The sequence below is a fragment of the Eupeodes corollae genome, chromosome 3, assembly GCF_945859685.1.
Source record: "Eupeodes corollae chromosome 3, idEupCoro1.1, whole genome shotgun sequence".
In the NCBI taxonomy this organism is placed as follows: Eukaryota; Metazoa; Arthropoda; class Insecta; order Diptera; family Syrphidae; genus Eupeodes; species Eupeodes corollae.
The window spans coordinates 31,834,830-31,906,918 of NC_079149.1; the positions used below are offsets into that span (position 1 = coordinate 31,834,830).

The 72,089-nt window shown below is 31.6% G+C and overlaps 1 protein-coding gene across 1 annotated transcript; it reads right to left on the minus strand.

Moving 5' to 3' along the window:
• Positions 1-918: 918 nt before the first annotated feature.
• LOC129950981 (protein scabrous) lies at positions 919-55,140 on the minus strand. Its single transcript, XM_056062962.1, has 4 exons — positions 53,973-55,140; positions 33,703-34,039; positions 4,610-5,179; positions 919-2,294 (listed from the first exon to the last, which is right to left on the minus strand). Exons 1-4 carry the CDS (start codon positions 54,635-54,637, stop codon positions 1,116-1,118), a joined length of 2,751 nt encoding a protein of 916 aa, XP_055918937.1. The 5' UTR covers positions 54,638-55,140; the 3' UTR covers positions 919-1,115.
• Between the last annotated feature and the right edge of the window lie 16,949 nt (positions 55,141-72,089).

Here is a 72,089-nt window from a genome sequence, read left to right on the forward strand (position 1 = left end):
AAAGGCTTAGATCAAGCAATAAATTTGTACTTTTCTGAATTACGTTTTAAACTTTTTGTCGAAAATCTATATGCACGAGTAAATTACCCTCTTTTAGTGTTAAAAGATGTTTCTCAGTTGAACGGATGATTAAACCCAAATGTCTGCAGTTAAAAAATAGAATTTTTTGATTTATTAATTTAACTGGCGCCCAACATGGAACTTTCAACAAATGATGTGACAATTTGAGTATTTCTGATCAGGTTTGAAAGCGAGTTACGATTTGAAAGTGATATAATGAAAGACAAATTTCATCATTTTATATCAGAACTTCCTTTACTCAAAAAGACATCATTTGAAAATGGCGCCCAACGTCAGCCTCTCATATGTATGAGTAACATTAAGATGAAACAACAAAATTATTTGATTTTCTCATTCATTAAATAATGTTAACTAAAGTCCATATTTTTTTGTTTTAATTATTTTTGGAAATTGGAAAAAAAAAATTAGATGGCGCCCAACAGAAAATTTCCAAAAATATGTTTATTGTATATTTCATTTTCTTTTAACAGTTTTGCATAATAAACTTTGAAATATTTAATATTTGCTTATTAAATAAGCATTGAAAATTCCAAAAATAATGAATTTTATTAAAATATTATCTGCTTCAACAAAAATAATAATAATAAAAGTCATTCAAAAAACATACTCTCACTGACTGAACACATTCATTCGATTCATTTACTCAATTAAAAATATCGTTATACGTTTTGTGTACAAGTTATACATTAATTTATATTAAATCATAAATAATACACTTTTTTAATTAAAACAAAAAATAATTTACTATACCAATCCCCTTCTCATTACCAATTTTTTAATTCGCATATTCTCACTATATAGGAAATTAATTATCATCATTTTCTATTTACAATCTGATTTGTTTTGTGAATTATTTTCATTTTGTGCAAACTTTTATGAAATGATATGAGAAATTTTTGTTTCGACTGAAATATGTGCGTATTTTTGTTGTTAATGAAATATAAAATTAAATTAAAATAAATAATGGATATAATAAAATAAAAAAAAAACACTGCGCTTCAAACTACAGATGCGATGGTTGTGGTGGTTCTTACTTAAGTAAGTTCGGCATTAGTGATTACTGCTGTTTGTGGTGATTTCAACCCAACAGCCCGCCTACCACTAACTATTGTCAACGTATTTTGGTCATTACTGTTACTCGTCGATACCGCCGCAGCAGCTTCTGTGAGTGGTGTCGCTGACGATGATGACGACGACGACGACAACGACGTCACAGATGACCCTTGTTCTGCCGTCGCATCGGCACTTGTATGACGACTTTGATTTGATAACGACGACGATGACGACGGCCGGACGGTATCGACGTTGCAGCTCGGACGCTTTGTAATTAACATTTGACTTGATTTCACAGCAATCCACTCATTGCGGGAAGCGTCAAACCATGTCAAACCCAAATTATATCTACCATTTAGATTCGCATGCTGACAATGGGAGAACCACCACCCACCCTCATAGTTAGCAGCACAGTGTGTATTCGAGATGTCCCTATCGACGTCTATCGCCGAAAATTGCATCTCATTTTGGTAATCGAGCGCATCCGAGGCGTTTCCACTGTAACCCTTGATGTGCAACCGATAGCCGTCCTCGCGTGATGATATATAGAAGTTCTTGTATTGAGCGTACCACGTATTGTCATAGATGTCCTGCATCACAATTTTCAGTTCCGTGCAATTGTCGGCGGTCAGATGATGAAGCATCTCATTTCCAATCCAGTATTCACCAGATGGTGACCCAAAACCACTAGCGTACGCCTCCCAGGAGCGATTGAAGTCAACGCTGCCATCGAAGCGGCGTTGAATTGTCGTCCAGCCATCACCGCTGCAGTGAGCCATAACCGGCTTATTTTGACCTGCGGGTGCAATCAAATACAACCCAGACGACACAGTAGAGCCTGATATAGGTGTACCTGGTCCCGAGCCAACAGAGCCCGCCAAGCCTGATCCTTTTTCAACTTGGCTGCAGTCGTTGGGCAATTTGTTGATTATCGACTCGTATTGCAATTCGACGGATTCCAATTTCTCAACTAAGTTCTGTGCGGCCATTTCAATATTCTCCGAAGCTGGCTGACGGTTGTTGTTGTTGTTATTTCTACTGCTGATGCTGCTGCTTTTGTTGACATTGTAGTCGTCGGCCATCACAATATTGGCATCAGCCTTGTTCACTCTCTGCAGATCCAAAGCAAGCATTGCTTTCCGTTTTGCCTCCATTTCCATCTGCAATGACACAAACAAAACAAAAAACCGATTTGTTCATTAAAATTCAATTCAGTCGATTTGTTCACAAAAATAAATATAAAACGAAAGGAAAGGAAACCAAAGAAGAAAAAGAAAGTGCCTGAAATGTTCATTTCAGGAAAGGTTGTGAAGCCTGCTTCGTTATTTGATTTCGCCTAGAGACTGCGTAGCTAGGTCCCCGGAGGGGCATTTCAATAATTTATTATATTTTTTCTGTCCGGAACGCGGAACGGGTATGTATGTCGATGAGTCGACAAAATAAAAATCCAAATGGGAAGGTAAACAGAGCTTTTATTCAGAATTTTACTTATTTATCCTCGTCCGATACATTTTTGATATGTCCATGGAAGTACGCTTCGATCGTTCGATACATTCTCGAACCGTATAAAGATACACTACTCACATCAGATGGGTACTACCTTTTCACCCCATTTGTATTTATAAACGAAGAGCATCCAGCATTAGGTGATTTTTAGGGGAGGTGAAAAGTCGATTGGGAAATGGCAACGTGTCCGTCCAGAGAGAGATTTCGGTCATTTGGCACGTTTTTGCCTTAAATTTGCTTGATTCTTTTATGTTTGCTTCGTTTTTTTTTTAATGATTTTGATGTATGAAAAACATGTGCCTCTTGTTATCATTTAAAATGAATCTGGATCTAAAAGCAATCTGAACAAGGTTTATTTTTTTTTGATAAAAAATAAGACAATTTTTAGAAAATTGAAGGTACAAAAAATTCTACATTATAAATGTACAAACGCGTACAAAAAATTTGCATTAGTTAGATTGATTTTTTGTTGGCATATATCTTTGCACAATATTATGTTTACGAAAAAAACTTAGATACTTATTTTTTGTTGCTATTTCAACATTGGTTCATTATTTTTATTTGTTTTTTTGGTGCTAGGTATCTCAAAAAATCATCAATTTCCGATTTTTAATTTGAAGCTTTGAAAAAACTAAAACCAACATTGCTTTTTCTATTCAGAGTAAAAATTCAATTCAAACGTTGGGCGCCACTTTTTTCGTATAATGTTTGTGAATAATTTCCTGAATGCAAAAATCTAGTGAAAATCACAGTTGTATTGAATATCCAAACAAATAAATGGTAAATTGTGACCAAATATAAGTATATTAAGTGAATTTAGGATCCACGTTGGGCGCCATTTTTACTAAATCACTATTAGACAAATTAAATGTATGGTATTTGTAGAGCGCAATGTTTGTTCAAAAACTTAAATTACTTTTGAAAACTACACTTATTTTCTTGATACCTTTTATCTTTCTCTAAAGATGATGACAAATAAGGATCCAAGGATCTTTCCTATCAACGTTCAACAATCAAAAAGTGAACATATATTCTGGAACCCAATCTTCGGATTAAGAAAATACACAATTTTCCAGAGTAAATACTCCATGGTGACACAAAAAAAAGGAGAAATGTCATCACATATGAATGTATGTATGTATATACCCATATAAATGTGTTTCCAGGATTGAAGACTTAAAAATAAAAAGAACCAAAAACTGATTCGAAGATAATCTTTTATATTTCTTTAAAAAGTTCATCTCTTGAAAATGCACACAGTTTCTTGCTCGTTTTTTGATTTGTTTCCTAATCCTTCCTAAGAATCTCTGCGAGGGAATGTGCAAGCACTCAACTCAACATCAACACACACTCATCATAGGAAACCTTCTACAAGAACTAACTTAAAGATACTTTTTTGGTTGCTAACGCGCCTTCACAAAGGATGATTTCAGGATATCTATACTAAAATCCAAAACAATTGTCTGTCAAACAAAATTCCTCTTTCTCTCTCGCTTTATCATCGTGGTGCAAACGAAAAAGCAGACAGAGAAAAGAAAAAAACGATGTCAACTACACTGTCAAATTGCACTTAGCATTCTCCGGATATGTGTGGGAAGGACACACACATAAAAATGGCAGGACATGTCCAAATGCTTGTTTCCTCTCGACATTTCAAAACGTCAACCACAATCATGCAGTCATGCTTAAAGATTTTCTTTTATAAAAATCCCTTTGCCCTTCTTGGTTTCAAGTTTTTGTATTTTTCTAAATGCTGGTGGTTCGTTGTACCAACATCATTTCGAATTCATGAAGGACCCAGCTACTGACCAAAGCTTTCCACGTTTTTTACATATAAACAATGGCGGACAACACCAGAACGTTGCCGGAGGAACGAACATTGGTATGTTCATTATTTGAATACAATTCGAATTGAAATAGAAAATGCATACAAGCTATACAAATTTTGGTATTAAATCATGTCTCTTACCTTTTCGATTCTTCGATGAACAATTGACTTTTGAAGTTCGGTTATGCTTTGCAGACGTTCAACATCTTTCCGCAAGGTGTCAACATTGGTTTGCATATCCTTGAATGAATCACGTTCCTCTTGCAATGCACTCACACTCACTGATATCGCTTGAACGCTGCGTGCCACATTTTGACCCTCCTCACGAATTAAACTCTGTTCGGAGCTTAATTGTGCTGTGGTGAATTCCAATTTGGAAATCTCTCGCCGCACATCCGGTAATGTTTTGTCCATTTTGTTGTGTACGCCTTCGACATCTTCCAATAGTTCCAACATGGAGGTGTGCAATTTATCTAGACTGGCGATTTGTCGACTAAGATTGAAATTGGCGCCAGCAATGCGGTGCTGTTCGATTTCTAAATTACGTACACGTTCGCCGATGCGATGGTATTGCAGTTCGTTTAGTTGGCGTTTTACATCTCGTTGTGCTAGTTCGAGTTCGTGCAATTGCTGACGTTGGAAGCGATGATGGCGACGTTTGTGATCTGCTTCGGAATCGGTATTCAATTGAATGACACTATTGGTGTTTGTCTGGAATTGCAATGAAAAACGAGAACAAAATAAATCACGAATCAATATAAATGAAATGAGAAAAACAATTAGTTCAATTATTTTGGCAATTATACGAGTCTACGGAACTACCCTTTTTCTTTCTCTCTCTCTCTCTCTATCTGTACTTTTCGCATGTTTCCTACTATTAAGGCCATCGCTGGCATTATAGGTTAGGGTACACAGAAGTGTGTAAATTGGAGTGATTACAAATGGATGAGATGGGCTAAAATTTAGCACACGCTATAAATTGTTACAGGAAATCATTAATGATTTCTGGAATTGACAGAGCTGATGATTCTCTTTTGCGTGGATGTTTTGGGGAATTTTCCGAAACAAAATTGCATTTTAAGTGGATTTGGCAATTTTGGTATGCCCCTTAAAACACTTTTATGAGTTGCCCATAACAGCGGAAGAACACAATTAAGAAATTTCCAGAAATTTTAATTTTAATTTTAAACTAATAAGAAGAATACTCAGACAATTATATTCACTAAACGGTTGTTGTATCATTTATTACGAGTTATTTCAAATAAGATCCAACGCTGCCTGGCCAAGAATAGAATAACAACCATTAAAGTTTAAAGTTTACTCTGGAAACTTTGTATTTAAAATGTTTTTCTCTTCTGAGTTTTAATTCTCTAAATTCAAACCATATAAAAGCATCTGTTAAAATTGTTTACTCTACCTTTAATGAGATGAAACTAAAGAACCTTGCAAAAACTTTTCGAAACAAATCCAAATTTTATGGAAGATGATTCAAACTTTATAATTCAAAGACCAAAAATAAAATCTTTTCGAAACTTAATATTTGTATTAAATTTGGTGATGAGACGTGAAAATCAACAAACTGTAATTTGAGGCTTTTAAGTATTCATTAAAAAATTAAAATTGTGTTTGTGGTTGTATTTGAAAAGATTAAGTGGGAAACAAAAAATTTTATTGGTTTATTGAAAATTGTTCATGTCTGTTGGGCGCCACTTTGTTATTTTATTTTAATAATTAAGGGATGATTAAAAGTAGACTGTTTAAAAATTTATAATTGCATTGATTTTGTATAAATTACGTTTGAAATAATAGAGGCCAACAAAATATTGATTATTTAGCAGTCTGCTGTTGGGCGCCACTTTAATAGATGTTTGACTAAGTAATCTCACAAATTAGATATTAAATTAACTCGGGGGAATGACAAAGAGTGATATTTTATCAATTATAAATATGATAGCATTCGTATAACTCTTCTCCACTAAAAGTTAGCCTGGCATTGGGCGCCACTTTTTCAGTTCGAAATCAATTTCTATGTTTTATTATTTTTGTAATTAATGTAACTGATTTATTTTTAATACATACATGAACAGTGATGAAATGGAAATACATTTGAATAATGAGTTAAACCTAATTAAAACCACAACAAACGGGACTGGTAAATATTTAAGTATATTGGTGTGGATAATATTAAATTAACGAAGCATAAATAAGTGTCATGGTAAAAGAAAAACACTCCCAAACCCCATTTGTAATACTTCACTTAATAGTGCGTTGATATTCGCATGAATTTTTTAACGATAAATGATGAAAAACTTTTTTATGGATACAGGTTACAGGTATGAATAATATTCATGGATGTTGATATGACACTGAACATGAGTGCACATTAAAAAGAAAAGGAGTAAATAAAAAACAGTTCTATACATAAAATATTCTTTCCTCAGATACTTTTTTACAAGATACATATGCACATCACATGCTCGTAATATAACTATCATACACAGGTTAAGCACCTACTATAAAAACACAAGCAGAACAGCAAAAGAGTATTTTGCTATGCGTTCTGTCTCATTAAGGATAGAATTCAAGTTGATCCTTCAGATGCCATTAGCAAAATAAATTAGAGAAAAAATAAAGAACACGCAAGTCGCATACATGTTATGGTACATGTACAAAATATATTAAATAAAAAACCGTAAAAGTAACGAATATAATTTCAATAAAAAGTCTGGATTCTAGAAAAATAAATCTTTTGATGCACTCACACTAATGAGACTTGTATTTTATGCGTTCCTGAATATTTGAGGGTATAAATTTCAATCATGTATTTCGATAAATGTAAGATTTATAGGTGTAACTTTATTTTTTTTCAAATTCTTCATTCCAACAAATAAAATTGGCATTTGATGAAGTTGCTCATTGCTCATTGTATATAAGAAAAAAAAAAACAATTTTGTATTCAATCTTTGCGTATGTAGTTGGTTAGCATTGGGCGCCACTTTATAGTTTTAAGTTGTCATTTTAGTATCGCGTATAAAAGTCAATTAAAAAGAACTGCCATTTAGGTGAGCGTTTTATTGGGCGTCACTTTTCTTCCAAAATATACAAAAAAAGAAAGATAAATTAGTTATTGGTTTTGCGTTGGGCGCCACTTTATTATTTTGAAAATTTGAAGAGGATCACGAAATGGTTTTATCTTATTTGAATTGGGAGGATAATTTAAAAAATATATAGGAATCTAGATGTCATCAAAAATAACATTACAAAATATAGATTAAAAAAGAACTCACATTGGGCGCCATTTAACTTTTGTTTTTACTTCAACTCTGTTCTTTTTACTATAACAGTTTTAAATGTTTCTGTAAGCTTATGTAATCAATGTACATCTTAAGTGTATTTTAAGATTACATAACATCTCCCCCCGTTTAATTTTACAGAACACAATATGAACAACTGTGTTTTGCTTTGAAATGTAATTTTTGTCTTCCACCAAAGGATGTTCCATGAAATATGATTTATTGTTATTATTCTAAGAACCAAGCTTACCATTTTGAAAATATTTAATCAACAAAATTAAAGAAATATTAGTTACAGTGAAATACACCCCCTGTGGCTTAAACTAATAAAACTTACACAGACACACATAAAAGAAAACAAACTGAAATTTCGAAGGGACTATTAATTCGCGAAAGAATCTTGGATTCTTTCTTTTTCTTTTTTTTCTTTTGCAAGGGAAAAACTATTCTTCAAAATAAAACCCCATGCAGAAACTTTTTCAATAACAAAAAATGACCTAGAGTTTCAGTTTTCTTTCTTTTCATTCTGTGATAGTGAAAATTTTCAAGATAATAGAATCCTCTTTGTGGAAACTTAAACAGATGAGACAATATCATGGCAATTGCACCAACACACAATTCATGCAATTTCATCTCCTTCATCTTAGTCTGACCAAAAAGAACTAACAAGAAACAAACAGAAAGAAAAAATGTAAATCCAAAGTGCATAAAAAAAGAAAAGAAGATGAAATAAAAATTATACGCTTCTAAGAAGAAAAAAGCACCAAATTGTAATTTGATAAAGTCGCCTTAACCCCATGAAACTATAAAGGATGAACAACGCCAGGGCCAGTGCCAGTAGCAGCAGCGGCGGCGGCCAAATGTGATAAAGATATTTATTGCAATGTCAAAGTTGATGGTTAAACTAAAAAACAAACATCAAGAAAAAATATATATGTATATGTGTTATAAAATCACAAAAGGAGTATTATAAGTTTTCACAACAATGTACGCCTTAGGGATCAGTCTCTGCCCCCAGGCTTAGGGAAGCCTGTAAAAAGATACTGATATATGTACGAGTATAAATTTGTATGAAAAGAAAAAAACAAAACATTTCAAATAAGGATTCTCGATCCTTGAGAATTTAAAAGTTTCGAAATTTAATACCCTGAACAGTATTTTCCCATCAAGTAGTCGCATCAGTTCAGTATTAGTGATAGGATGGTGGTCCAGAAAGTTGCCTATTGAACTTACTTATTTTTTTTTTCTCTTTTTTTGCTTCTTTTTCTTCTACCTACTTAAGTTAACTTTTATTTTTTGTCTTGTTTGATACCAGGCCAATGATGGCTTTCTCCTTATTGGATCCCTACATCAATGTCGAGGGTTAAGATTTATTGGCAATTGATGTACATATTGAGAAGAATTTATATCTGAGGTCGGGTTGAGGCAAAGATTATGTAATTTTTATTTTTTGTTCTTAGCTTGACGCTTGACAATGATTTAATTAATTGCTCATTGAGCTGTGGAAAGAAATTGAAGTGACCTTAACCAGACCATATGATGATTAAGATGCATGTTGAATAATAGGGAGAGAGCGAAAGTATCTATTTCACTCATCTATCTAATATACAACCATGAAGCCAAAATAGTGCTTGTTAAACACAAAAAGGTAATATTTCTATCGAAGTTAACCTATTAACAAGCTGTCTTGCCTTTTATATTATAAAGGGTTTCAAAAAATCAAACAACACCACACCACAAAAGAAGACAAAACAACATACATTAATCAGTTGGGCGCCATTTAAAAAATTAACATGACTGTAGATTGTCATGGTATTTTAAAAATTGAATTGAAGACCTTAAATTTAATACAAATTACATTTAAATCCTGATCTAGTAAATTTTTTGGACTCAATATTCATGTTAAAACTATCTTTTGAGTTTCAGTTGGGCGCCATTTAAAAATTAAAAATTGAATTTTATTGATTTATTTGGAATTTATAGCATTCCAAGTTCCAAGAGAGAATTTTAGAGCAACTTTAGTAAAGTAGGAACAAGTGATACAAGTTTCATTCATGTCTTGATCTAGTAAATCGATTTGGACCCAATTTCAATTGGGCGCCATTTAAAAATTATTTCATTCAATGTATCAATTTTTCATGTACAGCATTCCAAGTTCCAAAACTGAATTTAAGAGAAACTTAAAATATAGTACGAACAAATAGCACAAATTTCATTAAAATCCTGATATAGTAAATTGATTTGGACTCAATATTCCTGTTTAAATATCTTTAGAGTTTCAATTGGGCGCCATTTAAAAATTACCCATTGATTTTATTGATATATTTTTTGTTTGCAGCATTCCAAGTTCCAAGACTGAATTTTAGAGCAATTGTAATATAGTAGAAAAAAATGATAAAAATTTTATTTAAATACTGATTTCGTAAATTGATTTGGACTCAATTTCAGTTGGGCGCCATTTAAAAATTAAATTTTTTTTACTGTTTATTAATTTTGCATTCACAGCATTTCAAGTTCTAAAACTGAATTTAAGAGAAAATTTAAATACAGAAGTATAGAAGGAACAAATAAAATTTCATGTGTTTATAATCGAATTAACAAATAATTGTAGAAGTTTAAAGATTTTATGTTGTTATTTTTAACAGATGCATTGTTGATTCAACAACACAATATAATACATTTGTCTTACATTGTTTATGTAGAATTGTTTAATCATCTTTGTTTCTATGATCCTCCTTCATAAATACACTATTTTAAATAATACATTTTATTTTAAAATATTCCAACAATTTTGAACTGGATTTTTGTTATATTAAAATATAAAATTAATGTTTTTTTTAAACTTTAAAGTGAAAAGTAATTGCAAACACAAATGAAATGCAGTTATGTCATTCACAACTCACAGCTTCATCACTTGTCAGCTTCAATTGTTTTAATACTTCAATTTTTTCAATTTAAAAACTGTGGCCATTAACGAATCCAATCAAAAAAAAAACCAGAAAGAATCCAACAAAAAGTTATCATTTTCATACAAAATTTCATATAACGAAGTCAGTTACCGAAAATAAAAAAAATGTCTGTACTTACATAATACGTTACGACTCGTGCCATAAATTGCTTCAAAAATGTTCATAAACATCTCTGCATATGCAATTAAAATCCAAAAAAAATAAGTATTATTTTTAACTCTTAACGATTCAACTTTCAAAAAAAAATGAAACGCCAAAACAAACAAAAATTTAAGGACTTACTTATGGGCTAAAGAAAAAAGAATTAACACAACATTGATTGAATACCCTGGCTCTTGTACTTATTTAAATGTAGGTACTATAGACCTCTTTTTATGCTGGTGCTCCTTCTCGGCCAGAAGTCGAGCATCCGAAGCTCAGAAGCAGAGTGGAGAGGATATAAGAGAAGGGGAGCTGATACGATGGCTTGACTTGCTTTTTTGTAGCCAAGAAGACCTACTTCAGTCCGACCACAATTTAACAATTTCACACATTCTGGCTTTCACTTGTGTGCCTTTATGTAGATACGCTTACGTATATTATATATATATTTTATTTTTAACAAAAATATATACATATGCATATAGGGGCCTTAAACCTACTTGTGAAGAAATGAAAGAAAAAAAAAACGATGTGCATTTTGCCAGCAAATTACATGCTCACATGCCCTGATGCTTCTATAAAAGTCCCCGTCAATATTAATTAAAAGCTCCGAAGCAGCAAGAGCTGCTGCTGGTAAAAATATACATAGTACCTATAGGACCTACCTATACGTATATTTGTATATCCTGTGATGCTATATCTATTATTATATAGGCATAGTATTTTTGTATAAAGAGCACATGAGCCAGGCCAGGCCATCAGCCACTCACTATATACAGCTATGTCCAAAATAATATGAACATTCTTTGGGTTCCTCATTTTTGTTGTTAAGATGGAATAATTTTTTTTTAAAAAAGTCGTTATCTATTCAAAGTGGGATAGAGTTTTCAAGAGGATTTAGGCACTAAAAATACTTAAATCTTAAGGAAGCTCTAATTTCAAATTAACAAAATTTCAGTTTTTGAGTTGTATTCTCTGAATCTGAAAGAGAAGTTTCAAAAATTATCACTAAAATGTGGTACCCAGTTAGTTCAAAACTTATCTAAGAAAAAACAGTGCACAAAGTGTTAAAATTGATGAAGTCAGCAGTCAAAATTAAATATATTAAGGTTGGAGTGCCTCAAAGTTCTGTATTGGGTCCAATTCTTTTTTTTAATCTAAATTAACTTTGCTATTCAGCTTTCGCTTATGATGTAGGGTGTTCCTATGGAGCGAGAAGTGCTATTACAACTTACTTCCTTAGGTCCTCAGACCTGTTAAGTCCTTTGGGAACCCTTTAAGGGGGGCATAGGGCCTCTACTTCGTCTACGCGCCATCATATACGGTTTCCGGAGATGTGTTTCAGCTCCCTCCAACTCTTGCCCAGTGACGCTAATTCCACCTTGACTGTCTTGCGACATGTGCTTCTGGGTCGTCCAGCTTTTCTTCCTTCTTGAGTGAGCGGATTCCACTGCATTGCTTGGCCTGCAATGCAGTCGTTACCTTTGCGGAGCGTATTTCAAATCCATTGACTCTCACTTCTTCGTATTATAGATTCTATAGGTTCCTGACCTGTCCTTCTATGAAGGACTTCATTTGATATGCGGTTTGGCCAGAAAAACCTTAGGATGTTACGAAGATATCTATTTACAATTGTTTACAGCTTTCGTGCTAAGGCTGAAGGAACCTTCCAAATGCTGCACCCATAAAGAAGCACAGATTCGATAGTAGCTTTGTTCTTAAGCTGATAGAATTGTTCCTCCAAATTTTGGACAGCATTCCGAACGGAAAGTGCTATGAGCCTATTAAATGATAATAATTGGGATCTTAAGCTATTGTGCAGGTGCTGATTGCAGTTCCAGAACAAAAGTTAACGTTTTAAACTTCAAAATTGTAATTGTACTGTAGGCTGCTTTATTAAAACTTTTTCTAGCAGTTCCAATTGCTGTGATAATTGTTTTTTGAGTTCAAATGTTAAGGGTTCTGGATAGATTCGAGAATGAGTTTTTATTTCCACACTGAAAGTTTTAATAAGTATTTCCAATGCGATTTGTTCTTCTATTCATCTGACAATATTTTACTACGGAATTTTTCATTCCAAGCTTCAATATGGGGTTGCTTGATGTCGGGTTGGTACCGGGTCAAAACAAAATTCATTCTCTTTTAATTTTACAACAATCTATTCAGTTTCATCTTGTCGTATTTTTAACAAACTTCCACAGCCAATAAGATCTTTATTAAATACTTGAATATTTAATAAAAACGTACAACTTTAGCTTTTTAACGGACTTTTAGCATATCATCAAATATAATTTTCAGCAATAAGTTCCAAATAAGTGTTCCTATTTTTTCCGGCCACAACTGTCACGTATTGCATGAAAACCTACATGAAATCTTTTACTGTGTAGTGATTACACAACCCCCAACATTTTCACTCGCTCATTGCACTTTTGTTCATCGTCTCGTGTGATGAATACATCATCCTACTGTATACGTACATATACATCCCTTACAGCTTACATAGTAGAGTCAGTGGATTAATTTATTTTATTTCATGTTTTTTTTTATATTTTTCATTTAGGTACATATTGTATTAAGTTCTTGTTTGTTTAAATTAAAAACAAAAATCTTTCAATTTAAAAAAGTTTGTGTTTCTGACTCTTTTATTCTTTTATTTTCTTGACTTTTTTGTAACTTCCTGTTGCGCAAATAGTTAAAAGAGTTAAAACGGTTTATTTTATATAATAACAATATTTATATCTCGTTAAATCAGTTTCTTTCAAAAATACAGAAAGAGGACATTTATGATAAAAAAAAAATGACTTAAATTTGATAAGTAAGAAGGGTGCCAAGTGAAAAGGGAACTTGAATGAATCTTCAACATGATTATAATTAATAGTGTTTTTGAAAGCTTAGAAACCCCTCTATTCGGTTTTATTTTATTTTATACAAAGTAAAATTTTAGCCCACATAGGACTCGAGTGCATTCAAAAAAATCATGAATGTGTGATGTCTTAAAATAGTTGGTAAAGAATTATTTGAAGTTTTTTTAAAGCTTTTTACTTTGATAACAATATAAAGACTGACTTTTGAATTGAAATTTCAAAAACAATAGTTGTAAAAAGATTCCGGATATACATACACACATAAATGAGACATTAACAATCCGAATAAGCCGGATAAAATCAAAATCCGTTTTATTCGAAATAATAGGCAAGTGAGTAAACATGAGTGTCTCCGTATAGTGTTGGATGTCCGGAAACCTAAAAGAGACAGGTGATGCAGCATGGTTACCTGCATGATATTGTATTTCTGAATTGTTCTATGAGGTATTCTTCCATTTTTTAGTCCTGCGTATATTAAGAAAATCCAATTAATGTCTGCGTCATATTTTAGACAAAAATTTAAATTGCAAACCAAATCTACCAGAAAGAGTTAAAAAAAGCTAATGTAGCTCTCTTTTCTTGCAAAACAGCTATTGGTAGTAAATGGGGCTTATAAACCCAAACTAAGCATTGCTTATACATATCGGTAATCAGACCGATTGTAATGTATGGTTTTTGCAGTTTTTTGGAACACAGAGCTGCAAGCCCTACTATTCGACTCAAAGCTCCGCCGCAGTGGATTAATAACTCCATCCAATCAAATCAAAGCAAACAGACTACATCATTCCTCAACTGCAATTCTTCAGAAACTTTCTGATTTCTATACCTTCCAGATCTTTCTGCAATTCGTCAGAAACTTTCTGATTTCTATACCTTCCAGATCTTTCTGGTAGGATAGGGCATTCTTGGAAGACGAGTCAGTACACTTTTATATTGATGGATCAAAAACAAAAGAAGAGGTTGATGCACTGAACCAAAAAGGTACTTGTTTTTGTATGTGCCTGTTTTTCATGTATAAATACATAAAAAACGAGCTAAACATCGGGTTCATGTAATTTAGTTATAATTGTATGAATTTATTCATACGAGTATGAACGATTCATGTGATTTATGATTCATTCATAAAATGCAAGTATTTAATATTCTTAAATCCAATGTTTGTATACTTAAGTAACAAAAATTAAGTTCATGTAAAATGATTTGTATGCAATTGCTATACATAGAACTTATGAATATGTCCCTAGATTTTATAATTGCATTCCTAAAAACTATCTACAGCATACCTGAAAATTATGAACCTATACGTAAAACCCAAAATTATGTCCCTAAATTATATGAATGCATTCCTGAGAACTATTTACAGCATTCATGAAAAATATTAGTGTTTTATTTTTCCATAAAATTTATGAAACCTTTACATAAAAGCCAAACTAATGTCCCTAGATTTTATGATTGCATTCCTTAAAACTATGTGCTGCACGCTACGCTGCTACGCGTATTCTCAAATGACTTTTGCAGAAGCTGTATAGATGAGCAAAAGGAGGAAACAATTCCTTATCTCCTCCGTACATGTCCAGCTCTAGCTCAAAAACTCAAGAATTACGATCTTAACAATCTTAATCATATTTTAATGTGTATAAACTGTTATGTGTATACATTATTTATCTCTTTTACTCTAATATCGTGTTATATAAGAATAAGTACGTTGCAACAGTTGTATTTATATAAGTAAACACTTGTTTAGGACTTTTAGAATAAGGGGCAACTTCTAGTGGTTAAGAAGAGAACTCGCTTCGTTAAGTATCGAAAACAGTTAGCGCCTACAAGAACCTAGTAGTTTCTCGAACCAATTTGAGGGATACAAATCGGCGCTCGGAAGCGAAGCGGTTCATAATTGATTGTGAACTGTGATAAAGTAAAGAACGTTATTGAAAGTAAAGACTGTGTTTGAAAAGTAAAAATTGAAAGTGTTGAATACATAAGTTTGGAGCGATTTTAATAAAGTAAATTTGTGTTTTATTTACAAAATGTGAATAAGTTTGAATTGTGGGACCAAACCGAATATTACAATATTAACATAATCGGTCTTTCACGTCTTGTAAGAGACTCAAACTGGTTTCATTAAACTTGGAAGAAAGCCTCAAGATTTATTTGGTATAACAATGGTCTATTGAACTGGCCTAAGTATGTACTACTCCATCATGGACAGCCACTTTAACCTAACCTAACTTGTAAGGCTGTTTTTATTCGCCAATTTGTCTAATATAATTATAGGCATATTTTCATTCGACTTTATGAATGAATGAACTAATTGGGCGGCGCAACAGTCCGTTGAGAACTGGGGCCTAGTGATTTACAACTCTCAACTATTCCTGTGTGCGAGTTCTGTTGTCAGGGAGGGAAGCTACAGTTTTAAGCCAAATCGGAACAGAAAATTTAAGAAAGCACTGTTTATAACAAGAATTACTCTTGGAGACTTTGTCAATTCCCTGCAAGAGGCAGTACCCGTGAAAAGACTTTAGATGGCATTGGCTGGGATTGAACACAAGACCGTTGGCATGACAGTCGATCGCACTAACCATCATTCCACGGATACTACCAAAATTCACGTTTATTAATAATTGTTCGGATTCAGCATATAAACTGTAGGTAGGTCCCCTCCATTCCTGACAACATTACTCGCACACAGGAATGGTTGAGAGTTGTAAGTCACTAGGACATAGTTCTCAAGGGACTGTTGCACCACCACTTGAAATATCAGGTTTATGCCAATTCAAATCTCTCTAACCGATTAAAAACCTTAAGGATGGAATTCGTAATGTTGTCATGGACTTGTTGCTGCAACCGTAGCCATTGAGCTTGGTGTCATCTTACATTGTTCATTAATAAAATACGACTCCATTGGTATCTTTAAAAAATATTCCTTTTCTTTATATGAAAATAAAACATCGTATTGAAAACCTTACCTAACTCTTCTGACATATTATTCGAACACGTATATGCTTTGTCTTAACGTCTAATCGAATCTTTTTCTCCTTCTATGTTTTATGCATAGATACAAGTTGTATATATCTTTACCTATCATTCTATGAACTTTCCCTAATCTCAACCTTTTCTTGTAAAAAAAAGGAAAGATTCGAAATTGTTATCATTGTTAAGAGAAACTTACACAATGATTTTCTATTTTAATTCAAATAATCACTATGTCAAACCCATTTCGAACCTTTACTTAACAATTACCGTGGCTACATTTTATTTACAAGTTACCCTAACATGGATTACAAATCACAATTACTTCTTATAATATTAAAACATTAGAAACAAAACAAATAATTAAATATAGTATGTATGCCTGTCTATATGTAGAAAAAGAATTAAAGTCCACAAATCCCTTCACTCACCCCCCTCCCCCTGCTTTCACATTCTTACTACAAAAAAAAAACGAGTAAAAACACAAACATTAAACGAACATACCTAAGCTTATCCCTAAACACACGTTACTTAAGCAATTATTGTAGGTAGATTGTTCTTGTTGTTGTTTTGGCAAAAAGAAAAAGGATATCTTTTTCCTACAAAATATATGTATAATGAAACTGTGATTTAACTTGGTGTTATGCCTTATACCTATACATATACATATGTACTTTACCATCTAACTTTTGTCTATTACGTTGTAAATGTTTGTGTTAACTATAAATATGTTTTTAGTATGTGGTAATGTTATGACCGACAACAAAAAAAGTTGAAGTACCTAAAAGGACATTTAATCAATTTCATTTGTCATTCCTGTCAACACACTATTGCCACAAAGGATTTAATTTTATTCCCGCATTGTATATACAAAATCTGATACACAGCAACAAAAATTATGTTTATAAACTTGTATATACATATGTTAAAATATTATATATACTTGTACTTCTATTTGAAGGACGAAGGACTAAAGGTGTGCGTGGTAGAGTGTTGGTTGTGAGAAAAGTAGCAATACAAAACAAAAAAAAATTAGAGGTAGGTTAGGTAGGTAGGTACCTTATATAGAAATAAAGGATAAAGGATCACAGACAAAGAAAAAAAAAAAAAGGAGGAAAAATTACGAAAAAGTCATTCAACCGGAAATGAGGAAAAGCTTGCTTTGCTTGGTTGGTTAGTCAGTGCGGGTTTATATGAATTGGGTCACAAAAGACTTCACAAAATATTCTGAACCTAAATATTTTCGTCTTTCTTTTCATTTTTTTTTTTGTACTTTTCTTTTGTAGACAGAAATAGCAAGGAATACGTTGGAACCTATGTTATGTGTATGTGTAGGTATACAAAAAAGAAACTAATGAATTAATTAGAGGTAATATTATTTTTAGGGGAAAGAGGGGGGGGGCTATGGGAAATTTATGACCTACCCAACCCACACGAACCTTTTTTTTGTGTCTTACATTCTTTTGCCAATTCAATTATGAAGTTAGAAAATATAATTCTTTGTCTGTTATTTGAATTTTTCACCTTTTGAAAAAAGGTATTGAGTATTTGAAGACTGTGTTAAAAAAAAGGTTAGGTTCATATTTAATTGCACTTGGTTGGGTTTTTGCTTTAAGCAATCAAACATCAGAAAATTTGTAGGAATTAAGGTGAATTTGAATTGTTTATTTTTTTAACACAAAAATTCTGAAATATCGAGGTCTTTCCAAAAAATTCATAAAAATCCCTAAAATCGTAAAAGATTCTCGAAATTGGTTTTTGTTCTTCCCAATAAAATCCACTAAAGAGCATTTTTATTTTGATTCAGTTTAGGCTAAAAGCACATTTTTGTTTATTAATTCCTGTTGTTAAATGAGTCTTAAGTGAGAACCATGTTCTGGTCAGGACTGTGATACGCATTTCAAAGTTTTTATTTAAACCCAACACAATTTGTATACACGAATAATGAAACTTTAACTTCCGTAGACTTTAATTAAATAGAAAGACTGGTCTGGTTTAGAATGTTTTCAAAACTTTTGAGAGCTTAAAACACAAAAACATATGACCAACTTCTGATTTACCTTTGGATGAATGTATGTTTATTTTTAAATTGGTGTTGTTTTTATTCTTTAGTCTTTTATAATTATTATAGCTTTTCCTTTTTATGTTTATTCCAAAATTCCAACCATTTCCACCTTGAAGGCAATTCTACTATATTTTGAATGCATCGATTTTTGGTTTCTTTTCAAATACACACTAATTTCAGAGTTTAATAATTTATTATCAAATATTGATTATACTTTAGTGCTAGGGTGCTTTATTTTGTCAATTAAATTGTACTTTGCTTTAACATGAAATAACTTAGCTATTAGTTAATGAAAATACATTCATATATTCATCAGACGGAGACAATTTGATTGCTGAAGTTTAATTTCTCTTATGGTAAATAAAACTTTTTGAAAGATAAACTAATTTCATGCTATTTTAGTATTTGATTTTGGTTCTCAAATTAAGTTGATTCAGAAAAAGAATTTTTGTCGTTTTTGTGATTCTATTGAAATTAACAAGATTTTTTTATGGGAAAAAGTTGTTTCCAATAAGAAGTTTCATTTTTGTTTGTATTAGAAGAAGGTTATTTTTAATGTTGAATCAATCGATGATTATTTCTTTATAAAGTTGAATGTATTTTATAAGAGATATTAGCAACAGCTATAGTACATCCTTTTTATACAACTCTATTTCCTCGACAACTTCACGTATTTGATCATTAACGGGTTGAATCGATTGTGAAGCATAGCCTTAGACATTAAAACATTAAAACGTGGCATAAAGGTAAGTGGGTTGGACTGTCATGCGAGAGGTCTTAGGTTCGATGCCACATAAATTTGTATTAACGGGTACTGCCTCTTGCGAGAAATTGACAAACTCTCCAAGAATAATTCTTGTCATGAAAAAGTGTTTTCTCAAACTAGAAGTTTGGATTCGGCATGTAAACTGTAGGTCCCCTCCATCCCTGAAATTACTCGCAAACAGAAATGGTTGAGAGTTGTAAGTCACCAGACCCTGGTTCTCTACTTACTGTTGCGCCACCTAATTATTATTTATATCTTTTTTGTGTTAAAATATCTCGATGGTAGACTGCAATCACCTGTTCAAGAAATAGCAACATTGTAATTCTTTACATTGTTGTGTGGCACATAGCAAATTTTAACTATTTTAATGAGTTTTTGCAGCACATGTTTTTAGCAATGGTCAATTTGTACTCGAACTCTGTAAAAGAAATGGCAGCGTCAAAAATGACAGCTCCAAGAAAGTTTGATTTTTAAAATGACATCTCACATTTTAAACTGCTTTTAAACTTTCAATGGGAAGTTATTTTGAAATTATTGACATTTTCTCGACATTTTCGCGTCTCTGTAATTCAAATCAAAGTTGCATCATCGTTTCGATTGTACCACTGAAAATATCGGAGCTGTAAGTTTTAAGTAAGTGTCTTTGGGCCGGAGCAGGGCCGTCGAGAGGAGTTCCGGGCCCAGGATGGACAAATCCCATTTTTTTTCAAAAGTTCATGCTTTCTAATATGCTTTGTTAATAGCTTGAAATTGGTTGGAATTAACGGAAATAATAATAATTTTTTTCCAAAGTGAACCGAAAGTGTTAATCAACAAATCAATCTCCGGGTATCGTCCAGTTTAGTTAAAATGGAGGATGGATAGAAAACAATTCTACATGCTAGTTGATCAGAATCATACATTTAATTCATAACTGATAATACGGTCAATTAACTATTAAAAAAATTTAGCATTAAGATCTATTACGTTCTATGAAAAGTATTTAAAATTTGTCTTTAAAACAAAAACTAGTATTTTAAAAGGCTTACATTATTATTTTTCTTTATATTTTAATATTATCACAATGTTTCCAGTTAGTTTGCATTCAATGAAATTTTCCTTTTTTCAAACAATCTTTCCTAGTATTCTGAGTAGCAAAACCATAACCATATAATTGAAATTCAATTTCCCTACCAAAGGTGCAGCGGTGCATAGTGTAGCAAATCCGGACACGCGATCTTGTGATGAGGACGTAGAATGAAATTTCCTTATTCTGATAGGGACGCTAAATGAACGTTTGGCACTAGCTTCGGTTACAGTTATGGTTGAAAAACACACAGAGAGCAACAAAAATGTTGGGGAAATTCGTCTCCAAGTTTTGCTTCAAAATTGGCTTTATAAATATATTTCGGATGAACCTTGTAGAGGAGTTTTTAATTCCAATTTCGTCCATAGTTGAAACCGCCATAAAAATGAAAATATAGCATTCAAATTTTTAATCGTATCGTCTTGTTGAGAAATTCCAGATATATTTGAATCAACTATGACGTAAGAGGTGTTTCTCTTAAAATTATCTGTTTCCATTTGCTCTCCGGCTCCTCGAATTTCTCCAAAATGTTTCTTTAATTGCCTTTTTCGGTTCAATATGCACGATTCTGGAACGTCACCTAATCCAGTAACAACTGCTTTGCTTTGCGATTCATTTTTTTTAAATTGGAGGTCAAGTTGTCCGAGATTTCGAATTTCAATGTCAAAAGTCATCTTTTTGGATTGAAGAATTATACTTCTTTCATTTAAAGCACCAAATCGAAGAGATCAGGACCTAATTAAATGTCTGCATATATTTTAGAACTCTATTTACAACTCTTCGAGCTTCAGCAGTTAAATTATTATCACTTAAGGCTTCTAATAATGCAAATGGTTTCAGGGCCTCGATTCTAGCTGACATCTTGTATCGGAAAGTTTGTGAAGGGATCCGCGCACATTTTTCTTACGATTTTCTAAACATTGGGGACTGCTGCTAAACAAGTTGAAACACTTTTGAACAACACCAAATAATGTGATTGCGGCAGTACAACATTTCGCTAAATAAACACTTTGAAGTAATTTTATATCCTTGAAATCTTCAGTAAAAAACTTATTCAAAATATTAAGTAATTAATATTACGGAAACCACAATTATTGAAAAACGTTTGCGTGGGATTTTTTGGTCCCCCGAAACCGAATCAAAAATTTCAGAAACAAAATAAGTAGAAAAGAAACTCTATAAAGTCAGAAACCAAAATAAATATTTGTGTTTTGGTTTAAGTTTCCGGGTCACTATTTTGACATTACAATTTTTCAAAATAAAATAAATTTTAAATTTACATCAAATTAAATAAGAAAAGCGAAACAATTTATTATTTCAATAGTTCAGAGTTGTCAAATTTTTCAATAAATATTACCAAAAGTAAGCCAATAATAATCGGGGGCCTATAACTCCAAGCTTGTGACTGATAGATTGATAGATAACATGCAAACGGGGGCCCGATTGCGAAAGCATGAATATATTAAAAGAGAACACTCTCCTCATTGCTTTTAATTTAATGAGCCCCTAGAAAATAGTGGGCTGGGAGGTGTCCTCCTTTTCCCATCTCTCCCGAAGGACCTTACTTCTTTGAGAACAACGATGGAAAGGCTGTCACGCCAATTTGGAGCGATATGGTCACATCGCTCACCGCCTGCAATAATGGCACAACTCATTTTTTTCACTTTTGAGATATAAGAGATTTAAAATAATGCCTTTTTTCAATTAAGATTTCTGTTCTTATAAATTAGGCTATCCTGATACGGATTTGCTATTTTGACGTTAGAATCATTACCTTTATAATAACATTTATCCGAGATTAAAAAGTGGGCGGCAACCGCCCTATTTTGGGAAAGTGTCATTATTGCATTAAGCAGAGTATATCGAAAGTCTTTAAGTGCCATTTCAAAGAATAACGGCATATTACAAAATTCCTCAACTATTTACCAAAAACTTGATGTAATAATTGAAAAAGTCGAAAAAAACTAAATCACGTTAGCTCTCCAAATAATGTTTTTTATTTAGCCAATACAAAATTCATTTCTTATTCATATAAACTTAAAAACAAAAAGTTAAATAAATTTCTTTCTTATAAAATTAAAATTAATTTTGAGTGTATTTTCAAAATACGTAATGGCACAAATAATTATAATCATAATGTTTTCATAATGCACTTTGATGCAATAGTGGCACAAATCAAAATGTGCCGTTCTTTCCAGATGTAAATATTGAATTCGTTACCATAAGCGGTGTAATAGTGGCACAACTCGATATATGCCATTATTACTTTAAAAACTAAACACTTTACTTACCTCGATCCTGGCACAACTGTAATGTGCCAAAATTGCTTTAAGAAAGAGACGCGAACACACTCACGATCAAGAGAATACTGAGAGAAGTGCCAGTATTGATATAAAGAGAAAGCACAAAAGCTTTGAAAGTTTGATGGCACTATCTTCATCTTTTGGAATTGAGAGGAAGTATCAATGTGCCGATTTTACAGAAATGTAGGGCGTTAAATTTTAACCATAATGGCGTTCACAGTTCAAATTTAAATTTTTTTGAGTTGTGCCATTATTGCAGGCGGTGAGCGACATGATAACCGACTTTTTTTTTGAAGAATACAACTTGGAGAATATGTGGTTTAACAAGATGGTGCCACATACCACACAACTCGTTGTAGCGATATCAACTGACCAAGATCATTTGATTTGACACCGATGCATAAACACGGTTTTTGAGAATAAAAATATTGTCTGCAAACTTTTCATATCTTACACAAAAAGTTGTTATATTCTTAAGACTCTTACGAATTTTGAGTATGAATGACAAGGTATCGGTTTTGTATTCTGTTAGTTACCTTGAACCGTCACACTAAATGTGCAAAGTTAAAAATAGGTTGAAAGTGTATCTTGGTCTATTCTCTGGATGTGTTAAATTCAGTTTTCTATTATTCAAAGATATGATTTTTGACAATTATGAATTTCTTCTTTCTTCTTCCCATTGATTTCTTTTTCTTTAAAAAAAATCGTAACATCTGTAAAAAGCGTCTCAACAAAAAATACATCTTTCAAGGAAATACCTAAAATTTAATTAATATAAGCATCAAAGTAATGCGTATTTAATTTGCCCACCATTCAAAATTATGTTACCACAAATTAACCCCAACATTAATATTTTATATTATTTCTTGGCCCGGCCTCATCAAGTCGACCCAACCCAAAAACAATTTACGCACACGACTTTGCAAATTTGTGAATCTGGTCTTTAATTATATATTTTTTTATATTTTTTTCGTTTTTGTTTATTTGTTTATTCGTTTTTTTTTCTCTCAAAGGAATTCTCCGTCTACTTTACAGACCTCCCCCCCCTGCCCCCTTTGGGATGAAATAAATTCCAAGAAAAAAATAATTCCAGTACGAAAAAATATGAAACACCTGTTCTGTTCACTTGATTGTCAGGAATACCAGAAAAAAAAAGAACTCAAAAAATACCTTCACACAGAAAAAACCTTTAACGATTTGTGAATTTCTTGAACTTTTTTTTTTATATTATTATTATTCGCCTCTGGATCAAAATTAAAGAGAAGGGAACTTTTGAGATATCGAATCCATCTGCTATCATCTGGCTATGGAATTTTTTGGTAGGTTGTAGTTGTTGTTATACGTGTACCTTTATATAGTAGTTGAATCCATTAAACTATACCAGAAGTGATATAAGTTGTTGTTGCTGTTCGGTTGGATTGAAACAGAAAAGAAGCAGGAAACATCTGCAAGATTAACGAAGAAGACATAAATGTTGTAGCTGTATACCTTTACCAAACATGTATCTAAAGGTAAAGAAAAAAAAGAAAAGGGAACTCCTTACGCGGTTTTTACTTATTTTTTTTGTTGTTTCTTTCATCTTCTCCTCAGGGTTTAGCCTTAAACCTATGTTCACTTCTTTTTTTCGTGTTGTTGTTGTTGTTGTAGCAATAAAGCAGGTCTTTTGTGGGATCTGGAATTTTTGGTTACATCTGCTGAATGTTGGTAGTCAATGTAGTCAAGTGATATAAAAGGGTTAAAGGCATACATAGCTATTAAATTGTTCCTCGATCTTGAAAAACGGTCTTTAAGTAGGTCGGTTTCGTTTTTCTTCTTAATTTTTTTTATTTACGAGTAATGGCGTGTGAGCATCAAGCTTACTTTTTTCTGTTGGGGCATTTTGTACTTTCTTCTTGATTTGAGAAAAATTATTGAAAATAATAATTGCATATATTGTCCTTGTTCTGATTGCAAAAGGTGATTTTTATTTAAAGATTGACAGTAATTTTGGGTACCTAAGGCTTGAATCCTGATGAACCTATACTTACTCAATTTGATATAAAGGTCCCTAAGTTCACAAGTGTGGAATGTTTGACCTTAATTTGATTTTAACAGTGAATTCTTTTCCACTTTTTTTTATTGTGGTTCCTAGTTTACATTTTTGCCATCGCATACCTTTCAAAATTGTAAAAATTGAATACAATACAAAAATGGACATCACAAATCCAAATTAAATACAACAAAGTGGACGATAAAAACAAAACATAGAAGAGAAGAATAAAAATTCCAAATTAAAAACAAATAAATACACAAATTCAAATCAGGGAAGGACGACGCAAAAGTTTTCCCTTTTACCATTCCTGTGTCTATATAACCCAACTTTGTGTCCTTTATGAATCCGTTCCTTTTTTCGTCTCTTTGGTTATTATTTGTCTTTTGAGTTTCGTTACGTTTTTATTTTATATTTTATATTGTACATTAATAAAGGAAAAAGTAAATTCAATTTTATTTCTACAAAAAACCACTTTTAGATGAAGAAGTGTACAAATATTTAAATTGAGAAACAACACAGAAAATAAGGACTGTTCAAAGGATCTACACTCTATTTGTTCATTTTAATTTTTAATAATACAAAAAAAATAATAAATACGAAAACAAAAGGGTGAGAAATAACAATCAAGGTCTATGAATTAATAAAACTCAACATAAATATTTATTAAAGGCAACAAACAAAAAAAAGATAAAAGTTAATTTGTAAGAGTGTTGAAAGAAGAGCTTAGGTTTTGGGTTTTGTTTTTGACACTTGGTTATTTGATTAGGTTATGGTGGCGATGTTGATGGGGCTTAGGGACTATTAAATAGAAACACCCAAATATTACCGGATGCTTAATTGATTTTACTAATTGACCTTTGTTTTGATTAAATTTTGAACATAATGTCAAAATGGGGAGAGTTTGAAAAATAATTTTAAAAATTAATTTATTCCTAAAGTCGAATTACAAAATTTTGATAAAATCATGTGTTTTCCATATCTTTTTTAAATTCAAGCTTAAAGCGAATTTTTTCCTTCACTAGTCATATTTTAAATTTTCTTGTGGTCCGCTTTTAATTTTCTTTGTTTTTTATTGTTAAATGGCGCCCAACAGAAAATTTAATTAATTAAAAATAAAACATGCTGGAATTCTTCTCCATTATTTATGCACAAACCAGATGTTATGCATTCAAAAACAAACCTTACTGGCCTAATAAAAATTACAAATAAACAAATTTCTTCACCACCATTTTTCACCTATATAAAATTTCGAACATTAAAAAACAAAGAAATCAATTTCCCATGATAAAGTAATAAAAAAATATATACACATAATCCTGTAAGTATGCTATAAACAAATTATACGACCTATAAGTGGTCAAAGAAAACGAATGCGTTCTTCCAACAGCAACAACAACAACACCAAAAAACAAACCCACACACAATGTTTTATATAATCCACACGAAAGTAATTATAATTATCTTTATGATTCTAACGTTCCATGATTCCAGATGAAGTGGCTTATTGTAGACGACTCTTGGTCTATCTATCTATAGGGGAACCTGATTTATTCTAGCTCTTGAGAATGTTCTTCTTTATATTTTGCAAAGCAAAGAGTCGTGGTTGTTCTTTTTGGCTAGCCTTATAGTGCTTTGCGGGAATGGCTGTATTATCACAATAAACAATAAAGTAGCGTCGTTAATATTTAGTGTCTTTTAACGTGTCTTCTTGAAGAAAAGAAAAAATAAATAAAAAAAAAATATTGAATGAAGAACCATCCCTTGGGGGAATAAGGCTGTGTACAACCAACAAATACTACTCCCCCCTTAGCAAAGACGCTATCGAGTTAGAGAGAGAGAGAGAGAAGTCATTTTTTTCGAGGATAATAACTTTGTTTCTATGCCGGCCTTTTTTTTCTATACCTATATTCCTATATCCTCTACTGCCATAATGCCATACTTATACATTTAAAGTTGAATCCTTGTGTAGTGTGCTTTTCTTATTTACTGTAATCCAGTTATTCGTATATATTTTGTTGCTGCCTTCATGCTACAGTTAAGTATAATAAACAATAACCACAAATCCCACTTCTCCAAAATTGTAGTTACCTACCACCCCAAGGCATACTTTTAGCTACTTTCTGTAGCTAATATATACGTATATTTCATGTTATTTTCTAGTTCCACTGTTCGCCACCACCAGTGCCAGCGCAACCATAACCACAGGCCACCGACGCGAACGGGTGCCGTGTCTGATGCCTTTGTTTATAAAAATATGTGTATAGGTAGTAATATTGGCTGGCACATTCAACTTGTACTTTTGGCATCTGGCCATGGTTGCTGAAGTGTAATGGCTTTAGTTTCGTACTACTTTGATGCGCCACGTTACACTATAACCATATCTACCGCACTATACACATATAGTTCAACCACCCCCACCCCAAAAAATTCCAGGTCGGTCGTAATTAATACGGTCGAAACCGCAAAAATTGAGGTATGCACGTTCGTGTGTGTGTTTACCTTGGGAAAATACTTTTCACAACGTTCTCATTTGTGAGCTTTTTTTTTGTAGAAAAAAAAAAACGCAACACACTCATTTGAGAAATGGAATTTCATGAAAAAGCACCCATCAACCCACCTACAACAACATCGCATGCAATCTTGATAGAAAATGAGAGATATAAACCGAGTGAAAACTAAATGACAGCACAAAGAAATTATCCTGTTCACATTGCACAATCCATTAAAGTATTTATGTACATTTAAAAAATATAACCTCTACATTCTGGTGAATGTTATGTATCATCCCCTTTCAAAACATTTCTCAATTAAAAAGTAGCGCTGCATTTTATAGAAATAACTTTATATACTTGTATTCGTGTTTGTATGCTGCTCTCTCTGCTATAGATAGGAGCTTTACTCCTGTCAAACTTTATCATAAAACATGGTTTACTAAAAACCATACATATAAGAAACAAGGTGTTTTCTGGGATTTTCAGGATATTTATGATATCCTTCTACAAACATTGGAATACGTGTTTTCGATGGAATTTTTTTGAAATTCTACGATTTATAAGAAAATAATGTGTTTTTCTCCTGCCATGTTAGTTCACATTTTTTAAAGTGATAGCATTTGATTTTAAAAGAAATAATTTACTTAAATGGCGCCCAACGCAAAGTCTATACATTTAATTTCAATGATTTTTCTTACTTCTTTTTGCTTAGAATATAATTCTGGATTCATTATAATTGTTTCTACTAATCGATAACAAACAATATTACTCTAACTAAAATTGAACAATGGAAATGGCGCCCAACGCAATGTTTTACAAAGTCTGTAAGTTTAATTGAAATTCTTTTTTCTCACCGCCTTTTGCTTAGAATAATTACCATTATTCATTTTAATTTTTCCTTCCAAACGACATGAACCAATATTGCTCAGACTGAAACTGAAAAATTAAAATGGCGCCCAACGCAAAGTTTTACAAAGTCTGTAAATTTTATTGAAACTCTTTTTTCTCACTGCTTTTTGATTAGAATAATAACAAGGTTTCATTTTAATTTTTCCTAATAAACGAAAACAAATAATATTGCTCCAACTAAAACTTAAAAATGAAAATGGCGCCCAACGCAAAGTCTAACGAAGTCTGTAAATTGTATGAAACTTCTTTTTACTCAGTGCTTTTTGATAAGAATAATAACCACTGTTCGTTTTAATTTTTCCTACCAAATGGCACCCAACGCATGGCTTGAAGAAGCATGGAAACTCTTAATTTGTTTGTTGTTGATATCTTGCCTGCCGTAAATTTTATTGTAAGGTTATTTTTATTGTAAAACCTAATAATACGTAGAATTGGCGCCCAACGCAAAATATAATTTGTTTAATAACTTTCTTTTCTAAAAGTACAAGTTTTCAGATAAAAATTCTAATAAATACCATTTTTGTTTTTATTTAAGGTGAAAACTGTGGAGTACATCGCATATAAACCTTGATCAGTTAAATGGCGCCCAATGTGAGTACAAAATATTATATTATTTGTCTAATTCGTAAACTATATTTGTATTTTGTGTATTTTTTGGATTTAATTGTATATAATGGTTAAGTAGTTTTTGTTAAAAATAAAAATAATACCTTAAAATGGCGCCCAAAACAGAATTTAACTTTTTGTTAAGCCAAAAGTACAACTTTTATTAGCGCTTGAGGTTCAAATTTTAAGTGTTTCAATGAATACCCTTTTTGTTTTTATTTAAAGCGAAAATTGTGGGGTATATCTCATATAAAGGTTTATCCCTTAAATGGCGCCCAACGTAACAACAATAATAAATCATAATTTGCTTTAAAAATGTTCGAGTACGACTGTTTTTGTTTTTGGTTAATGGAAATATTTATATTTATATCGTAAAGCATAAAATTTAAACGATTTTTAACTTTTAACGTTTCCATATTTGTTTATTTCTCTTATGTGACTTTTAATGATTCATAAAATTTCTTAATAAAAATCTTCTTTTCAAGTTTAATCCAGCAAACCAATAACCCTCAAACCATCCATCAGCAATCTCGCAGAAAGAAAATTATTTTCCTAAACGAATATTGCTTCCATAAAATAAAAAAAATATTCTTGAACAAAATTTTCTATACATTTAAGCTCATATTATTTTTATAGCATTGAAAATTCCACGTGAATGAATCATCTCATTCCTTAACGTTATAGACGTTTCATTATACTTCAAATTTTCATCATCACTATGATTAAATTATATATTCAGTTTTTTTTTAATATTTCGCTATATTTATGTATAATCAAAAATATATATAAAATTAAATACACTTTTGTATAATTTCCTTGCCAGAAAATTCATGATTTTATCGGTGACAAGAACAGGACACAAAACTGCGTCGTCGTGTCGTCGTGTCGTCGTCGTCGCCTTATCAAAGACGTGCAAAGAAAAGTTTTTCCAATATCTATACATATGAATTTATATGTGTATACCTGAATAGCATAAAATATTAACAAAGAAATTGTAAAATCATTGAACGTCAATTGAGCAAAAAGTTAATGGAAAGAGGAGGAAATGAAAATGTAAACAAACAATTTCAATGTGAGAACAAAAAAAAAACAAGAACACTGAACCTACTTAGTTAGGATCGAGAGGAGCTTCTTTTGGCCTTAAAAGTCTAAAGCTTTCTCTTCTCGTTTTTGTAAAGAATTTCGTCCCGTTTTACTTCTTTTTTTCTGTTGCAAACTTAAGATGTTATCGTCACGTAAGGCAGTCGTTTACATTTTCTCACGAATCTCTCCCCATCAAAATAAAGTAGATGTATACAATATATACGAAAAAGGACTCGAACTGAGGAAATAACAAATTTACATAAAAATTCAACAATTTTTCTGTTGTTGTTGTTCCTAAAAAATATCCTACCTACCAACATTTTCGCGAAAAAAATATAAATACGAACCTTCAAGTTAACGAAATATAAAAAAAAAAAAACAAAATGTTCTGCTCCTGGAAGGATAACAAAAACAAGGAAATTGGACTTTTTCAATATTCCAAAATAAATCCTTTTTCTTTATACACTGAACATCCGAATTATGTTCAAGAGACGATGAGTTACAGAGATCATTATTATATTCCTTTAAATTGACGATATACAGTAATTGTATATAATATACAATATGATGTAATATATGCCTTTTATATAAATTAAAGGAAAAACCCTTAATATGTTCGAAAAACTCATTGATTTTTATTTTTACTACCTATGTACGAACTCTGACATAAAATATTATTTTCTCACATCCTCGGTTTTACCATAATCGCTGCTGGAAAGATTGCGGATTTTCAATTTTATTTTTTAAAGTTGTTTTTTAATTTTTTGTAAATCAACCAAAATGATTGACATTTTGAAGGAAAAGAAAGTTAAATTGAGGTAGGCGCAAGCCTCCACTTTAAGAGTCATGCAAATTTTAAAATTGTCATGAAGTCACATTTTGAAAATGATAATTTTCTTAAAGAATTTTACTAAATCCCTCCGCTGAGAGCAACAGAGGAAAAAAGTAATAATGAAAAGTACTGGAAAGAGTGATTTTTTTGTATTTTTCTGTAAGTACATAAGTTTAAGGATTCAGAGTTTATTTAATTTTAAAAATACTCTTCAGAGAACACTCGCACTAAGTTTATGTCAAATTTGAAATAATTGGAAACTCAAATCGCAATGGGCGCGTTATTCTGATCATGAGAAAGTTTCAAATCGTTTGTGAGTGAACTCATAATGATGAATGAAATGACAATGAAGGCGATGATGATGAATGACAATGATTAAGGATCTCTGGTGAAGACTAAAGTTCTTTATGGTTTTAAACAGCCACAATACTGTGCAGGACATAAATTTAAAACGTTTGGTCTCAAAACTCATAGGATTTTTAAACAATATTACTCTAACTAAAATTGAACAATTGACAATAAAAACTAACAATGAAAAATGAAAATGGCGCCCAACGCCAAGTCTTAAAAAGTTTGCTTTTTGATAAGAATTATAACCACTATTCATTTTAACATTCAAAACTCATAGGCTTTTAAAATTAAGAACAAAAAGAAGTCGGAATTTTGAGACTATGAGTGAGTAAAGCCCTGAATCTCATGAACCACTAATGTGATAAAGATGAAATTTAATGTTATAATATCAGGTTATCCAATTTGCGTTTTCAAAAGAATAGGACTAGAATTCGACATCTGTCAAACTAAGTTGTTAAACCAATTTTTCTACAGTAAAGAGTCTGACATTTATGAAAATCGATCGCTCAGCTATCGCACAACGCGAGACGTTGCCACAGCTTAAGATGAGATTATGGTTGACGCAAAAACTTAGCAAAATTGTGAAGAAATTTGAAGAGACTGGATTGGTTACAGATATTGTAAATCCTGTGAACCATTGTTTCCCTTGTACCACGGAAAATATAGCTGCTGTAAGTGAAACTATTGACGAAGAGCCGAATTTATTTGATTCCTTGTCGTTCTCAGGAATCAAGACTGTCTTACGGCACATTATGTTGTATTTTGCGTTTGGATCTACACCTACATCCATATAAGTCCTAGCTCACACTACAACTGAAGCCAGCTGACAATTCACAACGTCTTAGATACGTCGAATGGGTGCTTGAACAACTAAGGCGGTGAACGGCGATTTACGAGCAAAATTTTCTTCAGCGACGAAGAATATTTCTCCATCGATGCTTAAATGGGTTAATAAATAAAATTGTCATAGTTGCGGTTATGAGAACCCTTAAGTAATTGAAGGAAGTCCATTACATCCACAAAAAGGCCCTGTTTGGTACGTTCTTTGGTCCTTACCGGGGGTGTGATTGGACCTTACTTCTTCAAAAACGACGATGGAACGAATGTCACCGTCAATTCAGAGCGTTATGGTCTTATGATAACCGACTTTCTCTTGTCTGCTATTGAAGAATACGACTTGGAGAATATGTGGTGCCTCGAGGGAATATGGCTTTATTGCATGATACATAACTTCTAGTCATATTGATATTAACTGGCCACTAAAGATTATGCTATTTGACACCGTTGCACTTATTTTGTGGAGCTACGCGGAACATTTATTTAACTCTTGAGCACTTAGAAACCAACATTTGTCTGAATTTCCTTTAAATATGTGTAAAAAAGTGGTCGAAAATTACATCATAAGAATCGATGCTTGCAACAATTTGCTGCTGTATATTTAAATAAAATAGTATTTCACACATTATATCAACGTTAAAACTTTGTAATAAAAAAGAAATATCTTGAAAATAGATACTTTAAGTGTGTTTTATTTATATTTACTTTTGAAACCTCGAAATGGATAACAATCTTAAAAGACATATGGGGAGTAGGCTAAATTCAGCTGAATTACTTCTCTTAAAAAGGAATATTACCCTTGAATTCAGTCTTGATTACTACAATATTCAAAACAATTTGAAAGTGCTTTCAATTTTTAACACATTCTCCCTAAAAATTGTCATTTCATTGGCTTAAAACCAACATTTTCTCAAATACTTAACAATTTGATTGCCTTGAATCAAATAAAAGCAACAGCAAGTACCTTCATTCCACTAAAAATAGGGACGACATGTTTTCGTTTATTATACAATAAGTTGAGTGCTCTTATTGTTGTGTATGTAATATTATTTTTCTAAGTTCGTATTTGTATTTATTTTATTTTATTACAAAAACAAAAAATAACAGCCAATAAAAATACAATATTTCCCATCAAATCTAACGACACTTAAACTGAATATACTTACATATAAAATATAAATAAAGGTAGATATAAATATACATCGATATTCGAATGTTAAGATCAAATTGGTTCAATATCAGAAAAAATGGTATTATATTGGGTGCAGATATATATATATACAATAATATCGTAAAAATAAATGGATATAGTCGTATAAATATTTAAGTGAAGAGGCTGCTATATAGATGAAATTACATATTCTAAGAGAGGATGCGTATATTAATACGTTGATAGGTTAGGTTTACCTTATTCCAAACATACATATGTAGAGTATTATTGCTACTTTAGACATTTGACTTTTGATGGTTAAACAATTCGTTCGAGATAATAACCATATCCTCTTTTGTCATAAATAAATTAAGGTTTTTTTTTTGTATCTTTTATTTGAAATTATAGGGATAAAAGGACTTTTATATTGAATTCATTTTCTATAACAATACCATAAACATATTAACGAGAGAAAAAATGAAACAAAAAAAAAAGAAAAACTTACCTCATCACTTTGGTCACGATTTAACAATATCCTTCGCATATCCTCCTCACGCTGTATCGCATCCTCACGTAATTCCTTAACAAATACTTCAGTTGTTTGTTGGCGCTCCTTAAGTGCTACCAATTCCAATTTGAATTGGTGGAAATCACTTTTGATTGTTGCCAAATCTTCAAAATTCTGTGTACGTTGACTAACGTCCTTGGATGCCTTACTAGCTAAATTTTGTAATTCGCTCAATTCCTTTCGAATTTCGGCTATTGACTGTGAAATCCATTCGACAGTGAGTTTCTCTTTATTGCCACCAATATGACTATCACGTAATGTTTTAATTTCATGCCTGATAAAATAGAAATCATCATCATCATCATAGTCGTTGTCATAATAAGGCATCATCACATTGTTAAAAATAAAGGAAATAGATACATGAGGATAAAAAGGAATTGTAAATGATGATAGTAATGTGACAAGCATTCATCCGGCATATACGAAGAAAAACATGAAATGAAAAAGAAAATAATAATAAGGATATAAAATTAGTCATTTTGACATTCAAATTTATTAATTTTGTTTTTTTTTTTTTGTAAAATTTTAATGATAAATTAGCGAATTAATTTTGTCAGACAGAAAAAATATATTTTTTATTTAAATTCTTAGAAATTTGAGGCATTCAAATTATGACACCAAATACAATATTTTCCAGAAAAATCCTTCAAAAATAACAAATAGGGGGATAATTATCGATTTTCCTTATAGTTTTCAAAAATCACATTAATTAATTCCAATGAATTTCCTGTTGAAATTATTTTTGAATAAAGGGATAAATCCTACACCTGATGTTCATTTACGAAGAATACGATACCAAATCAACTGAAATTGCTAATATGGAAAAAAGTCCTTTCATGATAACTGCATTGTGGTTTTTAAATTTAATTTGTGAAATTGTCTTCCCATTGAATTGAGAAGTATTATTTTCTAGTGATTATATTATTAAGTAGAAAATTATGTACACATGACAATGAATTTAGTTTGTTTACCAATAAAAATGTTAAAGGATCAATATTTTAAAATTTGGATTTGGTTTTTATTGTGTAAAATTATTTCGAAAACAAAGAGTTAATAAAATGTTTTATTTTGTTAATTTTAAATGCGCTGAAAAATAGTTCCAGATCTTTTATACATACATAGATTCTTCACTAAATTAAAGCTTGAATTCATAGTTAGTTAAGCTTATTATAACCTTTAAAATTTATATATTGGTTGGTGAATTAATGAAAGGCAAACAAGATGTAAAATTTTAGGATATATGGAATAGAGATCATTCTGTTAGATATGAATGAAAAATAAATAAATAAATTGGGTGGCGCAACAGTCCGTTGTGAACCCAGGGCCTAGTGACTTACAACTCGCAACCATTCCAGTGTGCTTGTACTGTTGTCAGCAATAAAATAGACATGAATGAAAACTTAACATAAAAGTTAGAACATGAAATTTGATCTTGAGATGTGAATAGAATATGTAAATTTCCATAAATTTATTGGTATACATTTAAAAAAAAATATTAGTTTTTGAAAGTCAGAAGGAAATGCATTAACTTACTAAGTTTTCCTGCGGGCTAGTTTCATAAAAATCAGACATGAAAAAACTTTTAGAAAATACTATTCAACTTTATCTTTATCTTAAACAAAATTTGGTTAACATGAAAAAGGGTTATAGTGAACCAACTTTTAAGGGTGGGCATATGTTGATGCGGACGTTCATTAATACTATTAAAGGGACTTAATTCTGTTAAGCATTATTTTAGTAAAACTTTAACCGTTTTAACAGCGCACGCAGTGGAAAATCTCTAAAGGGAACAAGTTCTCGATTTTCAAAAATCTAAGTCTTATTGTGACGTTATAAAATCTAAAGTATTCTACAATAAATGAGTGATCTAACACTGAAAGAATTTTTTAAATCGGACCAGTAGTTTCTTAGATTAGCGCGGTCAAACAAACAAGCAAACGAACAAACAAACAAACAAACAAATTCCTTAGATATTTAATATTAGTGTGGATTCAAACCCTTAAATCATTTTGACTAATAAAAAATGTCTGTATTCTTATATAAGTTACAACAAACAAAACTTTACTAATAACGAATATGATGTAATTGCCTCGAAAAAGATTCGTGTTTTCAAATTTTATATTTTCTTTATTGGAAGGAAACTACATTTTCTACAAAATAATTCTTATGAAATTTGAAAAAGTCACTTTATTGTCAAAATTAAATGTAATGGTATTCTTGAAATTATGGATGAAATACAGAGGTACAATCGGTCATGGAAAATTTCATGAAAAGGATCTGGTGTTACAACCCGACTGCTATAGCAGTTATTGCTTGATTGATAACGTTTGACATTTAAACCTTCTTCTTTACGATGAAAAAACCTCTATTGATTAATCTAAAGAAATAATGTTTTTTTAATGAAATATCTACTTTAAAAAGCATTCCTATTTTATTGGAAAATGAGTTTTCTAGTTAATTGTTATTAAAAAAAAGAATTGACATTTAAGAAATTAAAAAGTAATTAATTACTATGAAAAAAAGTTTCAGTGAAAAATAAATTGTTCCCAGTTGTGTCAGCAATAAGGGAGTTAGTATATTTCTGATTGATTTCATAATTTTACAGAAATTGTTGATTATAATGAAAGTTAATTTGAATTAAAACCAGAAAATATCATCCATCATAAGGAAAATTCTTTTTAATACATAAAAGTCTTTATAGATAAACAATAATTTATTAACAGCTGGGCTCTTCATTGATTTAAAAAAGGCTTTTGACTTAGTAGAAGATAGTATTTTTTTGAAAAAATTACATTATCCAGGATTGTGTGAAGTCATCTTTAATTGTTTACATTACACACTACTCGGCACAAGTAGAGAACACAGCACCTTGAGCTATTAGACTATGTAAGGTGATAACAACACAAGACATGAATACAAGACAGAAGAGAAAGAACAGCAGATAGAAAGAACACAGGACAACAGCACGCGGTAGGTTTTGAGACGGTCCCTCATCTGCCTATTAACCACGCTTACTGATGCTTGATTTCGGTAATCGATGGGAACCGAAGCTTTATCAGTCACTAGGCCGTTGCCTATAATCGATGAAATTCCTATCTATCTAATAGAAAACAACAAGTTAGAATAGATGGTAGCTTGAGCAATTTATCTCATATTAGTGAAGGCGTTCCACAAGGTTCAGTTGTAAGTCCCTTGCTTTTCCAGATTGTCATGAATTCTATTTTTAGCCAGAATTTTGAAGAAAGTATTATTGAGTTTGATGATAAGACCTTGTCTTATAGTTGTAGATTCCTGCTTAACTTAATTTTTGACATTTGTTCATTCTAAAATTCAGTATGGAAAATCTTGTTGGAGGGGGGGGGTTCTTATCAAGATAAGATTAATCCTCTCCTTTTTCTTCAAAAACATGTTGTACGAATCATTTGTAACAAATATCGATTCTTAATAGTATCATTTTGTTTTAGGACTTAAAAGTTCTTCCTACTACTTTAAAGTTTTAAAGTTATTTTTAATGAGAATTGGTTATCTTTAAGCAAGGAATAATCCATGACATAATTTACGAGTAAATACGATGAATTTATTTAACAACTCTTCTTAGAATAGAACACATTTTTAAAGATTTTTTACAATAGTTGCTCACTCAGTTTTTCACCACAAATTGCCTTTCTCCTTTAGAAGTCGTAAAGTTCATTTAATGTACAAATACAAAAATACAATACCCTTTAAGCAGCTAAAACAAAAAAATTATTCTAAATCGATTTCATGTTGATTTTTTTTGCAAAAGGTAAGATTTTTATCGATCCTTGTCCGAAGCCTTCAAATACAACACTTTAAATAAATAAATGTCTATTTAATTTCACTGTAGATATTTCAATAAAAATTCATCATCGAGTTGATAATAAATTTAAATGGCAATTTAAATAAAAAAAATAAAGGAAACTACATGTGGGTAAAATTTTATATTTATAGTAAAAAAAATACAAAAATATCCTTTCTCAGACTCACTAGTATCCCTTTCCATGTAATACAACCTTTAAACTTCCATTAGTGGTTGTATGCCATTAAACGCTTATAAAAAATTCACATGTCTATCTGTCGACTAAAACCACAATCCTTCTTTCTTTTTTTTTGCATATAAACACAGACATACATTCATAAAAATATATACATATGTATCTGAATGTTGGTTTTTGTGTATATATGCAATTTTATATCAAAGCACGTATCATACCACATATTGAAGGCAAACCACAGAAAAAGGAGAGAAACACCATCAGGATTTTATATTTATATCAACAACAGTCATACCTTTAATATGAACATACAAATCTATAGGTAAAGGATATAGAAGTTTGGTATAAAGAGGAATAACCTTCGATTTAAGGATATTTCTGTACGAGAGCATAGTGGCCAAAGGGCTATTGAAAGAATGAATATCGTATCTCTTTTGTATTCGGACAACTTTTTAAATAAACCAAAAAAAAGAGAAATACTTCCAATAAATGACGAACTTTTCAAAATATTTACACTGCATATCGATATAACTAAATATTTATACCGGATATGAACTTTATGTCTGGAGTTGTTTTTCTGTTCCTCCTTTTGTGGTATGAATCGATTTTGTGTCATGTTGCAAACAAAGGAAAGAACTGGAGATTTTTAACGAAATCTAAATCCGTTTTTATACAATTGGACTTAAAACAAAAAGGAAGAAAATATTGAATTTTATTTTGTCTGTTAATGAATTCGCAAGGAGTCAGGTTTTTGAAATGTCTCACTTTTCAACTTCAACGAAACTGGAGACATCTAGCTAGGGACCGAGTTAGATGGAAAAGTTTGTTGGTTGAAGCCCTAGTTCACACAGGACTGTAGCGCCACCTTAAGTTAATAAGTAACTAAATTAGAGTCTGCTGAAAGTCATTAAACTACTTCTTATACTGAGTAGGTGACTTTTAAAGGTTTATCCAATAAGTGGTTTCATTTTCAAAAGCATTCTATTTGGGGGAGTTGTCACTTTTGAATCTGTTAACTTTTCATATTTAACATAAGTAAGTCAAAAAGCACCTGATTTAAGTCAAAAAACGATTTTGGATGGTGCCTCCATTTCTCATACGTTACTAAGAAGAATTGATGCATTTGGAACTTCAAGAATGATTGTGTAAAAACCTCCTCATTCACAACGTATCACTGTTTGGTGTAAGTTTTTAATGGTGGTGTGACTTGTTTAAAAAAGAGGTTTTTGGTATCTCTGTTATGGTGAATAATTGATGATTACTTAACGTTAGGATTTTTATTTTTAAAAGAGCCACGAAACAATCACAATTTCTAGAGACAAATTTTGTGTCTGCGTTATTTTTCCAAGAAAATAATCGCAATCAACCACCGATGTTTTATGATTTAACACCTTTAGACTTTTTTAATGTTAAAATTTAAACTCTTTTTGGAAAAAACTGTATAAACATTGCCAACAATTTCATTTTTGACGTCTATTTTTGACGTCTATACAAATTTGTACTTTAAATTTAAATTTCAATTATTATTGATTGCTTACTTTTTGAAGTTCCTTAAATTAAAATAATTTAGCTAATTACAAACAAATCTGAATGATTCCAATGGAAAGTTATAAGTGTACACGTCTTTTATTCCATCCTCTTTTTTTTACATACAAATCACAACATCCTCGCCTACGTTAAGCCCCCCATTTTATTTGATGAACAAAAAAATCCTCCAAAGACTTAAATTTTATTTCTTTTGATTCATCTTTTGTGCGTTCAAAATATTTTATTTTTCCTCATTTCTAATTACTATAATAATTATGATCCTCTTAACTTAAAGAACAAAATATTTTAATTAAATTGTATAATTTCAAGCTTTTGATATGGAAATGCCCATAACTTTGTTGTTTCTTATAAAGGTTAGGTATCTTATATAAATTAACTTCAAAAACCAACATTTTCCATCTGCTTGTTCATGGTTGTTTTGTTTTTGTTGTCTTTCTTCTGTTATCTTTAAGAAATTAAAAAAAAAATTATAAGGGCCATAATGAGTGAAGATGAAATTTCTATTTCTTCATTTCCTCCAAAGAAGTCCACCCTCTTTTTATAAACCGAAACAGAGACCAGAACCAGAGGCAATATTATAGTAAGTATACGCCATGTCTTCCATTCAAAGAAAACAAATGATAAGTCCCTTTTTCAAAATATTACATTTAGAATTTAGATATTTTCATTTCGTAGATATGTACATATATATATGTATGCTATCCACAGGTTAGAGATAGGTTAGGTATGTAACCTTTAAGAAAATCCTGAATTTATGTAAATGTATTTAAATTGGCAGGGATTTTCACCACCATTATCGTTTTGTTGAATTTAACAATTTTCAACGAATATTTTTATTTTTCGTGTGAAATTTGTAAAAGAAGAATCTTGTTTATTTTGTTGGGAAGTTATGTAGTTAAGCCTCAAAATATAAATTCAGGATAAAACATAATTTACAAAACGCGAAAAAGAAATTATCAAAATAAAAAAAAGAGAATTCTGAGAAAGCCTTTGGGCATCAGTGGAATATTTTGTTTGGTTTTCGACTTATAGATTCTATAAAATTGTGCTAAAAATTAAAAAAAACGGTATATTACACAAATTTATACACATATAACCGTACTTACGAATTTAAGTTGGTAATAAATTAAATATAATAAAAAAATTATTGTGAATTAATCAATTTTGTTCACTTAATGCATAAAATACAGCCGAAGGGTTTAAATTTGAATCCAACAACGCTCGAGTAGTTTCATTGAAATAAATTTAAAATATTAAAAATCCTTGATAATGTGGTCGTAAAAAAGGATGGTGTTGTTTTGGGCTTAAACAACAATCGTGATGTGTTGGAAAAATTAAGGGAAGATAAAATATCAATTTAAGAATGATAAATCTTTTATTTTCGGAATGATTTATTTTCGTAATTATTAAAATCAAAATGAACAATTATAGAACAAATTAATCAGAATAAGGACCAAGTGGGGTGTTTTTTGTGTAAGGATTCTAAAGGGCAAGCTATTTTCGTACGAATTCTGAAAATCATCAGAGATGGAAATACAAATTATTTCTTATTTGGCTATTTAATAAGACTTAAATGTAACAAATTAAATTATAATCTTCAAAATTATAGCTATTTTCTTGTCTAACTGCCTTTGCCTAGCCTTTATTATAAGTATATAACATCATCACATAAATCAATGCAGCCTTCTTCTTCAAATTTAATTGCTTTTATAGCTTTAAAATACTTAATTTTATTAATACTTCTGTACACAAGTTTGTGTATAAAATATTATAGTATCTCCTGTCTTTCTTTATCTCCTTTCCACATTCTCATTAAATAACCAATTTAGGTATTTTGACCCTGAGCAATATGTTTGAAGGTATTTTATTGAGTTATGTATGTGTACAAGTGAAACCTAATTTATTGCTCCAAAATAATACACATTAAAAGCATCAAGGACCTTGCCTTTACACTTTCTCCCTATCCATCTATGGTATATGAAGGTTTGTAGGAATCAAAGGTAAGTATGTGAGTAGCTTCTACACAATCGGATATATCCAATTTGTTGAGATAGAGACATCTTAATGGCTAACTGCCATCACTACAAAAGGTTATTTTGGTGATTTCTCTTATTTGATGACAGTTGTTGTTGGAGTTTTCTTCATTTTAAGGCATTAAAAACCAGAAAAAAGAAGTAATTATTTTAATGAGTCATTTACAATTTTTGTGTTTGTTGTTTTTTTTAAGGATCCTCCTTGAATCGTAAAAAATGATTTAAGTTTATAATTTTTTGTTTGTTTTTTTCATTAATTGAATTGGCAGATTTTTTATTTGTTTGTGAATTGTTTGATGCAAATTGTGAACAAAAAAAGTCCATAAGTACTCGTAGGCATTAACATTTTTAATGTTTTTTATTTTTCTTGTTAGCTTTTGTTTAGGGACAATGCTGGACAAAAAACAGCACTAAGTAAGTTTCAAGTATAGGAGGTATGAGTTTAAACTCTGTTTCATTGTTGAGAGTAATTAACTCTTAAGTACCTCATAAAAGAGACCAAGATTGTGTTTCACAGTCACAGAAGTGGTACTTAAGTGATTAATAGAGATAGACTAAGATCCTAATTTTATTGTGCAAAACTTTTATGATTAAGTATAGCACCTCACAAGTTTGAGCACTTAAATTGCACTAAATCAAGCTTGGAAGTTTTTATTTTTATTTCCATAAGAGTGAATTTTGTAACTGATATCTTTGTTTGTGGTAAAAAATTTTAAACGCGATTTTTAGCATTTTACATAAACCACTTAAATGTAACTCTTCTGCCTATGTGTGACAATATATGCTTGAATGTAAATGGAATTCAATGCAACCTCAAATAATTTCCTACACAAAGAAATCTACAAACAATTAAAAAAAAAAAAAAAAATATCATCAACCGTTGGGCGCCACTTAAAAACTCCATATAAAGTTAAAAGGTGAATTCAAAGTGATAAAATATAAATCAATTTAAACAAATATTAAAATAACTGTTGTGTCTTTTTCCTACCTATAAATTACATAAAAATACAAAAGCTTACAAAGAATTCTTTTTGAATTATCATCAACTGTTGGGCGCCACTTAAGAAAAAAAGATGATTCAGCTAAAAAACAAATACAAAGTTCCCAAATATGAATCAATGTTTTAAAGAAAAGACAAATAATAACGGTTGTATTCTTTTTCCTATCGTATTGCGAGTTTGCATAGACTTACTTGTACTTGACGAAAAATAGTGGAACAACTTTTATAAATTATCGCTCTTTGTTGACAGAATTTTCAATTTTTGTTAAACTTCTGACTGTCATGCAAAGTAAATTTCCCAACTCGGATGTTCTTCTTTTCGTGCATTTGTATATAAAATATAGTCCTTATTTTTTGGGGGGAGGGGAAAGGGACGAAAAATTAACGAACATTTTTATCTTGTACTTTTATTTTCTTCATAAATTCTACATAATTTGCATCTTTGTTTGAATGACCATTTCTGTGTTTCTTTCTTGTTCTTGTGTTTCTTTTTTTTGATGAATGTATTTTTTTGTTAATTTTTATCAAGTTCCTCAATTAAAAATAAAAATTCATCAAAAGGACATTTGGTCATTTTCTTGTGTCACATTGTTCCATGTCTTATCGAAAGTTGCTTGTTATAATTATTTTTTTTCTTTTTCAAGACAGGCTGCATAATAAAAGGAATATTAAATACCATAGAGAAAATTGGGCAACTTCGTGGGGAGAGGGTGGTAGGAAGAAGAGTCACAAAGCGTACGGAATCCATCAACGTTTCGCACTTATAACAATAAAGATTTTTGACATTTTTCTGTACACATAAAAATGTATATTTTTATTCTTCTTGTTCACTTTCTTAAGGATATTCTTTTAAAATTTGTATATTCTTTCTTATGTTATTCTCTTTTATTTCTTTTCTTTTGTCTCCTCAATTTATATATCCAATATTTTGAATTATTATGTTCCTCTGTTCTGTTTTTTTTTTATTGTTTTTTTGCTGAGTAGGGTTATTCAATTTTTTACGACGATGTTTTCTTATTTTTTGGGTTGTTTTCTTTTCTTAGTCTTCAAGAATTGAATGTGATGTGAACGATCAAAATTTCTTGTTCTTCAGATTTTAAATGAAAAGTATACAATGAGATGTGTTTTTTTTTATTATATTTCTTTTTGTTGCTGTACATATTTTAATTTTTGATCCTCTTTTGGGCGGTTTTTACTTTTATCCTTATACATATACATCATGCAAAAAAATGTAAGGCAAACAATGAGTCCATCCAAAGAGGAACACGAACTGAACACATCATCATATTAAAGGATGTTTGGATTTTATAATATTTTATATTCCTTAATATTAAGCTCTCCTTTAGTAGATATATGTATATGTATATAAGTATAAGCGCTATGGGAATAAAATTATTACTCTTATTGTGGGAAGGGAGCAGAAGACCCAATGGGATTTGGTATAATGTATGTCAACTACGAAAAATCACATGACAATGTCCTTATTTTTTTCTTTTTTCTTTTTTGTTGAGTGAAAAATACCCTTGATACTCTGAAATTATACTATGGCCTTATAAATAAGAAAAATGTAAGATGGATTATTAATGAGAGAGCTTATATACATATATAAGGACGAGATTCAGATGATTCAGAATTATTGGGGTGTTGTTGTTTTAGGTACATAAGGACTTAATATAATGGAACTTGTGCGTTTGACTTTATTTTTAAAGTTCCACCAATTCTCTGCGTTGAAACAACAGACTTATGCAAATTTTCTTTTTTATTCTTAATGTCTTGAGTTTAAAGGACAAATTATCAAGACAACAAATTTGAATTTAAGGAACGCAAAAGAATTCTAGCGATTTTTATGTCTTCGAATTTTAAAATGATTTTTATACTTTGAATAACATTTACTTGTTTGAACTTGATTATTAAACATTTGAGAATTTTCAAAATTTTAGGAAAAACAACCTATTGCAGAGAAATAACGGGTTATCCATTTTGCGGTTTCAAAAATATAAGAATGGAACTCTACATCTGTCCAAACTGAGTTGTTAAAAGTTTAAATCTACTACAAAAATGGTGATTGTGCTTTAAGAGGAGATTATGGTTTAAACAATCGTCCAGCTACGCAAGTAATTGGCCAAATTGTGAAGAGACTGGATTGGTTACAGATATTGAAAGCCCTGTTTACCATCGCTTGTAAAACTGAAAATATCACTGCGTTAGGACCCGAATGTGTCGGTTCCTCGTCTTTCTCAGGACTTTCTTACGATTGGATTTACACCTTTTTCTACATAAAGTCTAGCTCACACAACAACTGAGGCCAGCTGACCATTCACAACGTCGTAGATACGTCGAATGGGTGCTTCAAGAACAAGCGGTTGACGCCGATTTTTCGAATTCAAACACAATTTTCTTCAGCACCTCGGTGGGTATGTTAATAAAAAAAATTGTCGTATTTGGGATTCTGGAATCCTCATTTAATTGAACAGAAGCCATTGCAAAAACAAAAAGTCACTGTTTGGTACGCTGTTTAGTCCTAAGGAGTGATTGGACCTTACTTCTTCGAAAACGACGATGGACAACTGTCACCATTAAATCGGAGCATTATGGTCAAATGAAGAATACGACTTGGGGAATATGTGATATCAACAAGATGGTGCCACATGCCACAAAACTAAAGGGAATATGGCCTCATTGCACAAGCCATTTCCTGACCACGTAATTTATCGTCGTGGATATATCAACTGGCCACCAAGGTCACGCATTTTGACACCGCACGACTTTTTTTTGTAAGGCTTTGCGAAGGACCGTGTTTATGCAGATGAATTTTTAACACTTCAGCACTTAAAAACCATTATTCGTCATGTTATGGCTAAGATACCGCCCAATAATGTGTCAAAAGTGGTCAGAAATTACCTAAAAAAAACCAGGCTTGCAACAACTGGATTGGTGGTCAGTTCAATGATGTAGTATTTCACACTACGTTTAAACTTTATATATATTTATTTCCGTTTACTTTTGAGAACGCAAAATGGACAACCCTGTATTTTCCCGAATTTTAAAATGATTTTTACAATTTAAATGACATTTATTTGTTTGAACTTGATTATTTAACATTTGCTAATATTTATTCCATAATAAACCACAATCTTTAGTGTAAATGTGTTCTCGATAAATTAAATTCTTGTAAGGGAATGCAATCATTTGTGAATGCAATCTTTGATTTCGATTCAAAGATTGCATTCATCTTAATACTCTTTTTAGAAAAGGATGATTTTTGTTGGAAAATGTAAGCAAATATTCATAAATTATTGTTTCATTTTGTTTATTTGTATTCAAATGTTTGAATTTCAAAATGAAACACATTATTCAGTTATCAATAAATTTTGTTCTGGAAACAATAGATTCGACATTAATTGAAATTTTTTTATCTGAAAGTTACTAATCAATGCAGATAAATAAATGCACAATGCTTCCCCATTCATAAATGAGTAATTTATCAGAAATAATAACTGTTATATAATAAATTGAATTATATTTCATATTTCATATTTTTTTATTATTTTTTAGCTATAAATAATAAATTATTACTTTTGTTGTTCGTTTATCATCAGCATTTTAGATGGGCTATTAAAATGGGAATTATAAATGATGAAAAATTGTTTTACTGTTTGATTATTATTATTGATTGATGGATGTTATTTTTTGTACAGATAAAAAATATTCTCTTCCTTTTTTTATACCAAATTAAATTTCCTTAATGGAACATTATTTTGTTTGTTTTGTTTTAGTATTTTGTTCTCCCAAGAGTGATTTTTTGAACCTCCGGTAACCCATAAAAATGTGAATGATTTTTATCATACAGTTTTTGTTGAATTTTAAAAATGTTGAAAAACTGAAATGAAATTTAATTTTGTGTAATTTTTTCCACTCTTACTTAACAACTAGATAAAAAAAGGAAAAATTATGAAACAAAAGAAATAAAATAAATGGTCATTCAAACCGACAAATAAAAAAAATAAAATGCAAATTTCTCAGATTCTAGTATGAACAAAATAGATCCTACCTAAAAGATATATAAAAATATAAACGTTAATTTTGTTTTTGTTTTGTTGGTCCTTTTAAAACTAGAGGCTATAATCATAGAATGTGCGAAACGAAGTATAACTTTTTATAGTCAAATCAAGTTGGGTGTTGTTTTTTTTTTCTTTCTTTAGCAGTTATTGCTAAGGAGGGTCTTTATTTTTGTGAGTCCTATTTTTGTTGTTGTTATTTTGCATGACATAAAACAGTAGAAAAAAAACAAACAAAATTCAGCGCCACACCTCTCTCAACCAACAACAAAGACTGATAAATATACGTACACGAAATGTTGTGATGTAAAAACTGTAGACGTAATGTATTTACACAACAGTTATACTTTTTTTTTCGTCCTTCAAAAACATTGGTTTTTACGAAGGATACTTTATATATTCCCACTCAAAACTGGTTGAATGTGTTACTTTTTTTCTTTGTTCTTAAGTGGCGCCCAACAGTTGATAAAAACACAAAAATTCACACAAAACAACAGACAAAATGTTGTTTATTTTTTATATTTCTTGCTCTATTTCGCGAAGAATCCTTTAAGGGAAACCTTCAATGAGAATTTTTGTTTTATTTAATGTGTCTGAGTGATCAAAGTAAAACAAAAACTACACACCAAAAATAAAATACACTTTACATGTAAAGGTTACATATACGGTGCTTGAGAGAAACAACAAAATAAAGACTGGATACTTTTTTTTTGTTTTGTATTTTTATATTTTTTCAAGGATAAAAAGCACAACAACAACAACAAAAACAACAATGTGTATAGGTACATTAAATTTTACGAGAAAACCGCCTTCCTCTTTAAGTTCAAAAAAATAGCAACAAAATGTTGTAAATGTTCCATCATTTAGAAAAAAAAAATGTAGGAAGGGGCTTGAAATTGTTGTTTTATGAATTTAGGCCATGTGTTTTCAATGTTAAGGTATAATATGGATTCCTTTAGGCAAGCTTAAATTATAATATAGCCATGCGATATAAAATATCTATAACACACATAATTTGACGATTGTTAATGCAAATTGAATTTTGGGCTTGGGTTTTTGATAATGAATTAATAATATGGAATATTATGATGGAATGGTTATGAAATTCTATAAAGTATTTTGGTGACCTCGTAATATAATGATAAGGCTTTAAAATTAATGTAAAGAGTTTGACCTATTATAAGTTCATGTACATAATTTTAAGGATCTGAAAATGTTTGTTTTTCAAGTTTTCATAAAGTGATATTTTATGGTATCAGAATCTTATTTATAGAGCAAACTTTAACATTAATAATTTATTTAATTACTGCAAAACAAGTTAACTCATATTTAAGGGTTTAAAGTGTTGTGAGTTCATGAAACTATAAAAAATCATTATTTTTCTGAAGTTTAATTTAAATTTAAAAAAAAAACTCACATCAGGACCTATAAACTATTTTATAGAAAATATATCACGTTTAATATTTGATTTATTTGGCAACCCTACAGCAAAAACAGAGAGCCAAAAAACAATGAAAAAATAACGTCTTAACAAGATGAAATTTATATCTTTTTTATAATAAAGTATTAAATTTCACAATTTCTAATAATACCCATGTGTTTTAGCTTAAGGTTATGATCTACACATATCATAGGATAATAAAACCATACATTATATTTATTATATATTATGAAGAAACAAGGATTAAATAAGTGTTCTGTTTCTATGGTAAAATCTATTTCCGTTCGAAAGTGAGAACCAAAAGCAATTAAATCATTTTGAATGTATAAATATAAATATTGTATCACATGTATGTGTAGTGTATGGATGTAATCGTGAATTTGTTAGACAAATTACTTTATTTTCACAGAACGCATTCAAAAAATAAAAGGGTGTTTTTTTTCAATCCAAAAGAAATCATTTTTATTTATCCTAAGACTATGCATTTAAAATCTTCGGTAACATTAAAAAGTAATTCGAACAAGACTCCTTTAGATCTTCAGTTTCATGAACGTACGGCCAATTTCTTATATTATCGAAAAACATTTAAAACTTGATTGAGTTCTTACTCATTTCTTCATCAATTTTTTAAGCGTAAAAACTCTGGTTTAGATCTCAGTTAAGGGAAGAACCTTGATTTATTAGTGCTTCAAATTTGGAGGTCAAACAAATTTGAATTCAGTTAGCAATAGTTGTAATTCTATAAACGCCTTGAAGTTAAGGTAATTTGTATTATTTAAATGTTTACCATCAGAGTTTTAAAATGATAATACATTTCATATTTTAATGGTATTATAGTTAAAAAGAGGCTAGGATGCGATCCACAATGATAACTTCCCATCCCGTCTGTCGATTTGTCTTGCTTAAAAGTTTGTCTATATGTACTCCTATCAATTTTTACCAAATTTGCGTACTATTTTTTGTAGATTTTTATATAAAAATTACTGAATATCGAAAAAAATACTTTCTGTGAAATAAAATAAGTTTGAAGCCAATATTTTTAATTTTTGAAAAGCTATTTGAGTCGGAAGTAAATTTTTACCAACTTTTGTTAAATTTTTTTTAGGTTTTTAATTGTTTGTACAAAAACTCTCCATTAGATTTTTTTCAAAATTTTACTGAATGTTAACAACAATATTTTTTGAATGAAATTAGTAGTTTAAAGCCAATATCTAAAATTTTTGAAAAGATATTTGAGTCGAAAATCAATTTTTGCAAACTTTTATTCATTTTTTTTAGGTTTTTATTTTTTGTAAAAAAAACTGTCAATTCGATTTTTTTCAAAATTTTATCGCATGTTGAAAACAATATTTCTTATAAGATAAAATTAGTTTGAAGCCAATATTTCAAATTTTTGAAAAGATATTTGAGTCGAAAATCAATTTTTACCAACTTTTGTTAATTTTTTTAGGTTTTTAATTGTTTGTACAAAAACTATCCATTAGATTTTTTTCAAAAATTTACTGAATGTTAACAACAATATTTTTTGAATAAAATTAGTAGTTTAAAGCCAATATCTTTAATCTTTGAAAATATATTTGAGTCGAAAATCAATTTTTGCAAACTTTTATTAATTTTGTTTCTAGTTTTATTTATTTTTTCTAAAAAAAATGTCAATTCAATTTTTCTCAAAATTTTATCAGATGTCAGAAACATTATTCTTCGTTGCACAAAATTGTTTTGGAGATAAAATCATATTTAAGTCGTAAAATTTTGAAAGTGACTGTTTTTTTGATTTATAAAAAACCGTATAACACACATAATTTGACGATTGTTAATGCAAATTGAATTTTGGGCTTGGGTTTTTGATAATGAATTAATAATATGGAATATTATGATGGAATGGTTATGAAATTCTATAAAGTATTTTGGTGACCTCGTAATATAATGATAAGGCTTTAAAATTAATGTAAAGAGTTTGACCTATTATAAGTTCATGTACATAATTTTAAGGATCTGAAAATGTTTGTTTTTCAAGTTTTCATAAAGTGATATTTTATGGTATCAGAATCTTATTTATAGAGCAAACTTTAACATTAATAATTTATTTAATTACTGCAAAACAAGTTAACTCATATTTAAGGGTTTAAAGTGTTGTGAGTTCATGAAACTATAAAAAATCATTATTTTTCTGAAGTTTAATTTAAATTTAAAAAAAAAACTCACATCAGGACCTATAAACTATTTTATAGAAAATATATCACGTTTAATATTTGATTTATTTGGCAACCCTACAGCAAAAACAGAGAGCCAAAAAACAATGAAAAAATAACGTCTTAACAAGATGAAATTTATATCTTTTTTATAATAAAGTATTAAATTTCACAATTTCTAATAATACCCATGTGTTTTAGCTTAAGGTTATGATCTACACATATCATAGGATAATAAAACCATACATTATATTTATTATATATTATGAAGAAACAAGGATTAAATAAGTGTTCTGTTTCTATGGTAAAATCTATTTCCGTTCGAAAGTGAGAACCAAAAGCAATTAAATCATTTTGAATGTATAAATATAAATATTGTATCACATGTATGTGTAGTGTATGGATGTAATCGTGAATTTGTTAGACAAATTACTTTATTTTCACAGAACGCATTCAAAAAATAAAAGGGTGTTTTTTTTTTTTAGGTCGTAAATTTTGAAAGTGACTGTTTTTTTGATTTATAAAAAACCGTTAGATGGATTTTTTTCAAAAAATATACTTCTTTAATATCACATTACAATATATTATATAAAATTTAAATCAAGTCTCCAGAATTTTTAATTCGTAATATATTTAGGGTTAACAAAAATGTTCACCTTTTTTTAAACTGCTATGGTAAAAAACCACCCACGCAATTTTCTTGATAGTCCTTACTGCATCTTTCTGCCTTATTATCTGTATAACACAATTTATTTGAAATCGATATCTCTTCTGGTTCTTGAGCTATGGACGACGAAAAAAACGTTACGAACTTACGGACGTATACGAACGTACGTACACACGCACGCACAGACATCTTTCTAAAAATCTTGTATTTCCACTCTAGAGACCTTGAAACGTCGAGAAATGTCTAAATTTTCAATTTGGCATTTGACAAATCGGACCTATTACAATAACTTCCTACGGGAAGTTAATATGAGGCAAGAAGACATTTAGTCCACTTGAAAAAACAAACCGTCTTTTGGGACGATTCAATGGACATTTTAAACTCAACGTCGCTACCTGTTTATGGAATCATCACACAGAAATGTAGACTATGGACGTTACAAGTAAAACATAATGTCCAAAGGCCCTATTGTCAATTTGTTCAACCTTAAGTCAACAAGAGGACTGCATTGAACCGACGCGACATCTCAGCACTTGAAACTTAATTATAAATGTTCAACAATGTTCAAAAATGCACCAAGAGTTACTAGATGGACTCTTAAGTTGATTTTAGAACTTTGTCAAGCAACTGGTTGTTAATTCTATAATTAAGAATTTAGCTGGTTTCAATTTCTTGACGTTAGAAAAAAAGGACATAATTCAGAAACTGGTCACACAGACGTTAATATCAAAACAAGTATAAAATTTGTCTATCTTATTGTCTAAACAACCAATCAATCTACTATAAAAAAAACACCCTGTGGTATTTTCTTTCACATTACAACAATATTATTCATGTTTATATTCTATCATATTTTATATCCCTCCAGGGATATAGGAAAATATCGAATTAACAATACCTATCTCAATTTGTGATGTTGCTTCCGCTTATTTTGTTTTGGTTTTTCTTTTTCTTTTCTTGTGTCAATTTATGTTCTTCTAAGAAATATAAATACTTACAACATAAATACAGAAACCAACTTACTAACATCCTGCCAAAAAAAAAAACAAAATAAAGCTAAATATACGCACATACATACATAAAACTTTGAAGGATGTGAATTTAACAAGAACTCACTCTCTCTTAGTTCGTTAGGAATGATAATGTAGGGAGGGAGGTGTATAGTATATAGCATAGTACAAGTACAAGAATAAGTAAGGAAGAATAAACAAGATGGATGAAAGCTCTATGTCACTGACAAAAACAGAGCAAACAAAAGAAAAATATACATTTTATGATTTTCAAAAAAAAAACCACAAAAAATGGCTTATACAAGGATAATACAGAATGATTAACTAATTTACTTGTCAACTATGATGAATGGCATATAAATTAGTGTGATATCATAATAAGGAAGAAGATTCTTATGCATTTGACTTATGTGATGATTATGATGATCATTATGACATTTATGCAAATCAAATACAAAAAATAATAAGGATACATTAAACCAAATCCAAGCGTAAAATTGAAATTGAACCTCCGAAGGACATTGTTGTACATTTAATGGATATATTCATAAAATTCATAAATTGAATTCGTTGCATTATTGGAGTAATGTATAAGCTCAGTCATTTTGACTAATAATTAATGAATGTTTTCATAAAATTAATACACTTATTCATTGAATTAATAAAACAATTTATCAATTTTAAAACATATAAGTTTTATTTCAAAAGAAATTAAGAGGCTTTGGAGGATGCAAAAACTTTTAAATTTCAATGCATTGAGATAAGTTTTTTAATTCACCAACTTAATTTTTAAAACGACCATTTCCATGGATAGATGACACAGCTGTAGAAATTTTCACAAATCAAGTAAAAATAAAAGCTTTTGTAAGAAATAATCCTCAACAAACCTCCAAGGGTAAAAAGTGATTGCATAAATCCCACAGAGTTCTAGCATTTTTAATGAGTTAAACTTTTATAATAGGGTCTCCGGTTTTACTAACTTTTAGGCAGCTGTAATTAATACTAAAGTCGATATTCCTATATACATTCCAACTAACCAAGTTATCCAATTAAAGATGACATAAGTCAATTAAGAAAATAAAAAAAAAACTCAATGTTATCTAAAAATGTCTCCCAATTTTTCCAATAATATTTATGGGGATACATACAGGCCTAGATAGATATCCTTGAGATTGTTTTTTCAAAAACAAAATAGCCATCTTTAGGCAAACACAATTTCATTGCCTCAATTCTCTTAAGACACCAAAAGTTTTTCTAACGATTCTCAAAAACAAAAATAAAACAACGAAAAGGAAATACAAAAATTTTAACAAAGTCCAAACAAATCAAACTTTAAATCGAATGATGACCCAACAACCAAATATCTTCGTCCCTTCCTCCAAAAAAAAAACAACAAATAAATAACGACATTTCTCTTAGAAAAATATCCTCCTTAAAACAAATAAGGAAGAAAGTTTTGTTCTTTTTTGTTTGAAACCTCCTTCAGGGAATTAGCCCAAATAAAGAATGAAAAGTTAAGAAAAAAAAAAAAAAAAACAAAAATGTTCAAATCAAAGTTCGAATAAAATACAACAACCTACCCCCCCACCCATACTCTTGAAAATTGATGATAAAATATAATCGAGTATCCAATGCATATTTGTATTGAGGACCCTTAACAAAATCAAAAAAATAAAAAAAAAGATATAAATTTTCACATCAGTAAACAACGAAAAAGAAAGACAGCAACAAAAAGAAGAATACAAAAAAAAAACAATACAAAACAATTCTGCTTAAGAGCAAATCCCATAAATCACTGAAAGCCCCATCAATTCCCATAGCTGTGGGGCATATTATACAATTACCATAAATAACCTATTTGTAACCCGACGAAATTTTCCAATAAAAAGCAAAATATATATAACAAAAAGAAATACAAAATTGCCTCCAGCTATAACTCCAGCCTCCCAGAGGAATCGTAGTTAAACTGCGCAATATATTCATAACCATCACCAACCAACCCCCTACCCTTCCCCCAGAGCCTCTTATCACTCTCCAGAAACAAAAGATAACAAGGAGTGAGTAAAGAGATAATGAGGAAAGTAATTAAAAAATAATATTTCCGATTCCATTATCCTTTCAATATCATGTCACATTAAATATACGAATACTAAGAGCACACTACCGACCGCTACTAAGGATAGAGATGTAGGGTGTATCTACCTATCTTCGTTTAAGGACTTATTTTTGTATGCTTTTTACCCACCTGAGTTGATCCAATTCAGAGCGAATATTCATATCCATATTCTCGGCATTGTTCGTTATCCTTAGGGATTTGCGTAGATTATTCTCCAATAGTTCATAATCCTCTCTGCGGCGTGTCATGAGGGCGTTCAACTGTTTTGTTAACAAACGCACTTGATCATTCAGAGGCAAAATCATATTATCCTCTTCACTGGCATCGTCCTTAACGGCATCATCAACGCCATCACCATTGCCATTGTTCGAAACACTATCATCAGCATCACTTATATCACTGTTAGTCGAAGCCGCATATGACTGTAATTTAGCGCTTTTATCATTCATCATCATTGATGATGACAACGAATCATCTTCGCCATTGTCCTCTTCGCCACCAACAATAATAACCGTACGTTGATGTTGTTGGCGTTGGGCGCCATTTAAGCCACCCCAACCACCACCATCATCATTATTATCAACATCAACGTGAATACCATTTCCACCGCCACCAACACCAACAACAACTACACCTTTAGCATTGCTACTGTCACGCAGCATGCTATTCGAATCGAAGCTATTATTTTTTCGCCCATTAATAACACTTGAATTAGACCATCCCATCGAGGCTAACAGGATCACGAGTCCTATCAGAACATTTAAATGACGAAAGTTCGACCACGACCACGTCATTCTGCTGCTGACCGCCAACTTAAGCCGCCCGAAACAACAAATACAAATAAAATATACAAAAACTTAAACACAAAAAGGAGTATCGGCAAATAGAAAATAAAATGTATCGATAAAATATGTAACCAAAACGTTACAAAAATGAATCAAATCAAATCAAATATAACAGAACTCGCGTGCTAGGGAATTATGTCACCACCATAGAACACACAATAGAACACGCACCGCCTCGTGCGTCGTCGTCCACAAGCAACCACTCAACAATCGCGCACAGGAACACACACTATAAGTGAAGTCGGTCAGTAGTAGCAACTAGTGTATCCATTCGTCTAAGCATGACTCGTTACTAGAGATAGAGGTGTGTATAGGTACTAACTATTGAAAAAACCGACTTACGAACGCAACGGTTTTATTGTCATATAGAACTCGCAAAACGATTGCGAAGGATTTTTCGGTGTCAATTTTTCGAAAATAAATCGCTTCGTATTTAATTTAATGCAATTCAACTGACGGTTTACTGAGAACTAAAGCCGGTGCGAAAACTGAGGATCCTTTTATACCATCGGATACCACCACACCACCTTTTGTCGATGACGACGCACAGGGGAGTTTTTGTTTTTAGTACGGAGACGTAGCGAGAGTGTGCCAGGCCAGTAGTTGCCACTTTGCCAGTTTTTGTGGTATTTTGCCTGCCAGAGAAGGGTTTCGAGAAATGTTTGCTGATGAGCAACGAAGAGGCAAACGAATTTTGGTCAAAGAGAAATATAAAATTCTTATTGAGTTGCTGTTGGAATAAAGAGTATTTTTTGTAGTATTGCTGAAAGCGAAAAAGTAGTGAAAAGTTGTACTTATGCGCGTTTTAATACTATTTCTGCAATGCATATAATGTAGTACTGCAGAAATAGTAATAAATAGAAGCTGTAATTGAGCTAAGCCATTAAATAACGTTTGTAATACTTTTTCCGGAGTTAGCCTTTTTGGTAGCTGTCATTTGAACTATGTGAACTATGCTCGGTTTGGCTTGCCATTTTATAATAAATAGACATACTTCTAAAAAAACCCTTGCTCATAATCTTGCGTCGCCGTGGGCCTGTGGCATGCTTATGAAGATAGTGCGACTTAACACAGCTGGATCATTTTTTGACCACATTTTTACCCTTAAAATTATAGCAGAAACATTTCTCAATAAGGACAAGAAACTTTATACGTTTTTCGTTGACTTTAAATCTGCATTTGATATGTTCGATAGGTATGCGCTATTACAAACTGTATAGTAACGGAATGTCATGGAAGTTCGGAAGAGTTATTCAGAATCTATATGCAGATACAATTGGTAAGGTATGAAATGGAGAAGAGTTGTCGAGAGGGTTTAAAACACAATCGGGAGTCAGACAAGACTGTACATTGAGTCCGAGTTTGTTCGCCTTGTTTATTGAAGATCTCACAGACCTCTTAACAGGTGGCATAGACTTAGCCGGACAAATAATAAAAGCATTGCTGTTTGCGGACGACATTGTTCTTTTGGCAGCATCAGCTTAATCATTGCAGTTAATGATAAACCGCCGGTATCAATATTGTCAGCTTTTGAGTTTGATGGTGAATCTTAATAAGTCCAAAGTTTTGATTGTTAAAGGAGGAGGAGGCCGCAATTCAGCGAAAGAAAAATGGTTCTATAGTGGAGAGGTCATTGAAGTTGTCACGGAATTCAATTATCTTGGAGTTCACTTAACGAACAATTTGAGCATGGAAATTCATCTAAACGAGAAACTAGTTAAAGCTAAAGGTGCAATTAGTGCAACTTGGAAAAGATGTTTTTCTAACAAAAGTATAGCAAATAGCAGCAAGTTCAAGATATTTGAAGCGGTATCTGAGTCTGTCATGTTTTACGCGGCACAAGCTTGGGGAACGAAACAATTCGATACAGTTGAGAAACTTCTCCGATACTTTATTAAGTGAATATTTGGAGTGCTATTAAATACACCCAACTATGTTATTATGTTGGGATCAGGATTATCACCTATGTTCATACGAACCCTAAAATGCAAGTCGATTTCATCTTGAGAGTTATGAAAATGAGAAATAATAAGCTTCCAAAGATAGTTGCGCATCAAGTAATACGAACCAAAACAATGTGATGTGCTGATTGGATAAATTTGGCAGGAGAATGTGGAATGGAACTTAACCTTTTGTGTAATAACCGGGATAATTTCAAAGCTTCTTTATACCAGCTCATTTCCACAGTGGACATAAAGCAACGAGAAAAATACTTGTATGACGTAACAGAATCTACATACAGGCATCTATACTGTCAACTGATATATAATTTGTTTGGTAATGAAAAATGTGAAGAAATGTACGAAATCACATTCACAAAAATTTACATTTGGCTCAAAATTTTAAACAATTAGAACCTAATAAATTTTAAATTTAAAATCGAATCTTAAAATGAGATTTAGAAAGAGGGTTGACTCTTTGATTAGTTTAAACCATATAAAGTATACTTACCCCGATAAAACACTCATCTAACTTTAAAATCAGTCAAATGTCTCTTCATCTTTTTTTTTAAGTATATGTACTTTTTCCATTTCACGTTTAACATCTCATAAACAAAATGTTGCCTAAATATCAAGATTTTGATATTTGTGAGGATAGAAGCTTTGTATTAAGAGCGCTTAAAGTGTTGTAACCTCGGACTTGTCATTTCAAAGAGTTTGAAGATCTTGAATTTTACTCAAGAAACCGTTTTTATAAGATGACGAATCGATTTTTAATTGAAAACCTAAGTACAGGGTGGGATGTAGTTACTTCCTTATTTTAAAAAATCATAACACAAAAAGTATTTTCAATATTGATTTAATTGTTTTTACTATGTATAGAAATACATTTAAAGTTTTATTTTATTTGGTTTTAAAAACGACATCTTGAAAGTGCCCACCATTCTCATCAATCCACTGAGATAGTCGGAATTTGAAATTATTTTCCACTTTTTGCAGCATGTCTGTACTTATGTCGGCGATAGCAGCACTTTGACGATTAGTGTATACCAAATATTTAGAAGAGAAAAAGAAAAAATGACATGGGGCTAAATCTAGCGATCGTTCTGGCCCCTGAAGATCGTCTCTAAGACACATGAGCCGTTCGGGGAAGTGTTCACGCAAAATATTCATTGACCTTCTTGCCATGTGAGCTGTGGCACCATCCAGTTGAAACTCTACATTCATTTCTTCAAGTTTGGCAAAAAAAACCACAATCATGCTGACATAAAGTTCAGAATTGACCGTAACTGCTCTTTCGTTATCTTGTCACTAAAAAAAACAAGGGGGTCCTGAGACAGGTTCTCGAAGAAGGCTTCACATGCATTTTTTTGCGCAACATAATCGCGTGAATTAAGTTGTTGAACAACTGCCAATTGTTATGGGTGCAAATAAAGTTCCGAAAACGTATGTTTGTGTGCAGATCGCCTAGGGGGTTTTAAAATTGCCGTCCTTACCCTTTCCATGTTTTCTGGCGTCCTGACGGTCGGACGCTCTAGTATTAATAGCCTCTCAGTTGCGAGAGTATCAGATAAGGAAGTAACCACGCCCCACCCTGTATTAGAGAGCCAATTACAAATCACGGTCTTCTAACTTCACCAGAACTGTAAGTCTTTGTGACTTTAAATTTTTTTCCTAGTCTAATTTCGATGAACTGATTGTATATTCTAGTATGATAGATTTAAAGGGCTAGTCTCTTACTAATTGTTAATTTTGTATCCTCTTTTCGGCAGAACTTGATTGCCTTTTTCTTTCAATTTTGATTTGGTGATGTTACTAACTTAATTTTCTTTTGCATCTTGCTGGTGCTCTCCTTTTGTTCGACTAGGATTTCAGGAGCAAGATTTATTTACCGACAAATTATTTAATATTATTTAACTATTCCTTAATCTTCGATTCTATTAGATTTTATTAGCATTCAAAATTGGGCGTATTTCACGGAAGTTTGCTGAAAATTTTAAACAAGACTTTTTAACAACTTCTTAAACCACAGTTGGTTTAATTGCTTAAAAGAGAACTGTTAAAACTTTTGCATAACTAAAAGTATTAAATTTATTGTTATAAAGACGAATGTTGAATGCCATTTTTTAAGAAATAGTACGTAATCCACAGCTCTAAATAAAACTATCAAACAGCTTTTTTCCTTTTATTTTTATTTTTCTGAAAACTAAAGCTTAAAATGTTTCGTCTTTTTCTCGAGCCCAGAGTAAAATATTCGATGAAAATTAGAAAGATAAGAAGTTATTTGTTTGTCTTTGAGGGAAGACAATGAGAGCATTATACTCGATCAATTATCATTTAAAAACAAATTAGTTTAAGAAAAAATAAAATATAAAATGCTTTCCGATAAGAGATTTAATTTTAAATATTCCACTATTAAGCCTGCTGTCACTTTTGAAGCTGTTATCTTTTACCATTTGACAATCAAACTACGTTATTGCAAAAAAAGGAACGATTCACGCTTTAATAACACAGTCAAATAATTAAAATTTACTAGAAACGCGGTAAAGTTATCAAATTGCAAAGTTCCAAGAAAACTTTCCTAACCGTCTAATTATTTCTCCAAGAAGTGATCACAATCTGACACCAAAATCTCCTGATTTTATACATACAGTCAATTTCCTTCGATTCCACGCAAAATAAAATAGTTATAACAAACAGCTGCCCATGGGAGCATAAGTCTTTAAAAATGTTCATATAAAGCTCAGTGCTCCAATGATTGCATAATATCCCATTTTTAAATGAAAATGTTCATTTCACTTAAACAATATTTATAATTAACATTTAAATAAAACCTTTTACTGGAAGACCCTATACTACCTTCAAGATAATTCTAAGCCACATCTTCAAAAAAGAAAACCTTATATTCTAAGTTTGAAAAGAGTTTGAAGTTCGATAAGCATCTATAATAAATAGTAAAGTGGTAACACTTTTAAATGCCACTACTTATGTAGTAGACATTCGTTCTCATTTACTAGCATGCTACCTATAAACCTTTTAAAAGTCCCAAAACAACAATCAAAAAGTTCTTCGGCCTTCCCAATGCGCAGCTGCTGTCCAATTCTCGTCTTTTTCTCCATTTATACGTGCTCATCATACTAAAAAGACCCAAGAAAGAGAGTTGAATTTTTAGAACCTGATGCTTCATCAAGACCGTCAGAAAGGTTGGTTTGGTATAGACCTGCTCTTGTTTTCCTATAGAAAACTACTAGAAACACATGCATCAGGATTGTTGTTTTAGTTCGGTTTGGTTTGGTTACCTTTTATTATTTTGTTGATTAGTTCCACTAAAAGTGAAGAACGAACAGCTGGTCGCATGATGCTGGAAGCGGCTGAATAGAGAAATCCTTATGTTATCCTCGCTTGCCATACGTTCCCTTATCGCATGCACACGCCGACCAGCTGGCCCGAAAAAGACAAATCCCATTGTTCATCAGTCTCCGCAATGCTTCTCTTTCATCTCATCTATATCGGTCCAGTTCCATGCTCCAAGGTTCGGTAATGTATTCAATAAAAAGAACAACAACAACAACAAAAACAGAAATAAAAGAAGAATAAAACATTGTGACCGATCGATTAACGTCAAGGAGGAGTCGTCGTTGTAGTCATCGTCATCGTCGCGTCGTCGAGAGCCGGGCCATCAAGAGGACTATGAGGACACGAAATTAAATCAGATAGGTAGGTATAGATAGATAGGTAGGTGATATGGTGAAGAAGCAAACATTTGCACCTGCCGTTTGGATAAAACACGTACATGAAGGCATTCTATCAGAGGCCAGGACCATCAGATCAGAATAGCATGACGGCATGAGGCATGACCAAGAGACGAAGAAAAACCAGGCGGTGTGGAACCAGTTTTTAAGTGATTTGCTCTCAAGAGGTCAGTTTTCAAGAGGAGAGATACTACCTACCTTGTTTGTAGTTTGGGATCGAAAATTGTTATGTTAATTGCAACGCGGCACCATGTGGATCAATTTCATCAGAGCATCAACAATTTTTTGTTCCATACATGTGCATATATTTAGATACAGGTATAGTTATTGGTATCTACCACAAGAGAGGCATTGCGGCAAGGACCAAGGACACTTTAGTGCAAAATCTCGTTTGGAGCACACAGATTTGTTTTCAGGTTAATTTGTGTTTTTTTTTGTGTGTGTCCTTTTTGTGGTTCACATTACTCCGCTAAAATGCGGGTGGTATCTTTTCGCTTCTTGTTTGTACTTGATTGGCTTTGATTGATGGAGATTTTTTTTTTAATTATTGTGAAATTAATGCGGTATAAGGGTTTGTTATTGATTTAAAAAAAAATATTTTATAAAAGAATTTATGAAATTTAAATATTGGTGGTTTTTTAAAATATTTTGATCTTATATTTAAATTAAATTATTTTTGGCCCATTCCATTCTGAATTAGAAAAATTTGAGATTGTAAACAATATGAGTCTTATGTTTTAAAATAATAATACTAGCCTTGTTTCAAAAATACTTTTTTTATAAGAGAACTTAGCTTGTGTTTGATTTAGGGTTAAAGCTTGTTATAAAAATGAATAATACTGTTCTTAAAACATAGCGACATGCTTTGGCAACCCTTTAAGAAAAATTATTTTTGGTTAAATGGTATAAAGGTTTAAAAGAAAACCAAATAGGCTGCAAAAATAAGTCACTGAGAGTGGCAACCCTGCTTTTGTGATTACCATTTAATTAATATTGGCAAAACTTATAAAAACAAAAAATAATTAGGTGTAGATTTTTAAAATCTTTAAGTTTCTTTTTTCGGTTTGGCGTTCTCGTTCTCAATAATCAAGTCAGAAGTAGTCAAAAGTTATGGTAAGTGCGTTGGACTGTTATGCCAGAGGTCTTGGGTTCGATCCCTGCCTATGCCAACTAAAGTTTCTTTCACGGGTACTGCTTCTTGCGAGGAATTGACAAATTCTCCAAGAGTAATTCTTGCCATGAAAAAATGCTTTCTCAAATTAGCCGTTCAGATTCGGCTTAAAACTGTAGGTCCCCTCCATCCCTGACAACAGTACTAGCACACAGGAATATTTGAGAGTTGTAAGTCACTAGGTTCTAGTTCTCAACGGACTGTTGCGCCACCTAATTTTTTTAGTAGTCAAAAACTTTGCAGCCTAAGGTTGTGTGCATGAAATTGAGGAACACATTTTTGAAACTTTTAACTAATTTAATATTGTGCAGGGCTTTCACAATAAGGGGTTTAATTTGTATATTAAAACACAACGTTCATTTTTAAGATAAGCATCGCCAGTCCAAAAACCTCATAAAGCAGTGAAAAAGTTTCACGGTGAGTATTTAATTAAAAATCTTTTATAAAAATCATTCTTGGTTTTTCGGAGCCCGACATTTAACAATTGAAAATGATTTCCGATAAAAGTTTGGATCGTGTTGATAAATTTCAAACAATCCAGTTAAGATGCAACTGTATCGTGTGTTTTTTAGCCGTGTGGTTTTCAATCTGACACTATTTTTTCGGAGTTGGTCATTTTGAGAGATGTCACTTGATTTATGCTCAGTTTGGTTTGTAAATAGGTTTACTTCTGAACAACCTTTACAAATTTTGCAAACTTGCAACGCAACAAAACAATCAATATTGACGGACATTTTTGGTGAACAGATTATCTTGCTTCGTAGTGGGATTATGCAAAATTACACCGCTAGATTATTTTCTATTAAAATATATATTCACGCAGATAAGCCCGAAAAAATTGATGCGTTGGAAGATAATTATTGCTGACGTACGGCCCCAATCACTACAAGAAATTGTGCTCCTTAAAATGAATTTATTTGAGCCAGCTGCGTTGGCCACGTGCCCCAAATTATTTCTTAAACGCAAGCATAATAAATTAATGCCCATACCATTAAACTATTTTATTTCTTCTTAAACACCACTCGTCCACAAAACATTTGCTTTAATAACTCAACTTCGATAAAAACATTTAGGCTTGAGTTTTAATGGAAAGTCGATATAATTTCGTAAGTTTCAATTAATTCTAATTTCCAAATATAATCGAGGAATTAAAAAATGCGTCGTCGAAACGTCAAGCTACATCACCAATATTTTCAGTTGCCGAACCTTGTAACTTGTACTAAAAGCTCAAAACTGCTTTAGTTTTTTGAACTTTGAATGGAAATGTTCACCATTTTTTAATGCAATGTTGTTTCATTTTTAGTAATGACGTAGATTTGACTTGTCAAAAATCAATAGTTGATAGCTTCTCAAAAATCAGTCTTCTAATTGCAAAAAACTTCAGTATATTTTGCGAAAAAGTATGCATATTGGATTTTAATATATTTATGAATGTATTTATTTCAATTTTTAGTAGGTTCCTGTTTTTTCTAAGAAAAACTCATTTAATTTAAGAAATATCTTGAACAAAGAAAGCCTCTTAATGAACTTCAGTATGGCTTTCGTAGCAATAGATCCAAGAGATCACACTTGGTTAATTTCACTGAAAAGTTAAACAAGTCTTAACATCATTTTGGAGAACGAAAGATTATTGCATTTAATGTTTTAAAGGCATTTGATAGAGTTTCTCATCAGGCTCTCCTTAAATGAGTGTTTTTGGTATTGATGTATCTCTTCTCTGTTGGGCTAGAAATAATCTTTTTGACCGTTCAATTCAAGTAGTATCGGACGGGTTCAAATCTAACATCCACAAAATAAACGCTGTTGTGCGTTTTGTCTCCGACGTTCTTCCTTATTTTTAGAAATGATTTTTTATCTGAAACTCAAACGCTGATACTAGTACTCTCAGTTTTTCATATTCGTTTGTAGATTCTCATCCCTGTTCTTCGGATGTGGACTACCAATAGCAGTATATATGGTAAGCTCATTGAATTCTGATCTTGTCAGCATTGTCCTATAGGGAACAAACGTGCAGAATTTAATGCTGTATATTGTCTCAAAAGCGTAACACTCCCCCAATGCCACTATCCATGGGTGGTGCTTGCATCAAGGAGATTGAAAAGCTTTAATTTCTGGGTATGTGCATCACAAACCACTTGTTGTGGAGTGATCACATACTCGACATCGCCAAAAATGCAAGTGTTTTTTCAGACAATGCAAGAAGTTATTTTACACCTTCCGATTTTTCTATATTTACAAAGCTTTATTCGTCCACAACTAAAGTATAATCCTCATATTTAGACCTGCACCACAATAACGTACTTGAATAAATTAAAAACAAAGCTCTTTAAATGATAGGGGATTGTTCAACAATAAACAAGTGCTGGCCTTTAAAGATAAACATAACCCTTCTTCTTCTCCTCGCTTTCTAAGCTCGCCTTTGCATAAAATTACACATCTTGGTCCTTTGCTGTTTATAATATTTATTGATGATTTTGTCAACTATATTAATTTTAGCCAATGTTTAATATATGCTAATGACCTTAAACTATTTTTGAAAATAACAAGCGACTACGACTGCATTAAACTTCAAATGGATTTAGATAACATATCCTGTTGGTGTAAGTCAAACAGCCTAAACCTTCACGTCATAAAATGCTTTGTTATTCCTATCTCCGAGAAACATTTTTTTTACGAGTTTCTTTATTCTCTAGGATGCAGACACCTTTAAAGAACTTTTAAAGTCAAAGATCTAGGGGTTTCACTCGATCACAAACTTTCTTTTGTTCCACATGTTGATGCCATCGTCAACAAAGCTAACTCAATATTTGGATTTATAAAAAGAAATTCAATTGATTTTTCCGACAACTACACCTCTGTTGTGCTCTATACTACTATAGTGAGATCTATTTTAAAATATGCTGATGTCATCTGGAAACCTCACTAACAACTATTCTCCGATAGAATTCAAAAGATCCAAAATCGTTTTACAAGGTTTGTTTTTTTAAAAAATGCATTAGAATTTCTGTCCAAACTCTCTAGCCAGGCAAAGCCTTCTAGGTCTGCAGATGCTCAAATCTCGAAGAACTGTTCATGATATAATTTTTGTGCGTGACCTACAAGACCGTTGAGGGAAAGACACCTTCTTTTTTAACCTAGACATAGAACAAACTGCGGGATTAATGAACCAATTTCAAGGTCAGTTGGGGAGTTCAATGAAATAAATGTTGTTTCCAACATTCGATAAAATTTTGAAAAAATCGAATTGACAGATAAAACAATACTAAAACTTTGTAAAAATTTACTTTCGAATCAAATAGCTTTTAAAAAATTAAAAATATTGGCTTCAAACTTATTTTATTTCACAGAAAATATTGTTTTCGATATTCACTAATTTTTATATAAAAATCCAACCGTTTTGTCATAAAAAATAAAATCTACAAAAATAGTAAGGAAATTTGGTAAAAATTGAAACGAGTACATATAAACAAACTTTTAAGCAAGACAAATCGACAGACGGGATGTGAAGTTTTCGGTGTGGGTCGCACCCCAGCCTCTTTTTTATGTTTTAAATTGCTGTCATGAAAAACCAACCAAATAAAAGAATTTCTTCCTTAACTAAAAGGCTTTTAAAAAAGAAACCTTGTTCTAGAAACTCCTATAGTTCATATACGAAAGTAGAAACGTTCACAAGCCCAAACAGGCATATCAATCTAAAAACAAACTCTGTAATTATAGATTCTATGGATTTTGAAGCTTCAATTTCCAATAAAAAGTTCAAAGTCAAATGTTAAAAATGTTTGACTAACATCTGTCACAAAAACGTTAAGTCCCTACGACCCCTCCGTTGGCCCCAAGTAATTTGTTTTTTGTCCCTTATTTAAATCATGTCATGAGACTTTTTAACAAAAATACGATACCAACCTATCTGCACTCAGTAATCATGTGAGAAAATTATTTATTCCTTCGCACAAGGATATCTATTTTCAGTACACACGTGCAGTTTCGATTATCTGGAAAGGTGCCGTTTTTTTTTCGTTTCAACTTTACTTCAGGTGTGCAACGAAGGATATAATTGGTAAGACTTGATGATGGTTTACTTAAGAGCATCATTTTTTACGAGCCTACACAAATTTGTGTGTTTTGATGACATCTGTTGTTATTGTTTACAAAATAAATCAAAATATCATTTAAAAAAAAGTTGTAGCTCGTTTGTGAGCTAATTTATGGCCCAATTTCGGTTTTGATTTTCATAATATTATGCTTATTATGATATTAAGATCATGTGAATTTGTTTTCATGGGAACAACGAAGAAAAAAGTAATATTATGTTGTTGGAATTAGACACGACACATGTCAGCTGAATTTATTACAAGGTCGCAGTATGGAAAAGAAAATTAAGGCAGAAAAACAAACAAAAGGTGTGTATTTACATTATGTTCAATATTTTTGGTAAAGGGCCAAAGGTCAAATGTTATTTTGTAAATTGTATTTTTTATTCAAAGTCCCACCTACACTTGGTCATTGTTCAAGAGTCGCACATGATAAAAGTACTTGTAGACATTTTTAATGGACATTTTATTTGAGGCTTATACACATTTCTTTTTCAATATTGATGTTTGAATTTACAATACACCAAAATGGCCATTTTCATGAAAATTGAAAAAAAAACACTGTCTGCTAACGTTTTTTTTAATGATGACACGTGTTTGGATATGATGATGGCCTCAAGACAAAAATATGAAATCAATATTTTCCGGAAATAAAGTCTTTCAATAGTGAAGGTGTTATGTTTACACAATTGCATCTGCTAGTTTGCGAAAAAAAAAAAACATCAAACAAGCCAGACAAAAGTTTCATCGAAAAACGATACAAATTGCAACTTTCTTCATTATTCTCTTCAAAATTGAAAAAAAGAAATTAAAAAAGAAAACCCATATGCGCTTGCAGTAAATGATGGTATTTGTTGTTCAAAAATACTATTTCCTGAATGATTTTTTCCTTTTTGTGTGTACAGACAGAAACAGTTGGTTTTTAAAAAGGAAATGCACACAATGAAGTGAGTTTAGTTTTTTTTTTGAAATATTTTTTCTTACAATATGAATTCTCTATTGAAAATGTTCATAGCTCAGAGGTAACATTTTTCATCATTTATTATGAAATATTTGTTATTTTGAATTAAGGAAGGTAAGGATGGTCTTAAGACCAGAGAAGATCTGAGAAATATTTTGCTTATCAAAATCGAGTTATCTTAATTTTATTTTGCTTTATCTTTAATTCCGTTGAAGATTTTAACGTAAAAGGTTTCATTTTGAAAATCAAACTATTTAGACAGCTGTCACTTTTGAAGCTGTCATCTTCAGACTTTTGAGGATTAAAAACTAATCCATTCTTTAAATTGAACGATACACATTTCACAGACTTAACTAACTTCTTATAGGACGTCATTGAAATCAGTTAGTTTACAATATCTCAAATCCATCAAAAAATGCGAAAAAAGTGAAAAATTTGGTTGATCCTCCTGCGGTGTCAATCGCATGATCTTGGTGGCCAGTTGATATCGTAACGACGGGAATTTCGGCGGGAAGAAAATGTTTAATTATAAAAGCCATATTTGCTTGAGTTATGTGGCATGTGGCACCGTCTTGTTGAAACCACATATTCTTCAAGTCGTATTTTTCAATAACAAACCAAAAATAAGTCGGTTATCATATAACCATAACGCTCCGAATTGACGGTGACAGTCGTTGCATCGTCATTTTGAAGCAGTAAGGTCCCAATCACACCTCACGTAAGGACCAAAGAGCGCAACAAACGGTGAATTTATGTGGATGTAACGGCCTTTCTTTAATAACTTGAGGTTTCTCAGAACACCAAAAACGACAATTTTGTTTATTGACGTACCCACCGATTGAGAAATGTGCGTCGTCGCTGAAGACATTTTTTTTTTCGAAAAACTGCCATCTACACCCTGTTGTTCAAGCACCCATCCGAAGTATCTGGCGTTGTGAATGGTCAGCTGGTTGGTAGCTTCAAATAAAAAATACGCCATAATGTGCCGTAAGATAGTCCTTATTCTTGAGAACGACGAGAAATCGACACATTCGAGTCTTCTGCCACACTGTCACTTACAGCAGCGATATTTTCAGTGGTACGAGGGAAACGATGATGTACAGCCCTTACAATATCTGTAACCAAATCAGTCTCTTCATATTTCTTCATCAATTGCTTGCGTAGTTGGAGGATTATGTAAACCATAAGCTCTAAGTCGATCGCAGGTAACATTCCCACCGTTTTTCAAGCACATACTTAATCATATTCGTTCAGCCGAAGGATTTAACTTATTAGCTGTCAAATCAGACATGAGCTAAGTGTTACCATTCAAGAAATAATACCAATACTTTTGACACTGCGAAATGAATAGCTCGTTATTTGTTATTTTGAGGTAAGGAAGAGAAAAGACGGCATAGAAACTGAACAAGATCTAAGAAATGTCTTGTTTTGATCTTGTTCCAGTCTCATTAAAATCGAAAAATGGCAATCTCGTCTCGATATCTCTTTAATCGCTTTAATGGATTCCCAATAAAAGATTTAACTTTCAATAGCACAACATTTGGTTGGCTGCACTTCATAAGCTGCCATATTTTGACCTTTGACAAATAAAAACTACGCAATTGCTCAAAATTGGAAACTGGTGAACAAATTTGAGATTTTTGAACAAATAATTAAAGTGAAAACCCTTAACTGTCACTGGCTAAAGAACATTTGAGAACATAGTCAAGCCAATTTAAGGATTTCGCGAAGATCTTTGGAAATAAGCATTCCTTAGCATTAGCAATTTTAAGTTTCATGCTTCATAGAGCTCGGAGGGGTATTAAGTAAAATGTTCGCATTTTGAGCCCGAAAATTCCAATAATAACTTTTGAAATGAGGTTTTTGGTTTAAGGTTGTTGATGAAATCGGGCCTTACTTTTTCTTGAATAAATTGCTCTACAGAGCAATAATAATTTTGTATGTACAGGTATTGATTTGAACAACGTTTTCAAAAGTATTGAAACAATAGCACTTTCGCAAGACAAGTTTCCTTACCGTTTTATTTCTTAAAGAATTAATAATAATTGGAAACAGAGTTCTTGGTTTTTCATACCCTTATTTTTTTAATAAAGCCGAAAATGTACTAATTGTTTATGGAAAATTTCATGAATAAATTTTGTTTCTCTATTGTCTTTGCAGTGAAATAAACACCAATTAATTTTCATAATAAATGCTCAATTTTCATAATCAAAATAAAACCTCTTATTGGAAACCCTAAATTTTTATTTAAATTCATTGAAATAAAATTTGTCAAGCTCTTCAAAAATATTGTTTACGATTCTTTTAACTTTCATTGTAAGTATCTGTTGTCTCTATAAAGGGCAGGTCCACAACGACTTATCATACGCAATTTGTCTCCAAAGCACTCCTTGCTCTAGAAAACGGTATCAAAGCTGATATTACAACTGCTGATTTTAGTAAGGACAAAGATAAAATATGGCACCAAATTATCAATTTAACACTGAAAATGTTTGATTTTCCAACATTGTTTATTGAGTGGATTAAATATCACCTACCTTGAAAAACGTACATTTAGAGTTGTGTTTAGAAATGCGGTGTATTATCCTATCTTCGCATCCTCAGGAGTGTCTCAGGGTAGATATCTGGGGCCAATTCTATTTATACTTGCCATCAAATCTTTTTCTGATCTATGCTGACGACATCAAAATAATCAAAGAGACCGCTTCTTTCAAAGACTCATATCTTCTTCAACATAACTTTGACACTTTTTTTTACTTGGCACAACATAAACGTTCAACTTCGTTTACTCAAACCTATCATATCTGTAATAACCCTGTCCCTATTGTGTCCTTTAATAAGAGCAACATTTTCGTTTTCATATGGATCATATATTTACAAAAACGTATTCTTTTCTTTTCCTTATTAAACATTGATCTAAGAATTTAACGATCCTTGTTACTTAGTTCTTATGTATAACATTTGCCAAGTCCATTCTTGAATATGATGTATTCAGCCTTCCACATTAAAAAGGATTTTTTTTCGTTTTGCCTTGTGGAATTTGCCTTGAACTGATCCTTTTTTTCTAGTGGCTTAAAATTGATAAACCTACAACACTTGCTCAACTTCGTCATGTCGCTAAAATAGTGTTTGTCCATCAACTTTTCTTTGATATTAATGACTGTTCGACTTTATTAAAATGAATGTATAAATATACAAATTCACTTAAGTAAGAATCCATCTCCTTTTGTAATCTTAAACATAGCACCAGCTACGGAAATTTATTTATTTACTTACTTAAGGTGGTGCTACAGTCCGGGTGGACCTAGGCCTCAACCAACATGCGTCTCCAGCCATCTTGGTCCCTACTAGCTGTCTCCAGTTTCGCACGACAAGTTGGTTGAGGTCTTAACCCACCTGCGTGCGCCACCTGAGTCGCGGTCTTCCTCTACTGCGCCGGCCGTACCTCGGGATTGGATTCAAAGACCTTCCGGGCTAGAGCGTTGATGTCCACTCACTCTACATAACCTAGCCTTCTAAGCCCTTGAACTTTAATTCTGTTAACAAAGTCAGTGTCGCTGTACATCCCGTAAAGTTCGTCGTTATATCTTCTTCCCTATTCTCCTATATCTTTGAGAACGGGACCAAAAACCACCCGAAGAATTTTTCTCTCGAAGCATCCTAAGACGCTCTCACCTTTCTTTGACAGGGTCCAGTCCTCAGCACCATAAATGAGAACCGGTATGATGAGTGTCTTATAAACGGTGATTTTTTAAGAGCTTGAAAACTTAAAAAAAAAAAAACGCATAAAATTTGCAAAATCTCATCGATTCTTTATTTGAAACGTTAGATTGGTCCATGACATTTACTTTTTGAAGATAATTTCATTTAAATGTTGACCGCGGCTGCGTCTTAGGTGGTCCATTCGGAAAGTCCAATTTTGGGTAAATTTTTCGAGCATTTCGGCCGGAATAGCCCAAATTTCTTCAGAAATGTTGTCTTCCAAAGCTGGAATAGTTGCTGGCTTATTTGTGTAGACTTTAGACTTGACGTAGCCCCACAAAAAATAGTCTAAAGGCGTCAAATCGCATGATCTTGGTGGCCAACTTACCGGTCCATTCCTTGAGATGAATTATTCTCCGAAGTTTTTCCTCAAAATGGCCATAGAATCGCGAGCTGTGTGGCATGTAGCGCCATCTTGTTGAAACCACATGTCAACCAAGTTCAGTTCTTCCATTTTTGGCAACAAAAAGTTTGTTAGCATTGAACGATAGCGATCGCCATTCACCGTAACGTTGCGTCCAACAGCATCTTTGAAAAAATACGGTCCAATGATTCCACCAGCGTACAAACCACACCAAACAGTGCATTTTTCGGGATGCATGGGCAGTTCTTGAACGGCTTCTGGTTGCTCTTCACTCCAAATGCGGCAATTTTGCTTATTTACGTAGCCATTCAACCAGAAATGAGCCTCATCGCTGAACAAAATTTGTCGATAAAAAAGCGGATTTTCTGACAACTTTTCTAGGGCCCATTCACTGAAAATTCGACGTTGTGGCAGATCTTTCGGCTTCAGTTCTTGCACGAGCTGTATTTTATACGGTTTTACACCAAGATCTTTGCGTAAAATCTTCCATGTGGTCGAATAACACAAACCCAATTGCTGCGAACGGTGACGAATCGACATTTCACGGTCTTCAGCAACACTCTCAGAAACAGACGCAATATTCTCTTCTGTACGCACTGTACGCATTCGTGTGGTTGGTTTAATGTCCAATAAAGTAAACTGAGTGCGAAACTTGGTCACAATCGCATTAATTGTTTGCTCACTTGGTCGATTATGTAGACCATAAATCGGACGTAAAGCGCGAAACACATTTCGAACCGAACACTGATTTTTGTAATAAAATTCAATGATTTGCAAGCGTTGCTCGTTAGTAAGTCTATTCATGATGAAATGTCAAAGCATACTGAGCATCTTTCTCTTTGACACCATGTCTGAAATCCCGCGTGATCTGTCAAATACTAATGCATGAAAATCCTAACCTCAAAAAAATCACACCCTTTAGATGGTGATTTTAGATGCTCGACAGAGGACTTAACTTCTCAATTACCGTCTAAGTCCAAAGAAGCAGCTTGCAAAAGTTATTCTTCGTTTGGTTTTAGCGCTGGTGTCGTTGTCTGTGTTTATAGCAGTGCCTAGGTAGACAAAGTCCTTAACTACCTTGAAGTTATAGCTGTCCATGGTGACGTTTTGTCCAAGACTTCGTTGTTCAGTGTCCTTTTTTGATGACAGCATATACTTGGTCTTGCCCTCATTGTCCTCATTGACCACTAAACCCATCTTCTTCGCTTCAGTCACAATGCTCAAAAACGCTCCACTGACATCACGCTTTGATCTTCCAATTATGTCAATATCATCTGCGTATACGAGTGATTGGATGGACCCTTGGAAGATTGTACCTCTAGTGTTGACGGTTGAGTTTTGCGCAATTCTTTCGAGAACG

Bases quoted from the DNA above. Each gene is read 5' to 3' on its own strand.
- LOC129950981 (XM_056062962.1), bottom strand. From the start codon at position 54,637: ATGACGTGGTCGTGGTCGAACTTTCGTCATTTAAATGTTCTGATAGGA. The intron at 34,040-53,972 runs GTGGGTAAAAAG...CTATTTTATCAG, and splicing joins TCTGAATTGGATCAACTCAG to GCATGAAATTAAAACATTAC. The intron at 2,295-4,609 runs GTAAGAGACATG...GTGTCATTGCAG, and splicing joins TTCATCGAAGAATCGAAAAG to ATGGAAATGGAGGCAAAACG.